This window comes from Ovis aries, chromosome 10 (genome assembly GCF_016772045.2).
Source record: "Ovis aries strain OAR_USU_Benz2616 breed Rambouillet chromosome 10, ARS-UI_Ramb_v3.0, whole genome shotgun sequence".
NCBI lineage: Eukaryota > Metazoa > Chordata > Mammalia > Artiodactyla > Bovidae > Ovis > Ovis aries.
The window spans coordinates 31,162,051-31,221,492 of NC_056063.1; the positions used below are offsets into that span (position 1 = coordinate 31,162,051).

At 46.2% G+C, this 59,442-nt stretch overlaps 1 long non-coding RNA gene across 1 annotated transcript; it reads left to right on the plus strand.

Moving 5' to 3' along the window:
- Positions 1-14,872: 14,872 nt before the first annotated feature.
- Positions 14,873-27,895, plus strand: LOC121820441 (uncharacterized). Its single transcript, XR_006060973.2, has 3 exons — positions 14,873-15,008; positions 15,903-16,273; positions 17,100-27,895. It is a non-coding gene; the product is annotated as an uncharacterized LOC121820441 (long non-coding RNA).
- Positions 27,896-59,442: the final 31,547 nt, after the last annotated feature.

The window sequence follows — 59,442 nt, forward strand, 5'->3', positions numbered from 1 at the left end:
CTTTCGGGCTCTCCCTCACCCATCCCCACTCGGCTTCTCATTATTTTCTCATGAAAGAGCTAATAACCTCACTTTTTTGCTCAAAATTCTTCCCAGGAATCCCCGTTGACTGTGTTTTAAAGTTCAGTTTCTTTAATCAGGCACGCGAATCTTCTGGGGTCACACCGTGACCTTTTTCTCTGGTCTCATACACCCCAGGAACATCTGCCGGCCGTCACATAAAAGACCCAGTGAGTGCCACTCACCCTCGACCAGTCCACCCAGGGAACAACGAGAGATAACAAAACATGGCTGTTTTAAGACACCACGTTTTCAGATGGTGAGGCTCACAGCAATAGATAACCAAAATGGAAACGTAACCAGCAATGGGGTGTTGACATTTAAAAACGTTCATCGTAAGGCCTTGGCTTTAAGTCTATGCCACGGCTTAAAGGATTTCAGGAAGATTGTTATTAGCCCTGGAAGAGCTGTGAGGAAATTGCTATTGGAATCTGGAGGGTGAAAAACTATGTGTGATGTAGCAGCGGAAAGTTTAGCAAAGCTGTCACCTGCTAAACTGTGACAGACGTGGAAATGAAAGGGGGGAAAGAAAGCTATCCATGACCAACAGACAGTGGGTTTGGCTAAGGAAGTGTCAGGCAGAATGCGGAAAGTGCAAACTGCTGTCTTTCAGCAGGTAAGGGACAGACAGGAAGAAACTAAAAGAAGACATTTTCAGTTTTCAAATATAACTCACAGAATATAATTTTCAAAAGCCAGAATTTTCTGGGTTCAGAATTAAATTACTTCACACTCCCAGTCTCTCCAGAAAGGCAAATTATTCTCAAAGTAAGATAGCCGTGAGGGAAAAGGTCCCCTCTTTCATGACCCCAGGAATATTTAGAGCACAGCTCCGAGACCTCTCAGCTGGTCAGAAGGCTTCTAACACTCTCACGGGTGGGGTGCCCACAGCGTGCTCCATTGAATCCCAAGCCAGATGGGGCCCCGTCTCAAACTATCTGTGACTGTGACTTTTATAAATTCCTGCTGAATCTGGGGAAACCCACACCATGTTTATAAAGCTTGGGTTGATGGGTACATCACCAGTGTGAACTTCAAGGGGCAGAGATGGTTCAAAAATGAAAAGAAGCTTCTGGACATCCAGGCTGATGTGGGCAGGAAATGGACTGCGGAAGCCGCTCAGCAGCAAACCAGGAAGGACCCTTTGCTGCGGAGAAGGAAAGACGCAGAGACCCGTCGAGAATAAGCCTCAGGGCAGGGCTGTGACCTACAATAGAACGCGATTCTGCCCCATGAGAAAACGATGCTTGCGTTCTCTTTAGCGTTGGCTGGATAGGAGCAGGGTTCAGAGCCCTGAGCAACAAACTTGGTAAGGGTGCCATAACCTTGACTTTGTTTAGTCTCTCAGTCATGTCCGACTCTTTGCAGCCCCATGGACCGTAGCCCGCCAGGCTCCTCTGTCCATGGGATTCTCCAGGCAAGAATACTGGAGTGGGCTGCCGTGCCTTCCTCCAGGGGACCTTCCCTACCCGGGGACTGAACCCGTGTCTCTGGTATTGGCAGGTGGCCTTTTCACCACTGAGCCACCCGGGGAAGCCCAGCCTCTTATCATGGGTCCCCGGAGCCCAGGCACTCTGGAAATGTTTGTTGAATGAATGAGTTTAAAAAGGAGGCAGAATGGTATGATGGGGGGAAAGAAAGCACAGGGTATATTTATCTAGGTGATCTGAGGGCCAGCTCTGTCATGCACACCCTATGGGACGCTGGCCAAGTCCATTTTCTCACTCTAAAGTGAGGCTACCAGTCCGTGTATCTCCCAGAGCAACTGGACTGAACACTGTAAAATGCAGCTATCCCACCTATTCTGACTTAACATGATTGAAATGACAAAGCAGAAAGCAGATCAGGGATTTCCCAGGAGAGGTTGAAGAGTGGGTAGGGGCTGTCACAGGGCAACACGAGGGGTCCTTCTGGTGGCAGAAACATTCGGTATCTTGTCTGCATCCGGGTCGATTTTCTGGCTGTTATTTGGACTGTGGTTTTTCAGGATGAGCTCACTGGAGAAAGCTGAGGAATCTCTCTATATGATTTCTTGCAACATCAGCGAATCTGCTGTCATCTCAAGATTAAGATTCTAAGATGCATTAAGGCAATACAGTTGGATCACAAATCTATAGCATAACAACTTGTGTTTATGGATTGCTCCCATTGTGCCAGCTTATCCGATTTATCCTCGTATTATAGCATTGTTATAAAGGAAAAGAAGGGGGCAACAGGATGAGATGGCTGGATGGCATCACTGACTCAACGGACATGAGTCTAAGCAAACTCCAGGAAATAGTGAAGGACAGGAAAGCCTGGAGTGGTGCTGTCCATGGGGTTGCAAAGAGTCGGACACGACTGAGCAACTGAACAACAACAAATACCGTCGTCGTCCTACTTTATGGACGATAAAACTGAGCACAGGAAATAGTAAGGCCATCAAAGTGGTGAATGTCGTATTTCTGAGTTTGGAGTCCAGGACACTGCACCACAGTCACCTCAGGCAAGGACAACACGACACTCTCAGCATTTGAAGTGGACACAGCTTAACCTGAAATACACCTTCAGGTGTATTTAGTTAAGTGCAAAGATCCCCAGCTATAAGGCTCATTAAGAAGTCATTTTCAGGACTTCTTTGGGGGTTGATGAAAATGTTCTGGGATTAGATGGTGGTTACAGTTGTACCTAACAGAAGCAGAGGATATTAAGAAGAGGTGGCAAGAATACACAGAAGAACTGTACAAAAAATATCTTCACGACCTAGATAATCATGATGATGTGATCACTCATCTAGAGCCAGACATCCTGGAATGTGAAGTCAAGTGGGCCTTAGAAAGCATCACTATGAACAAAGTTAGTGGAGGTGATGGAATTCCAGTTGAGCTATTTCAAATCCTGAAAGATGATGCTGTGAAAGTGCTGCACTCAATATGCCAACAAATTTGGAAAATTCAGCAGTGGCCACAGGACTGGAAAAGGTCCGTTTTCATTCCAATCCCAAAGAAAGGCAATGCCAAAGAATGCTCAAACTACCGCACAATTGCACTCATCTCACATGCTAGTAAAGTAATCCTCAAAAATCTCCAAGCCAGGCTTCAGCAATACATGAACCGTGAACTTCCTGATGTTCAAGCTGGTTTCAGAAAAGATAAAGGAACCAGAGATCAAATTGCCAACATCCGCTGGATCATGGAAAAAGCAAGAGAGTTCCAGAAAAATATCTATTTCTGCTTTATTGACTATGCCAAAGCCTTTGACTGTGTGGATCACAATAAACTGTGGAAAATTCTGAAAGAGATGGGAATACCAGACCACCTAACCTGCCTCTTAAGAAATCTGTATGCAGGTCAGGAAGCAACAGTTAGAACTGGACATGGAACAACAGATTGGTTCCAAACAGGAAAAGGAGTACGTCAAGGCTGTATATTGTCACTCTGCTTATTTAACTTATATGCAGAGTACATCATGAGAAACGCTGGACTGGAAGAAACACAAGCTGGAATCAAGATTGCCGGGAGAAAGATCAATAACCTCAGATATGCAGATGACACCACCCTTATGGCAGAAAGTGAAGAGGAGCTAAAAAGCCTGTTGATGAAAGTGAAAGAGGAGAGTGAAAAAGTTGGCTTAAAGCTCAACATTCAGAAAACGAAGATCATGGCATTCGGTCCCATCACTTCATGGGAAATAGACGGGAAACAGTGGAAACAGTGTCAGACTTTATTTTGGGGGGCTCCAAAATCACTGCAGATGGTGACTGCAGCCATGAAATTAAAAGATGCTTACTCCTTGGAAGAAAAGTTATGACCAACCTAGATAGCATATTCAAAAGCAGAGACATTACTTTGCCGACTAAGGTCCGTCTAGTCAAGGCTATGGTTTTCCTGTGGTCATGTATGGATGTGAGAGTTGGCCTGTGAAGAAGGCTGAGTGCCGAAGAATTGATGCTTTTGAACTGTGGTGTTGGAGAAGACTCTTGAAAGTCCCTTGGACTGCAAGGAGATCCAACCAGTCCATTCTGAAGGAGATCAACCCTGGGATTTCTTTGGAGGGAATGATGCTGAAGCTGAAACTCCAGTACTTTGGCTACCTCATGGGAAGAGTTGACTCATTGGAAAAGACTCTGATGCTGGGAGGGATTGGGAGCAGTAGGAGAAGGGGACGACCAAGGATGAGATGGCTGGATGGCATCATGGACTCGATGGACATGAGTCTGAGTGAACTCCGGGAGATGGTGATGGACAGGGAGGCCTGGCATGCTGCGAGGCCTGACATGGGGTCGCAAAGAGTCGGACACGAGTGAGCGACTGAACTGAACTGACAGTTGTACCTATCTGAGGATACAGTAGAAACCACACACTGAATCGGGGACTTTGAGTGAATGTCATGGTGTGTGAATTATATACCAAAAAAAAAAAGAAAGAAAGAAAAAAAGCCCTCCCTCCAGAAAAATCTCTTGTGGTTTGGAAATAAGGAACCGGCCTCTGATGGTGGCAATGGAGGCAGAGTTCCCCAGTGGCTCAGCCGTAAAGGATTTGCCTGCAGTGCGGGAGCCGCAGATGCAGTTCAATCCCTGGGTCGGGAAGATCCCCTGAAGGAGGGCTTGGCAACCCACTCCAGTGTTCTTGCCTGGAGAATCCCCATGGACAGAGGAGTCCGGCGAGCCCCAGTCCAGGGGGTCACAAAGAGCTGGATATGACTTAAGCGACTTAGCATGCAGGCATGGTAGCGGAAGGGCTACGGAAATTTCTAAGAAAGAATGAACTTATTAAGGAGAGAAGGGACCGTGGCAGAGGCGGTAAGATGCCTGACGTTCTGAGCCTGCGAACGAGGAAAAGGGGAGGGAGGCCCAGGAGGCGGTACAGAGGTACTGAATTCGAGATGACAGCAGCCTGTCCTGGGGACCACTGGTGGATACATCGGCGTCTGGTGTTTGGAAGAGAAGTCACAGAAGTATGGGATCAGAAGGAGATGAGATATCTCAGGGAGATGGAATCAAGATGGAAGATCAATTATTAGGAGGAGATGGGGCGGAAGGAACTGCTCTCCAGCAGAAAAATAGAGCTCAACGTGTGAAATCATCCATCTCTGGCACCACAGAAAACTCACATTTTTCTTCTCTCCCTCAAAGGGCAAAACCAGATGCAGTGAGAAAAGAATGAGGCTCAGAAGGGCAGGTAAGAAAAAGCATGTTTCCCCAGGGAAGCGTGCCACCTGGTTTCTCCTCTGCACCTTTGCTGCTGCACACTTTTTGTTGTCCTGAAAGGAGAATTTGAGTCCCCAGAAAGGCGACTTTGGTGTCTAAAAAATTAATGCAGTGTTCAATTAATACAGCGTTCAAAAAAGTAACGCATTGTAAAACCCAGCTTTTCTCAAGCTTATGAGTCGAACTTAACAAAGCTTATTCTTTTACTTAAAAATTTATTTAAATTCAAGTAATTTTTTACAAAAGGACTTTAGAACTTTTCCAGTTTCCCAACTGGCTCAGTGGTGAGGGTCCACCTACCAATGCAGGAGACGCAGGAGCCGAAGGTTCAATCCCTGGGTTGGGAAGATCCCCTGGAGAAGGAAATGGCAACTCACTTGTCTGGAGAATCCCTTGGACAGAGGAGCCTCGAGGGTTACAGTCCATGGGGTTGCAAAGAGTCAGACGTGACTGAGCACACAGGCAGGTTAGAACTTCTGGCTAATTAAACTCTCTTGAATATTTCATAGTGCATTTATAAGGAAAATATGTTTACTTTTCTTTTTTAAGCACTTTGCTTGTCCAATGAACAAACCTTTCCCCAGTAATTAAATCATGCTTCAAAATTAGTATGTCGGCCCTTATACATATGATGAGAATGAAATTCTCTTGAGCAGGGGTCGCTGGCTGCCTCAGGCCGCCCCACAGAACCGAGTAGCCTGGTAGTGGCCTGTGATGGCACACTTTTAGGAGAAGGTGGGCACAAGAAGGCAACTGTTCGCCTGTAAAAAGCAGGAGAACAAGCCTGGCTGACTGAGGACACTGTGCCAACCTGCTTGTGGGAAAATCCCAAATTGTTCACACAGCAGGACCTGCCGTGTGTGTGTGTATATGTGTGTGTGCGTGTGTGTGTGCGTGTGTGTGTGTGTGTACGTGTTCATCCACTGGGTCCTGTCACCTGGGAAGCCTCAAATCACCTGGGGGTCTGGTTAAAAGGCAGATTCTGACTAGGAGGGCTGGGGCTCCTGGATTCTGCATTTCTAACACATGTCCCCAGGTGATGCTGATGCTGCCAGCCCCGGACCCCACTTTGAGGAGAGAGTGAACGGGGAGCACCATCCTCTTCGGGGTCTCTGCAGGCCGTCCCTCCCATAGGAAGGACCCCTACCTTGTGGCCCAGAGTAAGCATTAATTACATGGCACCAAGCGGGTCATGCAGTTCCCTGGTGGCTCAGCTGGTAAAGAATCCGCCTGCAGTACGGGAGACCTGGGTTCGATCCCTGGGTTGGGAATATCCCCTGGAGAAGGGAAAGGCTACCCTCTCCAGTACTCTGGCCTGGAGAATTTCATGGACTGTATAGACCATGGGGTCTCAAAGAGTCGGACACAACTGAGTGACTTTCCCTTCACTTCAAGTGGGTCATACATACAGCAAAGAACGTAGTCAGGGGCAGCGTCGACTGTTGGGCGATGAGGTCAAGGAGAAGCCTTGACCCTCGGGCTAGTGGCGCAGTGCTGTTGGGACAGTCGAGGGTGGCATTTGACCCCTCCCTTTCTCTCCAACATTTGGACCCATGGCTCCTGGGGTGGGGTAACTTGGGATGGCGTTTCTCCGCCTTTACATTTGACAAGGGGCTCTTGGCGGAGCCTGTGGGTGGCACGCAGGGTGCTCCACCTGGCCCCCAGGTGCGATGCGCCCCCCCTCTGCTCTAGCCCCACGGGCTCTCACTGGACCTTCATTCTGGGTACAGCCTTTGGGCCGTGATGGCACCTGAGTTTGGAGCTCAGCAGCCTGGAGGATTCAGAGAGGCCGTGGCCCAGGGGGGCCAGACTCCACCGCTGGTGAGTCCTGAGCCCAGATCACCTGCAGCTTCCTGGACCTCACCTGCGACCCCTCATCGGGATCCCTGGGAATCGGTGGCAGTCTCTCCCACACTGGATTCTGAGACTGGCTTTTCTCCCCGGGAAGCCAAGGGTGGCCCCTATGTGAGCCTGAGCAGCGGAGAGGTCCCTGCCTGGGGGGCCACTCTCCCGTCAGCGAGGAAGCCCGCAACATCGCATGCTTGTCCCAGTAACTCTCTGCTGAGCTCCAGCCAAGAACCTGGCTTCCTCCCCTGGGAGTGATGACGGGAGCTTGTTCTCCTCCGAACAGCATACCCCTTTCATCAGCAAGCCCTTTCCCGGAGCTTTCCAATGAGGCAAGAAAGGATGGTCCCAGCTGAAACAGTCGACATGCAAGGAGAATATGATGAGTGTGTACGAATCCAAATCAGCAAGAAGGTGGAGAAGGTGGTGCTAACCATAAAGCCCCAGCGTCCCAGGCTGGAAGCGATGGATGAAGAAACGCAGGGGGACAGCTCCGGAGCAGCTCGCCCTGCCGGGGAGAGGTGCACGACCTCGCCAGAGAGGAACAGCACATCAGGAAAGAACTGTACTGTTGAGTCCGGGCCAGGTCTTCTGTCTGCGAGAGACCAACAGCTTCAGATGTTTTCCACGCACATGTGAAATCAGTGCCTTTTTTCCTTCCAGATGAGTGAATCTGGGGGCACCGAGCCAGAATCAGAAAAGTTTCTGCAGATTTCTCCTAGAATTCCAAGGGCCTGTAAATCCTGCTGCTGGCTGGGAGCCTGCTTGAGATTATTTTTAATGCAGGAAACGATGTATTTGAGCATCTGGCCTGGGAAATGGACTAAATCTGTCCCTAGCATAATAGGTTTGGAAAGAGCTGGAAGACAAATTGAGACTGTGGGTGTAAACAGAAGAAAAGGTGGCAGAAGGCGAGCCAGATGGATGCGCTCAAACACAAAACACAGACAAACAAAAGCTGCTCGGGACACCAGAGGCGCACATGTGCCTCGGGGGACCCAGAACAGGACGGGCACCAGGGGGCCTTCTTGGCTTGGAAGCGTCTAGACGAAACGTCTGGCTCCCAGGACGGATCCTGCATCTGAATAAGCAGGAAATCTAAACTGGCTCTCACGCAGGGCGATCCCTGGCCACGCTGTGACAGGTGGCCCCAAACTGGCCTGGGGCATGAATTCAGAACATAGACGCATCACTGGGTTAGGCTCAAGGCTGGGGCAGCAGTGTGATCAGAGGCAGGAATTTGCAGAAGATGACTTCTTGATTACTGTGTGTAATTGTGTGTAGAGGGTCTCACAACAATTATTGTTAGTTAGGGGCACTAACCACGAAGGCAGTGATGCTGGTGTTGGCTGATAAGAGAGCTCCGTATTTGGCTGCCTTACTGTAGGAAGGGCAGGGAGGCACGGGGTGGAGTGGGGAGGGTATCGATGGTTAAAAACATCCACTGCTGAACTGTATCCCGTGCTCATGAGTCAACTGTTTCCGGGAGAAGCTGTTGTCCAAAAGGCATAATTTCATCTCCACCCAGCAGACACTTATGACTGAAAAAAATAGTAAATTTTTCATTTGCTGAGAACATTCCCCAGAGTACCAGAAACAGTCCTGGGAGGGACAGGCAGAGCCAGAGATGCCACTGAGCCAGGTGCCTGTAACAGCCCAACAGTAAGCCATTCTGCTGCCCTTTTCAGAGCTGTAACGCGGGACCCGCCCAGTCAAGCCTCCGAGAAGCTCGTTCCGATTGCCCACAGTTCTCGGGTCCCCTTCACGTTTGTCGTTGCAGCTCTGTTCTCCCTGTCCGTTTCCTTTGCAGTGTGTACCCCATGCAGTCGAATCTCATGCTTCTGAAATGAGAAATACAACTGCTGGTTCTCATCTCTTTGGGGGAAATTAGTCTAATTTCTCTATCAATTGCGAGCATGCTTTGGCTGTTGAACAGAGCTTGAACAACATCGGAAGTAAATTAACTTCAGGTGTAGGTGAGACCCCAGGGGGCTGAGGGTGACCTGGCGCTTTTGGTTTGGGGAAGGGGCTTTGCAGTGGGTGCGCCCTGTGTTCAGATGAAAGCAAGACGCTCACGCCTTTGCCAGGCGGGCCAGAAGGGCCCTGTTCATGCCTGATGTCACCAGGTGATGGTCAAGCACCCCTCTCTCAGCAAGGGTCTCATGTTTCTTGATAAACTATATTACCAGTCTAATTTAAGTGCAAATAAAATAAGGAACAAAAGTTTATTTTGTGATAGAAGCCAGGCAGACACAAAAGGCCACTGTTACTTGATTCCAATATGAATTATCCGGAATAGATACATTCACAGAGATAGAAAGTAGATGAGGACATACTCGGGGGGCGGGGGCGGGGGGGGGAAGTGGGGAGTGACAGCTAGTGGAGGTGGGGGGCTTCTTTTTTGGGGGAAGAAAATGTTCTAAAGTTGATCGCAGTGATAGTTGCAAGAATCTGAATACACTAAAACCCACTGAATTGTCCACTTTAACTGGGTGATTGGTATAATATATGAATTCCATCTCAATAAAGATGCTGTGTTAAAAGCTTAAAAAGAGTTAAACCAAGGAGGGGGCGGGATAAATTGGGAGATTGGGATGAACAAACACAAACTAAAATTATCTAAAATAGATAATTGACAAGGACCTGCTGTAGAGTACAGGGAGCTCCACTCAGTATTCTTTAATAACCTGTATGGGAAAAGAATCTAAGAAAGAGTGGATATGTGGGTATGTATAACTGATTCTCTTTACTGTACACCAGAAATGAACACAATGTCACAAATCAACTATACTCCAATAAAACATTTTTAGAAAGATTTAAACCACAGAAATACCATTAAAAAAGGACAGAAAAAACCTTGTCCTCTGTGTTTCTGCTAGTGAGAAAGGCTGTATTTGAAGGCCTGGTCCCCCTTAGAGGAGAGGCTGGGCCTTCACTTTGAGGGGAAGTGGTAACCCTCGCTGGCCCTGGAGGGGCCCACACCACAGAACCTGCATTTTTCTGAGTGAGAAAGGGGGTGCAAGGTTGCCCACAGTCACTGCTGAGAGTCAAGGTATGCGGGTTGCCCTTCAGAAGATGGAGGGATTGGGGAGCGGGGGCCAGTACCTTGCGTATGAGGGCAGGCAGGTGCAGGCAGAGTCCAGCAGCAGTGATCGACCGGAGGGAAGGCAGGAGATTCGGACTGGGGCTTGCGGGTCCTCACACCCATGGCCCCTGGACTCCTGCTTAGGGAGGGGGAATGAGGAGTCCTGGGGGGCAGGGAGTGGAGGTAGGTTTGGGGGATAGGAGTTCATCTCCCAGGAGAGTTAAGCCCATTATTCCACGTGGAGCACAGAGTCAGAGTGGACACAGATCTGCCCATTTTAGGTCAGAAACTCTAGGACGCAAAGGACAACCACAAAGTATCCACTTAACTGGAGGGTCCCTCAGCTCACATCCTTTGACAAAGGTTGCTGTTGTTGCTGTTTAGTTGCTAAGTTGTGTACGACTCTTTGTGACCCCATGAACAATAGCCCACCAGGCTCCTCTATCCTTGGGATTCTCCAGGCAAGAGTACTGGAGTGGGTGCCGTTTCCTTCTCCAGGGGATCCTTCTGACTCAGGGACTGAACCCATGTCTCTGGCATTGCAGGCAGATTCTTTGTAGCTGAGCCACCGGGGAAGCCCTTGAAAGAAATTCAGCTTAGTCCAGCCGCTCAGTCATGTACGACTCCTTGCGACCCCACGGACGGCAGCACACCAGGCCTCCCTGTCTATCGCCAACTCCCGGAGTTCACCCAAACTCATGTCCATCGAGTCGGTGATGCCATCCAGCCATCTCATCCTCTGTCGTCCCCTTCTCTTCCTGCCCCCAATCCCTCCCAGCCTCAGAGTCTTTTCCAATGAATCAACTTTTCTCATCAGGTGGCCAAAGTATTGGAGTTTCAGCTTTAGTATCAGTCCTTCCAATGAACACCCAGGACCGATCTCCTTTAGGATGGACTGGTTAGATCTCCTTGCAGCCCAAGGGACTCTCAAGAGTCTTCTCCAACACCGCAGTTCAAAAGCATCAATTCTTCAGTGCTCAGCTTTTATGATAGTCCAACTCTCACATCCATACGTGACCACTGGAAAAACCAAAAGAGATTACAGGGCCACAAATGCACCATCCGTCCACCATCGCCAGGATCCTCATTCGTGGGAAGAGAGTTGAACTTGAAACCTGCGAGAAGCCTAAAAGTTCCCCTTTACATTTTCCTATCCTCTGCCCCTCGGACAGGGCCTGGCGCTCAGCAGTGGCTGTTAGGGTGGACGGACTGACGGCTGGATAGGTGAACCGCACACATGGGATTCACAGGAGCAGAGAATGCTACTAGACCCAGCTCAAGGCCAGGGCGCTGCACGTGGGTCACCAACAGAGGGCGCTCTAAGCCTTAAGAGCAAGGCCAGGGGCCCGGACAAGAAAGCCTGTTTGGTGCAGGGGTGATGGAACTCGGGTTCCCTGCAGACCAGAGGCGGAGACGCTGCATTCAAACAGGAGCTGGGAGACAGACACTGAACCCCAGTGTCCATGCGCTGGGGGCAGGGAGGAGACAGAGGCATTCCCTGCCTGGGCACTTTGAAAAGGAAATTAAACCCCTGGGTCCAGGGTGGGGTCCATGACAGGTTTGTTGGGCAGCTCTGCACAAGGCTCAGCATAGGGAAGGCGCACAGTCAGTATGTCCCGAATGGAATGAATGAATGAAGGAGGCCAGGAGGATGAGATCATAACCGGACCATGTGATTCTCAGGCCGTAACCAGATATGTATATTCCTAGGGCGTCACTCTGCCCTCTGCCATCATCTGTCTTGGGAACCAGAGGTTGGACGTCAATCTCTGTATACCACTGGCTGGGGTCTGTGCCTGTGCTGGTCTTTCCGTTGGACGGAGCCGAGGGTGGCCTAGTTGTGGACCTTTTCTGGGAGATCAGTCCCTACTCGCCCACCCTCCACCCCTTCCCAAACCACAAACACGGGGCAGACAGAGCAAAGAGGGAGCAGCACGGAAAAGAGCGCAAAGCTCTCCCATGAGGGCAGGCACGTGAGGCCACCACATCTTCAGGTGAGTGTCCCTCTGACGTCCTGAGGGTCTGGAAGGATGGGGCTCCAAGGGGATCCAGGAGCAGAGACAGAGCCGGACAGCCGTGCCGCGGAGCCCTCATCACATTGCTTCCCGCTTCTGCGTGGGCCTGTCTCTGGGACGATTTGTTTCTTCACTGCAAGTCCTTGGTTTTATTGTCCATCTTGATTGCAGAGGGAGCTTCCCAGGTGGCGACAGCAGTAAAGAATCCATGTGCAGGAGACACATGAGGTTCTGGCACGTGTGTCAGAGGGAGGGAGGAGGAGGCCTGGGCTCTCCTGGCCAAACTTCAGCCTTGAAGACATTCTAGGCCTCCTTCCCTCTCCTATCTCCTTTCCCCACTTTCCTGAGGACATGGTGTTCCCTTACTGCCTGTGGGGACCCCAAAACCCTTCTCTGTGTCCAGGCTTCACCCAGAATTCCTTCTCCTCCTCCCTTCCCTCCAACCTGCCCTCTGCTTTCTTGCCCCTGCCGTCTTCCTGATGCACTCAGCAGCAGACTTCCCATCCCAGCTCATTTGTGAGCATGCACATGGTCCAGGGCTCAGCAGCAAAGAACCCGCCTGCCAGTGCAGGAGACACAGGAGACTCGGGTTCGATCCCTGGGTTGGGAAGATCCCCTGGAGGATGGCATGGCAACCCACTTCAGTATTCTTGCCTGGAGAATCCTATGGTCAGAGGAGCCTGGGGGGCTACTGTCCATGGGGTTGCAAAGAGTCAGACACACACACATTGCAGTCAAGGAAATCTGCCCAGAAATGGGCTCAGGAGTGGATGAGAGGGCCCGCAGGATGGGTGCTCTGAGCTGCAAGGGGGGCTGCCTGACAATTCGCCTCCTGGGCAGGCGGTGAAGCTCACACTGGCCTTGGGGCCCCGCTGCAGGTGGCCAGGCAGCAGCCTCGCCCCTCAGAAGGTGGCTCAAGGACAGATGCTGTTAAAAACAAACCACAGGAGCGAGTCCCTCACAGCAAGCAGTGCGTTCTGCCAAAGGCGGTCGCTGCAGACTCCGGGTTGATTGGGGAGGGTTCTTTCTTCTTTCTTGTGGGTTTGGAGTTCTCTGTAAGAGCGAGCTGTTGAAAGCACCCGTGAACTCGTTATTTCTGGTCTTAAATTCTTCTGGGACAAGCTCCACAGACTCTCAGGGTTTTCGTGCTGACGGGAAAAAGAGTAAGAACTTCAGTCTCCCTTTATTCACTGTGAGAACGTCAGAATCTTAGGTGGCTGGCGACTGCCTCCTACCTCCACACACACAGTCACTCACACACACACAACGCTCACATACTCAGTCTCACAGTATACTCTCACAGACACACACACTCACAGACACTAACACACACACTGTGACACTTTCACAACACTCATACTCAGTCTTACACACACACAGTCACACACACACACAACACTCACATACTCAGTCTCACAGCATACTCTCTCAGACACACACACTCACAGACACTAACACACACACTCTCACACTTTCACAACACTCATATACTCAGTCTCATACACACACACACAAATCGTGGTCAGGATGAACTTGCCCGTGTCAAATGCCAGCTGATGGACATCACTTTGGCGTGTTGCCGTGGCACCAGCTCACGTAGCACCAGCTCACGTAGCACCAGCTGGGGATGTCCCCATGGAGCCCCAACCGTGAGGTCCCCCCAGCTCCTCGAGGGCTTGGAAACCGTACTTTGAGTGAAACTAGAAAAATCCGAAAGGAAAGGATAGGATTAGCTGTCTGTGGGAGTTGTTGGTAAACATGGGGCCAGAGAAGTTGGAGTCACTCAGCACTCAGGAGACTCAAGGGGAAAAGTGGCCTGGAGGGAGATGCGCTGGGCGGCCCCACCAGGCCCTGTCCAGAGAGGGGCAGGGAGCACTTGCCCCTGGAGGCTAAATCGGGGAGAAGAGATGCAATCATCAAAGACAGACTGACCTGCGCCCCCCAGCAGGGAGGGAGGGTCTGGCTGGACCCCTGGGAGCTGCCCAGAGTCCGTCTGGGAGAAGGGGCCCCCAGTGCTGGAAGAGGGCCCTTTCTGAAGCTGGACCATGGCCGGCATCCATGTCCTGCCCTGGGGCTCTGCCTGCGAAGACCAGTGCACTGGGCAGAGATGGCCTGCCCTTACCCATTCCTTCTTTCCCTGGAATCTAGGAACCCTTGGCTTGGGGTATGGGGCTTCCCAAGTGGTGCTAGTGGTAAAGAACCTGCCTGCTAGTGCAGGGGACTTAAGAGATGTGGGTTTGATACCTGGGCCAGAAAGATTTCCTGGTGGATGGCATGGCAATCCACTCCAGTATTCTTGCCTGGAGAATCCCTTGGGCAGAGGAGCCTGGTGGGCTACAGTCCATGGGGTTGCAGAGTCAGACACGACTGAGTGACTCAGCGCTGCATGCCATTGCCTGGGGCGGGGGGCGAAGGGGGTGCAGTGTAACTAGTTTATTAGGCCTAAGGACGAGAGTGGCAGAACCCTGTTAGCTTTCAGGGACACCTTAACTAATCACCACGAACTGGCAGCTTAAAGCATCAGAGAATCACCCTCCATGGTTCCCGGGGCCAAAAGTCCAAACTCCTGGTGCTAGCCTGGCCACAGGCCCCCTGGAGGCCCCAGAGGAAGAGGACCCTTGTTCCCTCTGCCAGCTTCCTCATCACCCGTCCTCATCACTCCAGCCTCAGCTTCGTCTCGTGGCTTCTCTTCTATGTGTCTGTGTCCCAGACCTCCCTCTGCTCCTGTAAGGACATTTGTCTTAGGACTTAGGACCCAACCGAAACCTAGAGCGATTTCACCTCTTAAATACATCTGCAGAGACACTTTTTCCAGGTGAGTCTGCGTGGAGTGAGTGGTGGGTGAGTGGGGTGGGTGTGGAGTGAGTGGTGGGTGAGGGGGGTGATTGAGGTGAGTGGAGGGTGAGGGGGTGGGTGTGGAGTGAGTGGAGGGTGAGGGGGTGGGTGTGGAGTGAGTGGTGGGTGAGAGGGGTGGTTGAGGTGAGTGGAGAGTGAGGGGGGTACAGATTCAATGTTGTAACAAATTAAATAAAGACTTACATCTCAACTATCACCTAGGAAGAAGCTTCTAGATGAGGTAGGGTGTGGAATCAACCAGAGGCCAGGGTAAACGCATTCATCAAAACTATAGTTTCTTCCCCTTTACCCCTCAGGGGAGTATAAGCAGCGATCATCCTGACTCTGCCAGTCCTTGGACTCTGGCCTTCAGCCCTGGCAGTGGTAGCCAGCTCCCCAAGGGGTGGTGGCTCCTGCTTGAACAGGCCCAGCCTCAGGGCACCTGCCAGGGCCAGGGAGCAGCTCTACCAGTGCCCAGCAGGCCTGGAGCACACACTGGAGGTGCCCGGCCACCCAGGGTTAGGGGTTAAGACCCTAGGGTCCCTAATCAGTGTTTGAATCTTACATCTTCTGGTGACATGATCGTGGGCAGATTCTTCAACTTCCCAACCTTCATCTGAAAAATGGGTGGGTATGAAGATTGTAAATTTCCAGGTAAACAGCCTGATAACATACTGTGTGCCTGGCTTGCACGGTGTGTTCAAAACATGCTTGTTGTTACGGTTACCATCACAAAGAGGAAGGAAATTCACTGATCACACCCCTTCATCTGACCTCTCAAACCTCAGGGCTAATGGGCTGGAAACAGAATTGTAAACCCGCCCTTTCCCCCATGAATTCTTCCACTTTCTAACCTATTTGTCATTTGTTACAGACATTTGTTTTTTCAGTCACTCTGAGACACTGAGACTTTCTCCGGATGGTCTGATTGATGTAAAATGTCAGGCCGGTTTCCTAGCTCTAAGGAGCCATGAGGAAGGAAGCTATTTCAGAGGCCTCTGCCTTGTCTCCTAAGTGTGGTCCTGCCTGTCAGGGCAGCTCTGTGCGCTGCCGCTGCAACCCCTCCCCGCGTCCTGGAGCAGGAGCTGCTGTCTTCCCAACAGGGCAACGTGTGGGGCATGTGACGGAGGCCTGGCCCATAGAGCTCCACTCCTGAGGCTGGGGGGAAAAACCAAATGCCCCTCACCAGGCAGGGCCCGGCACTCACGGCCTTTGTGCTGTCCCGGCTCCACACACAAGAAGCAGGTAGGATGAAACCTGCGTCTCCTCACCTCCCCCCATCCTGCATGAGTGGACCTGGCCCACCCGCCCCCCTCACCCTCCACTCACTCCACACCCGCCCCCCTCACCCTCCATTCACCTCAACCATCGCCCTCACCCACCACTCACCTCAACCACCCCCCTCACCCTCCACTCACCTCAACCACCCCCCTCACCCTCCACTCACCTCAACCACCCCCCTCACCCTCCACTCACCTCAACCACCCCCCTCACCCTCCACTCACCTCAACCACCCCCCTCACCCTCCACTCACTCCACACCCACCCTCTCACCCTCCACTCACTCCACACCCACCCCCTCACCCCCCACTCACCTCAGCCATCCCCCCTCACTCACTCCTCATCACTCCACTCACCCTTCACTCACCCTCAATCACCCCACTCATTCCCCCACCCCCCCGCTCTCCACCCACCCATCCCCACTCACCCACTCACCCCTCCTCACCCTCACTCACCACTGCTCACCCCCTTTCATTCCCTACCCCTTTCTTCACCCCCCACATCCCTCAGTCACCCTCCTCACCCACCCCAGTCGCTCCGCTTTTCTTTCTCTCCCTCGAATGCTCCAGGAATTCCCAGCCCAAGGCCTTTGAATTTGCTATGCCAGTTGCACTCTCCAGGGACCTTCACGAGGCCTGCTCCCTTTCACGCCTCAGGTGAGGCCACCACATAAATGCCCCGACACTTTATCTGCAAGTCAAGCCGGCTGGTTTATTTCCTTCACAATGCCAGTCTGTATTTTGAGTTGTCTTACTTGTGTGTTTACCAGTTTCTTGTCTGTCTTCTCCGAGGTGGCCACAGCTGTTGGGTGTACACACTGTGAAGTTCCCTGAGTACAGAGGATGAGGTGTCAGGAGGAGAGAGGATGGGAGAGGACCTCGGGGCACAGCGGTTACCAATGGCGGCTGCTGTCTAGGGAGCTGAAGGATGGAAATGGCATCGAGCGTCAGGACGGAGGTGAAGGTTTGGAAGCACAGGGAGCTCACACCTGGTTTTAGCAAAGACTACTACTGTTACCCTAGCAATCTTCAGGGATGGGCAAGATGGAGGATTGACCTTGAGATGTCCAAGAGCAGGAGACCAGGCATGGAGACTCTGGGGTCCCAGGAAATGAGTCACCGAAGGCTTCTCAGAAGAAGAGCCCACAGTCCAGCGACAAGCCTTGACTTCCAGGGGAGGGAGGCGTGATTACTGTCTGCTGACGGGGTGGGCGAAGTCAATCAGGGGCGAGAAAGGCGAGCTATGGCAGAGCTCTGGTCCTGCCTCTGCGACAGGGAGCGTCCGTCTGTCTGTCTGCCAGGAGTCCCGGTCACTGCCCTGGAGCAGACCTGTGGCTTCCTCTCTTTATGGGATCAAGCAGAACTGTTCACTCCCTCACCTGTTTTTTAAGCTGACTGTGAAGATTATCTGGTTAACCTTCCTAAAGGTCTTTCTAAAAGAAATCCAGTCAGTCAAATATTTACCTTTATTTTCAAAACACATTTCCCTTTTAAACGAGCTTTTATTTTGGAATAATTCTAGGTTTAGGGAGAAGTTGCAAAACTTTTATAGAATTATAAAATACAGAAATCCTGTATTTCCTCCATGTTGTTTCCACTAATATCAGCAGCTTTCATTATCGTAGTATGTTAGTCAAAACTTGGGCGTTAACTGCAGATGGTGACTGCAGCCATGAAATTACAAGATGTTTGCTCCTTGGGAGAAAAGCTAACTTAGCATATTAAAAAGCAGAGACATTGCTTTGCTGACAAATGTCCATATAGTCAAAGCTATGATTTTTCCAGTAATTGTAAATGGATGTGAGAGTTGGATCGTAAAGAAGGCTGAGCATTGAAGAATTGATGCTTTTAAACAGTGGTGTTGGAGAAGACACTTGAGAGTCCCTTGGATGGCAAGGAGATCAAACCAGTCAGTCCTAAAGTAAACAGTCCTGAATATTCATTGGAAGGACTGATGCTGAAGCTGAAGCTTTGAATACTTTGGCCACCTGATGCAAAGAACTGACTTGTTGGAAAAGACTCTGCTGGGAAAGATTGAAGGCAGGAGGTGAAGGGGACAGCAGAGGATGAAATGGTTGGATGGCGTCACTGACTCAATGGACATGAGTTTGAGCAAGCTTCAGGAGTTGGTGATGGACAAGGAAGCCTGGCTTGCTGCAGTCCATGGGGTCTCAGTCAGACATGACTGAGTTACTGAACTGAACTGAGGGCGTTAACATTGGTGCAGTACTGCCAACGAAGCTCCAGTCATATTTGAATTTCATCAGCTTTTCCACTAATGTCCTCCTTCTGTTCCAAGAGCACATCCAGGATCCCACATGGCACTTAGTCATCATGTCCCCATAGTCTCGTCAGTCTTTGACAGTTTTTCAGGCTTTCCTTGTTTATCATGACCTTGAAAGTTCTGAAGAGTGCTGTCCACGTGTGTTGTAGGACGTGCCTTAATTTGGATTTGTCTGATATTTCTCATGTTTAGACTAAGGTTATGGGTCTTGAGGAAAAATACCAACAGGCAAAGTGCGTGAGAGGCATTTTTTTTTTTTTAAGATTCTTAAAAAAGATTCTTCAATGCCTTTACTGCTAACGGGATGGTATGAATTTTCAAGAGGGAAAGCTGTTTCTTACAAAAACAATTTCAGGAAAAAGATATCCTAAGGTAACTTGCTGTGTAGTCTTTCTTTTCCTACATGTTTTCACTGTTGATGTGGTTTAGTCCCTCAGTCTTTCCTGACTCTTTTTCGACCCCATGGACTGTAGCCCGCCAGGCTCCTCTGCGGAGTGGGTTGCCATTTCCTTCTCCAGGGGGATCTTCCAGACCCAGGGATTGAACCCAGGTCTCCTGCATTGGCATGTATGTGCTTTACTGCTGAGCCACCAGGGAAGCCCCATGTATTTTCATCCTGACCCTATTTGCTAACCAGATGTCTGGGTCTGTCCTCAATGCTTTAAAGCTGGCTCAGCAATAAAGGGTCTTGGCTTTTTCCTGCTCCTTCAGTATAAACACCCACAGTGGTACTAGCTGCAGGGGGAGGGGCCAGAGTCAAAAAGGTGTTGAATATCAGTCTCTGAAGGTGATGCAAACTGAAGCAATTTGGTGTAGCTCGTGTCTGGTCCTTTTTGCTGGATGACGGTGGCCTCAATGATTTGGGACACATGGAAGGGTACAGGTGCATCCTGCCTCCCCCCAGCCCCGCTGGCCACCCCCGTCCCTACCAGGTGTGTGTAGCAAAGAGAGCAAGTCTTAGGACACATTCTCAAACATGAACCAACTTCTGTTAGCAAGCAGGTAGAACACCAATCAGTCTATCCAGCTGTCCCAAAATTTTGGGTAAGTCCTTGCTCTCTGTTCTTTCAGGCTCTCCAATAAACACTTTGCATGAAAGTTTCACTGGTGGCAAATGAAACTGTATGCCAACAACAGATCAGCTTAAGCAAATCAGATGGCAGAAACCTGCAGGAAGTGGAAGGACCAAGTGAAGTGGGACTGAGACCTTGGGTTTCCCCTTCTTCTACTCTTGACAGGACAGTGGTTCCCATACAAGTCCACCATATTCCCTCAACACCGCCCACTCCAGAAATGAAAAGCTGTTTCCACATCCCTTAGCCAGAGAGCACAGCCTCTGGTGAAGATGGTGGGAAAGGTGTTTGAAGTTGCTGCAGTCTCCTCTGGGCTGGAAATTCCTGCCAGTGTTATGTTTGTTTATTTATTTTTTAATATTTGATAACCAGCCTTGATGTGAGTTCCTGATTAAGGTACTTCAAATACTAACTAAAAGCTTTAGGCTGTGGATTAAGATTAATGTACACACAGATGTTATCCTGTTAGAGAAAATTTAATGTAAGAATGGAAATCATTATAATATAGTATGACAGGAGCAGATAAAGGTATGAGAACCCAAATGTGGAGGTGGATGAGGTCTCACAGTGGGGGCTTAGAGAAATTGCCAGAGAAGGCGCTCTAACACAGAGCTCCAGAGGATGCGAGGCTGTACCTCAGGGGCCACAGGGAGTCGGGGATTGCAGATAGATGGGGTAGCCCAGGAAGGGTACAGAGGGAGGAAAGAAGAGCTGGGCATGGGGCCCAGAGGGCAGGGATGGTGGCAACAGAGGCTGAGAAGGTGAGGGGGTGCAAGTCTTGTAGGCGCTGGACATGAAGCTATCTTGAGTCTTTGTAGAACAAAGAGCTTTATCAGAGGGGTTTTAAGAACTGCAATTCGGGAGACACAGATTGGGGATAAAACTGAAAGAGAGGGGCAAAAGCCATGAGGCTGCTCTTTGGCACAGGAAATGAGTACTTGTTCATAAGGGACAAGCTGCTGCGGGTTGCTTTAGGGTAGAGGTCCTGCCAGTGGATAGGCTGTCGTGAGTGGGGCAAGGGTCTGACAAGAATCTTGAGTTTCTGGTGGATGTTCTGGCTATCGTCCTTAGGAGAAGTGGTCAAAAGTTCAGATTCCATCCAGGCTGAGACGTGCAGACGCCACACCTCCTCAGCGCCCTCACTGTGGAGCAAAGCAGCTCCATTCTGATTTTCCTCCACTAAGGTCACCCAGTCAGAGGAAGGTGGATTGGGGAGCTACGAGAAGACATGTAGCAGAACTGAAAACACATGCTCAGGGGGCTTCCCTGACTGCCTGGTGGTTAAGAGTCTGCCCTTTATTGCAGGGGGCCCAGGGTTCAATCCCTGGTGGGGGAACTAAGATCCTGCATGTTGTATGGCCAGGAAAAAAAAAAAAGAAAGAAAAAAACAGCATGTTCAGAGTTCTGTTTGCAAGCAATCTCCTTGGCTGTCACACGGAAGGAAGGAGGGAAAAGGAACTAGAGTCAGGGTGACCAGATAGAACTTGTGTGTCTATGGTTCAGACAAACGATCTTGAAGGTAGTGACATGAAGGTGGAATAATAAAGTCACCTTGGTGAGTGTGTGCTCTGGAGCCAGGTTCTGTTCTAAGCACGTTCCCTGTATTAAGTCATTTCTTCCCACAACCTTTATTATGTTTATCAGCTTATCACCACCATTTTAGAAATGAAGAAAGAGAGGCCCAGAGACAGTGACCCGATGAAATACGGTTGCCCCACGATATGTGAATCTCAGATAAATAAGGAATACTTTTTAAGTCTACACATACCCCATGAAATATTTGTATTTGTTGAATCTGGCACCCATGGACCCTGAAAGATGAAGAAAATTGCTCAAGGGGGGTCTTAGCTGCCGAGACCCAGACCCAGCACTGGACTCGGGCAGGCAAGTGCCAACTGGTGCCAGGCTCCACCACCCTCCACTCAGCTGCCTGCTCCTGCCGCGAGCACAGCCAGGCAGGCTCCCTGCCCACGGACAGGACTGGCAGCGTGGCGGGCAAGGCGTGGGCAGGCCATTAAGAGTTACTCATCAGGCAGCCCTTCATTTGCCCTTCTGCTCTTCCTACTCTCAGAAGGCCTATTTTCTTCGAACAGATTCTGCAAAGCTCCCATAAGCCACTTTAACGCCTAGAGCAAGATCCATGCCCTGTGACTAAGTAAGTAATTCCCCCCATCTCCATGGCTTTCTCTGCCCTTAGGGATTGGAACATCTTCCAGGGTTTCCAGCTCCCCTTTTGCACTGAGCACGGTAATTAGGAACTTATTCAGACCTGATCTGCATACAATATTGCATTTACTGTCCTACCTACCTGTTGCTACTGGCCTGAGATATGAAACATAATTTAAACATATATGTTTGAACATATTTAACAAGGTTTTACCTGAGGTGCAAAAGGCAATTATGCTTTCAATTCTGGAATGTTTCAGGTTGTCAGAGAATGAAGGCTGGGTGCTGACAGTTCAGTGAAATCCAGGGCAGGAAAACTACCCTAGGAGATAACTAGCCTTAGGAGTTTCATGGAAAAGATGGATATATATATATATATTTTTTTTTTAAAAAGAAAGCAGACCCAGAACAATGCAATGAATACTGTAAGGGAATGTAGGGGAGGCCATAGGAATCCTGATTTTGGAGGAAAAGTGTGGAGTTCTCCATGTGATCCTCATGGAGGCCCCACCCAGACCTGCAGAATCAGAACCTGAGTTCTAAGAAGAACTAAGGATGACTCCTGGGCATGTGAGTTTGAGAAGCATCCCTTGGAGATCACAGAGATGATACACAAAATGAAAGTGGAAGGATGACTGGCTTCCCAGGTGGGGTCCACATGGAGGTAACGGTAAAGTCATGGCACTGTGAAAAGAAATATATTCAGGAAATGACACAATGGTGTCATTGTGTATATGGTATATCAAGAGCCCAGTGGTACGTGGGAGTGATGGATGGAGAGATTGAAAAGGTTGGCAGAGACAGGCTTGGGGATGGGGGACAAGACTGTGGGGCTTTATTGTCAGGGTGAAAGGTTTGATTTTTTTTCTCAATATATATATTTTATTGAAGTATAGCAAGGTGATTCAGTTATACACATACACATAACACATATATTATTTTTCAGATTATTTCCACTATAGGTTATTACAAGATACTGACTATAGGTCCCTGTGCTATACAGTAAACCTGGGTTGCTTTTTGGATATCTATTTTGTTTTAAAAAATTAGAAATCTAGCATTCTATCCATACTAAGTCAAACAAGGGGACTCAAAATGTCATAACATTTTTAGTTAGGCATAGGCATAAGTTTTCTAAGATATATATATATTATGCATACTATTTATATATATGCATATAAAAGCTTTTCTACCACACTTGATAAAAGCTTGAGAAAGAACATCAAAAAAAAAAAAAAAGAGAGAGATGGAGAAATTGGAAAATATAAACTGAATGAAATGGGAGCACTGATTATGGAATTGAAAAAGTGAGACAAACTAGACAAAAGTAGATCATATAAAAAGGTCCAACATATAAAATAAAATAATGAGCGTAGAGTATGAATCAAACATCACAGCTACAGCCTGCTGTGTCTTCCCTCCTCTCCCCAACTGCATTCCCCTTCCTCTTGCCCAGACCTTCTCTTCTGAGTTTGGTGTTTAATAGTCTAGTGTCATAAAAGCTTTTGTGACTTTTGTACAGATGTTTATATGGATTTTGTGTGCATAAACATTGTTTTGCATACCGTGTTACTATACGCATTTTGCTACAACTTGATTTTCTGGATCAGTGCTATTGTTCTGAGATTTATCTATGGTAATACACAAGGCTCTAGTGAACTCATTTTCAGCTATGACATAGTACTTTTAAAGATCATTTTTAAGATTTATTTTATGTGGACCATCTTTAAAGTCCCCATTGAACTTGCTCCAACATTGCCTTCATTTTTTTTTTTTTTATATATATACCTTTGTTTCTTGGCCATGAGACTTGTGGTATCCTAGCTCCTAGACTAGAGATTGAACTCTCACCCATTGCATTGGAAGGCAAAATGCCAACCACTGGACCACCAGGTAAGTCCCTGATATAGCTCTTCTTTGGGGGGGAATATACCAGTATTTTTGTGTCTAGTCTCGCAATGATGGGTATTTTGTTGCCAGGTTAAACAATGCCTAAATGAGAGGGTACTGTGGGTCTTCTTGTGCACATGTTTGGGTTTCTCTAGGGAGCATCGCTAGGAATCTTCCTTTTCATTAGACAGCATCAGATTGTTCTCAAAAATGTTTAGACCTGTTTACACTCCTACATGGAAAGTATGACAGTTTCTGCTTCTCCACAACCTCTCCAACACTTGACATTGTCACATAGAAAAGGTTTTGCTGTTTTATGCGAGTGAGGAGGTATCTCATTTTTGTTTTTATTTCTTCAATGACTAGTGAAGTAGGACATATCATTGTATATTTATTGGCTGTTCAGATTTCCTCTTTTGTGAATTGCCATTGCCTGCTTACTTAGTGGGTGGGTTGATTCATATTGATATGTAATTATTAAAATATTCTGGGCACTGATGCTTTAAATGCTCCCCAGTATGGGAGTCCACATACTCCCCAATATGCTACTGGAGATCAGTGGAGAAATAACTCCAAAAGAATGAAGAGACAGAGACAAAGCAAAAACAACACCCAGTTGTGGATGTGACGTGATGGAAGTAAAATCTGATGCTGTAAAGAGCAATATTGCATAGGAACCTGGAATGTTAGGTCCATGAATCAAGGCAAATTGGAAGTGGTCAAACAGGAGATGGCAAGAGTGAACATCGGCATTCTAGGAATCAGCGAACTAAAATGGACTGGAATGGGTGACTTTAACTCAGATGACCATTATACCTACTATTGTGGGCAAGAATCCCTTAAAAGAAATGGAGTAGCCATCATAGTCAACAAAAAAGTCCAAAATGCAGTACTTGGATGCAACCTCAAAAGCAACAGATTGATTTCTCTTTGTTTCCATTCAATATCACAATAATCCAAGTCTATGCCCTGACCAGTATTGCTGAAGAAGCTGAAGTTGAATGGTTCTATGAAGACCTACAGGACCTTCTAGAACTAACATCCAAAAAAGATGTCCTTTTCATTATGGGGAATAGGAAGGCAAAAGTAGGAAGTCAAGAAACACCTGGGGTAACAGGCAAATTTGGCCTTGGAGTACAGAATGAAGCAGGGCAAAGGCTAACAGAGTTTTGCCAAGAGAACGCACTGGTCATAATGCACCCTCTTCCAACAACACAAGAGAAGACTCTACACATGGACATCACCAGATGGCCAACACCAAAATCAGATTGATTATATTCTTTGCAGCGAAAGGTGGAGAAGCTCTATAGTCAGCTAAAACAAGACTGGGAGCTGACTGTGGCTCAGACCATGAATTCCTTATTGCAAAATGCAGACTTAAATTGAAGAAAGTATAGAAAACCACTAGACCATTCAGGTATGACCTAAATCAAATCCCTTATGCTTATACAGTAGAAGTGACAAATAGATTCAAGGGATTAGATCTGATAAAGTGCCTGAAGAACTATGGACGGAGGTTTGTGACATTGTATGGGAGGCAGGGATCAAGACCATCCCAAAGAAAAAGAAATTTAAAAAGGCAAAATGGTTGTCTGAGGAGGCCTTACAAATAGCTGTGAAAAGAAGAGACGTGAAAGGCAAAGGAGAAAAGGAAAGATATACCCATTTGAATGCAGAGTTCCAAAGAATAGCAAGGAGAGATTTAAAAAGCCTTCCTCAGTGATCAATGCAAAGAAATAGAGGTAAACAATAGAATGGGAAAGACTAGAGATCTCTTCAAGAAAATTAGAGAAACCAAGGGAACATTTCATGCAAAGATGGGGTTCAGAAATGGTATGGACCTAACAGAAGCAAAAGATATTAGGAAGAGGTGGCAAGAATACACAGAAGAACTGTACAAGAGAGATCTTCATGACTCAGAAAACCACGAGGTGTGATCACTCATCTAGAGCCAGACAGCCTGGAATGAGAAGTCAAGTGGGCTTTAGGAAACATCACTATGAACAAAGCTAGTGGAGGTGATGGAATTCCAGTGGAGCTATTTCAAATCCTGAAAGATGATGCTGTGAAAGTGCTGCATTCAATATGCCAGCAAATTTGGAAAACTCAGCAGTAGCTACAGGACTGAAATGGTCAGTTTTCATTCGAATCCCAAAGAAAGGCAATGCCAAAGAATGCTCAAACCCACACAATTGCATTCATCTCACATGCTAGTAAAGTAATGCTCAAAATTCTCCAAGCCAGGCTGCAACAGTACATGAACTGTGAACTTCCAGATATTCAAGCTGGATTTAGAAAAGGCAGAGGAACCAAGGATCAAATCGCCAACATCTGTTGGATTGTAGAAAAAGCAACAGAGTTCCAGAAAAACATCTACATCTATTTTATTGACTATGCCAAAGCCTTTGACTATATGGATCACAACCAACTGTGGAAAATTCTTCAAGACATGGGAATACCAGACCACCTGACCTGCCTCTTGAGAAATCTGTATGCAGGTCAGGAAGCAACAGTTAGAACTGGACATGGAATAACAGACTGGTTCCAAGTCAGGAAAGGAGTATGTCAAGGCTGTATGTCACCCTGCTTATTTAATTTATATGCAGAGTACAACATGAAAAATGCTGGGCTGGATGAAGCACAAGTTGGAATCAAGGTTGCCAGGAGAAATATCAATAACCTCAGATGCGCAGATTACACCATCCTTATGGCAGAAAGCAAAGAGGAACTAAAGAGCCTCTTGATGAATGTGAAAGAGGAGAGTGAAAAAGTTGACTTCAAACTCAACATTCAGAAAACTAAGATCATGGCATCCAGCCCCATCACTTCATGGCAAATAGACGGGGAAACAATGGAAACAGTGACAGACTTTATTTTGGGGGGGCTCCAAAATCACTGCAGATGGTGACTGAGATCATGAAATTAAAAGACACTTGATCCTTGGAAGAAAAGTTATGAGCAGCCTAGATAGCATATTCAAAAGCAGAGACATTACTTTGCCAACAAAGGTCTGTCTAGTCAAAGCTATGGTTTTTCCAGTAGTCATGTATGGATGTGAGAGTTGGACTATAAAGAAAGTTAAGCGCCGAAGAATTGATGCTTTCAAACCATAGTGTTGGAAGACTCTTGAAAGTCCCTTGGACTGCAAGGAGATCCAACCAGTCGATCCTAAAGGAAATCAGTCCTGAATATTCATTGGAAGGACTGATGCTGAAGCTGAAACTCCAATCATTTGGCCACCTGATGGGAAGAACTGACTCATTTGAAAAGACCTTTATGCTGGGAATGATTGAAGGCCGGAGAAGGGGACAACAGAGGATGAGATGGTTGGATGGCATCACCGACTTGACAGACATGATTTTGAGCAAGCTCTAGGAGTTGGTGATGGACAAGGGAGCCTGGCTTGCTGCAGTCCGTTGGGTCTTAGTCAGACACGACTGAGGGACTGAACTGACTGACTGACTGATGCTTTATTGTTGTTGTTCAGTGGCTAAGCTGTGTCCGACTCCTTGCGACCCCGTGGACTATAGCATGCCAGGCTCCTCTGTTCTTTACTATCTCTTGGAGTTTGCTCAGATTCCTGTCCATTGAGTCACTGATGCTATCCAACCAACTCATCTTCTGCCGCCCCCTTCTCCTTTCGCTGTCAATCTTCATGAGTTACCTGTATTTACAAATTCCTTCCTCAAGCTCTGTTTGACTTTATCATATGATTTATGGCAACTTCTCCTGCATTTGAGTTTTTAAATATTTAGTTTAATTAAATGAATCTGTTTCGTTTTCTAGTCCTGGTGCTTCCTGGCCATCTGCCCTTGCACACACACTTTACAGGTATCTTTCTAAGTTACACACAGGCACGCGCATGCACACACTCAGGAGGTAATGCTCCTTATTGCATCGAACTTGCAGAGAACTTTGGGAGAAAACCAGCATCTTTAAGATAATCACCCCGGCCAGACATGGAACAGATTTCACTTATTAGATCTTGTGATGTGTCTCTATGGAGAAGAAAATGGAAACCCAGTTCAATATTCTTGCCTGGGAAATCCCATGGACAGAGGAGCCTGGTGGGCTACAGTCCATGGGGCATCAAAGAGTTGGACATGACTGAGTGCTCACACACATGTATCTCTACAGTTTTATAATTTTCTATATAAAGATCTTGTGCTTCCTTAGATTTTTTTCTCAGACAATTTGCCTTACATTTTCTCTTGCTGTTGTAAATGACTTATTTTAAATTACGCGCCCTAGTTATTGTGAGATTTGATCTTCCAATGATTTGTGTTTTCAGAACAAGTAACTTATGAGTGGAGATTGATCGTTATACTTAAAAGTATGAGCTGATTGACCGTTACCAGGTCCTGTGGCTGGTTTGCCCCATCAAGTGTTCCATGACTGATACAACCAATCCTGGACTAACTCATGTGCTTGTCTGTCCATCTTACAAACTGCTCATCTCCTAGCTTCACAGTGTGACTTCTTCTGTTCTAGAACAGTTTCTTCTTTCATTTCTAGAGAAATCAATAGTTTGCTTCACCTAGCAAGTTCTAGATACACTCCAGACTCATCCGTGAGAGCTACGCTCAGCAGGTTAATTTCCTCGGGCTGCTGGGACTACAGGAAGAAACCGTCTGGGTGGCCTCGTCTGTCTTCTTCAAGGTCCACTCACAGGTTTACAGCACATTCTGTTTATCCACCCTGAATTCACAGTCACGTCTCACTAAAACAAGAGTTTTTCAACAGGCTTTCATCCCCCTGTAAGTCTCGATATTCATTTTAACTTTCCCAGGATTACAACACGTGGGACGAAGGAAAGTTGTGACTTTTCTCGGGGCTGTGGTCCTCGGCCCTGAGAGAGAAGCTGACCCCACGTCTCTCCTCCCTCCCCACACCGACTGCCTTCACTCTGACCCTCTTCACCTCCCTCCTCACGTTAGGGTCTTGCTGTTGCTGAAATGAATCACCACAAACCTCAACAGCTTAAAGCAACACGCATTCATCACCGCACAGTTCGGGAGGTCAAAGTCCTGTGAGTCTCACTGGCAAAGATCAAGGTGTTAACAGGACTGCATTCCTTATGAAGCCTTCAGGGAGAGTGCGTCTCCTCAACCTTATTTACCTCCTGGAGGTACGTGTTCTTTGGCTCACGGCCCCCTTCTTCCCTCCTCCAAGCCAGTGATGGCCAGCTGCCCCACTCAGACTTTGTCTCTTTCATCACATCTTTTCCTCCTCCCTTTTCCCCTTTTAAAGACCCTGAGCTTCCCACATGGCTCAGTGGTAAAGATTGGCTGCCAATGCAGGTGATGCGGGTTCGATCCCTGGGTTGGGAAGATCCCTTGGAGGAGGAAACAGCAACCCACTCCAGTATTCTTGTCCAGAGAACCCCATGGACAGAGGAGCCTGGCGGGCTGCAGCCCATAGGGATGCAAAGAGTCAGACACCACTTAGCGACGGAGCACCCATGCGCTGATACCTTGGGGGCCCCGGGCAAGGCAAGGTAACCTCTCATCTCAGGGTCCTCAATCAAACTCAAAGGACATGGGCATCTTTGTGGGGCACTGTTCTGTCTACCACATTCTTAGACTAATGTTGTGATTCATCAGTGACTCATCGAATCACCTAAATGGTTTGGAACCAGCATTCCCACTCCCCCACCCACCAGTTTTATTGAAAAAGAGTTGACACACATCACTATGTAAGTTTAAGGTGTACTGCACGATGGTTTGATTTACACGTATGGTCAAAATGATTACCATAATATGGAACCAATATTTCTAAATGAAATCAGAATACTTTGCTTGTAATAAGGTTAAGTATTGTTGCATGAACATCAAATTTTATATGTGTGTGTGTTACTTGGTTAGCAATCTAAATAAGAAATATATTTCTACAGTGGATTTTTATTTTTTTTTAAAAAGGAGCGTGACTACGAAGCCAGCATGGTAGCCTCCTAATTGGTCTTTCTGCCTTCGGGCTCTCTAATCCATTCTCCACATGGCTGTCAAAAAGTTCTTCCTAAAAATAAACTGGACACGTCACCCTGCTTTAAAATCTCTAATGGCTCTGCGTGGGGGAGCTGGTATTCTGTACCTGGTCCTGCAGTCCCACTGTTCACTCTCCTACCTGGCTGGGCCTCACCTTCGTGGGCAGCCTCACCTTCATGGATGGCCTCAACCAGGCCCCTTGGCTTTGACTTCTCCTTGGGTGTGGGCAATGGGAGACAAGGGAAAAAGAAAGAGGGCTGGAGTAGAGAGAAGTTTAGGGTGCTTTTCCACCAGCTTCTTCTCTGCCAGGCAAGGCCAGCTTCATGGGTGTATAACCTGGACAAAAGGTACAGGCCCCCAGTGCTCAAGGAAGGCAGTACCTTCGGTTTAACGCTCTGCCGTTGCCATCTTCAGAGTTTTTGAACAAGGTGCCTTCATGCTCGTTTTGCACTGCAGATGCGTCAGCAGTTCTGCGTCCGGGCCACACGCCGCAGAGCCGGTGCTCCTCTGCAAAGGCACAGCTCTTACCTGACGCCCACCTCCTACAACAGGAGTTGTGAGGTTGTTGGGTTCCAGCAACGTTACCCACCTGTCTCTGCAGTCCTGGTGGGGATGTGGCCCCTGCTGCTTCTGACCCTGCATCATCCACCTTTAAATAGTCCCTCCACCGAACTCAGCTTCCCTGGTGGCTCAGAAGGTAAAGAATCTGCCTGCAATGCAGGAGACCCAGCTTTGATCCCTGAGTTGGGAAGATCCCCAGGAGGAGGGCATGGCAACCCACTTCAATATTCTTATCTGGAGAATCCCACGGACAGAGGACAGTGCATGGGGTTGCAAAGAAACAGACAGGACTGAGTGAATTTCATTCACTCACTTTTCACTCTCACTGAACTCACTTCACCCCTTTCAAGTTGTCTGCTTCCTTTCGGAACCCTCCCTGAAAAACAGTCTTCAGGATAAATATCTGAAGTCTTGGCACTACAGTCTAGGACCCTGGTCAGGCTAGCCCCTCCTGGGCTTTGTAGCTGACCCACCACACTACTTTGTTCCTACTACCCTATGCTCCATCAGTCCTCTTGTTTCCACAAACACTATGTCTTTTCAGATCGTTGCTGCTGCTGCTAAATCACTTCGGTCGTGTCCGACTCTGTGCGACCCCACAGATGGTAGCCCACCAGGCTCCCCTGCCCCTGGGATTCTCCAGGCAAGAACACTGGAGTGGGGTGCCATTTCCTTCTCCAGTGCATGATTACTGTTCTGCAATTGCTAAAGATGCCCCAGTTCATGGCTCCCTCTTCTTCCACAGTGATGGCATTTTTAGCTGGGCACCAAGTTATCCAGATTATGACAGCACATCCCAGCTTCCCTTGTAGGCAGCATGGCCCTGAGATGAAATTCTGGCTAAGACCACACAAGGAGAAGCGCTTGCATCTTTGGCAGGCCCCAGGAACCTTCTCTAAGAGATTCTGCGGACTCTTCTTTGACCCTTCCCCCGTCCTGTGGCCTGAGATGTGGGCCATCTTAGACCTGCCGATGGAAAACATGCCCTGGGGATGCAACATGATGATCTGGAAGGAATCTGTGTCCCTGAACATTTCTTAGAACAAAAGTCTTACCAGGTGCTCTGGGTTACATGCCTAAAGGCCTAGGGAATTTAAATAAGAGAGGGAGAAAAACTCTTTAAGCCACTGATATTTGAGTTTTCTATTTCTTCCCAATGAACCTAACTAATTGTACACCTATCATTATTAACTCAAGAAATACTTATTGAGAACTCCTATGCACCTGGCGCTGTTATAGGCTCCAGGGATGAAGCTGGAATAAGCAGGGAGCAATGGTGCCGCGTGCAGGTGGAGGTGTGGCAACTTGAAGCGGTCATGGCTGGAGAGGGTGCACCTGGAGGAACAGGTGAGAAAGCCTTCAAGACAGAACGTGCCGATGACATGAGAGCCAAAGTTCCAGGAACACAAGAAGTTATAACTTGCAAATAATAAAATTCAGCCCCCCAAATGTCAATCATCACACTAAGTGACCAGAAAAGGTGAAAAAAAAATGAACAAAATCTGTTTTGCAAATATAAGCACAAACAGAGCAGCTATTGGTTATTACTGACACTTGGTTATTAATACCAAATACCTAGTTATTTAATACCAAATGAAGACTTCCAAGAGGAATTCTTAACAGGACAAAGTGAGTGACTTTTTCTCAATGAAGGAGAAGACAAAAGACAAAGAAAATTGCCATCATGAACAATTATGCCAGATGAATAACACCAAAATACAGAAACTCCAAACTGTTAGAGTTATGTCTAAAATTTTAGAAAAATAATAATATCGAGAAAATTTTAATATACCCCTATATAAGGATTCAGTTCAGTTCAGTTGCTCAGTTGTGTCCGACTCTTTGAGACCCCATGAATCGCAGCACGCCAGGCCTCCCTGTCTATCACCAACTCACGGAGTTCACCCAAACTCATGTCCATCGAGTCCGTGATGCCATCCAACCATCTCATCCTCTGTCGTCCCCTTCTCCTCCTGCCCCCAATCCCTCCCAGCATCAGAGTCTTTTCCAATGAGTCAACTCTTTGCATGAGGTGGCCAAAGTACTGGAGTTTCAGCTTTAGCATCATTCCTTCCAAAGAACACCCAGGACTGATCTCCTTTAGAATGGACTGGTTGGATCTCCTTGCAGTCCAAGGGACTCTCAAGAGTCTTCTCCAACACCACAGTTCAAAAGCATCAATTCTTTGGCACTCAGCTTTCTTCACAGTCCAACTCTCACATCCATACATGACCACAGGAAAAACCATAGCCTTGACTAGATGGAGCTTTGTTGACAAAGTAATGTCTCTGCTTTTGAATATGCTATCTAGGTTGGTCATAACTTTCCTTCCAAGGAGTAAGCGTCTTTTAATTTAACTTAAGGATTAGGCAGATACAAAACAATTTTGGATAGAGAAGACCTGAACAATTTATTCTTAAAATGATTTGATGCAAGCTCTATAACATGAAACAGATTCTAAACTTTTTTTTTTAAGTACCTGTATGCTCTGGCTGTGTGAGGGCAGTGGGTAGATGGGAAATCTCTGCACCTCCCCATCAATTTTGTTCTGAACCTAAAACTGTTCTAAAAAAAATTAAGTCTTCATATTTTACAAGGTACTTAAATGGAACATTTTCAAAATTCAACCACAAACAGCGTTAATTAATATATAAAGGACATGTACAGGTACACTATCTAATCACTATGCTATCAAATTTGAAATACTGCAAAAAGCACAAAACTACCTAGTTTTCTTAAATGAAACACATACACACACAGGCATCCACATACACACATTAAATATTTTAAATATTTCTGGGGGTGAAAGAAGAAACTGAAATGACATCAAGATAATGTTAAGAAAATAATGGTGGTGGTGGTTTAATTGCTCAGTCGTGTCTGACTCTTTTCGACTCCAGGGACTGTAGCTCACCAGGTTTCTCCGCCCATGAGATTCTCCAGGCAAGAATACTAGAGTGAGTTGCCATTTCCATTTCCAGGGGATCTTCCCGACCCAAGTCTCCTGCATTGGCAGGTAGATTCTTTACTGACCGAGCCACCAGGGAAGCCCAAGGAAATAACCATAAAGAGAAGTTTTCAGACCAGTAGCTAAGGCATGAGGACTCTAACTGGGCTTGGGATGTGGAGAGCCGCAAAGAACCTTGCTTCCACCCTAACGATGACAATCTTGGTAATCAGTAAAATCATAATGCTGTTTCAGCCCATCTCAGAGTTAAGGTTGCAGGCAATGAAGTGAACCAAATTCGATGGTGACAAGCCCTCCAAGGAAAATGGAATGTGAGGACTGTTTCACCCATGTGGGAGCTCAGAAAGAAGAGGTGGCCGTCATTAACGCCAGGGAGAAGGAAACAACTCAAACATCATGGATTTTTTTAAGGGCCAAGTGTAGACCTCCATGAGGGCTGTGAATCCCTGGGAGCCTAAACACGGGGTATTCAAACCCACTCTGAAATTCTTTTCTCCAGGCTCCGTCAGAGATTCGTAGACAGGGTGGAGCAGGGCAGGGACCCGGGGGCGCTCCCTTCCATGACACACGGGCACAGGATCCAGCTCTCATGCCCCAGGGACCCAGGCGAAGATCCTGGGCTGCTGGGGGAGGCATCATGGCCAGAGCTGGGCGATGCCAGGGGTGGGGTGGAAAACACTCAGTCCCAGAGGAAAAGTAACTGATCCTGGAGAGAGGGACAGAGGTGAAAACTGACTGCCACTGGAGGAGGGCAGGGAGTTCTCTCCTACCAGGGCCACCTTCACACTCACTGCAGAGCTGTGTGTCCTTGGGGGAAGGCATAGGACCAACTGAGCAAGCCCTCCTCTAAGTTCAGACGCTCAGGGTCTGCCTAAGACTGAAGTCAAGACCTCAGGTGACCCAAGAATGCTCCCCTTCGCTCACCATCATCTCACTGAGTATACAGGCAGCAGCCACATACCATGGAGAGAGGGCAAGGGTGATGGGAGCAAGGGGTCCGTGGACCACATGTGCAGAATATATACCCACAGCAGCCCAGTCCCAGTGAGTGCAGGTGACTTCACTGAGTGCTCTGAAGGTGTGAAGCACAGCAGGTAACTGCAGGAACAGTAAAATAACATGTTTAAAAAACTGATTCCTTCCCAGGAGCAGTTGGGGAGCGCTGCTCTAGGCTTGGCAGAGGACGCCTAGCTAAGATGAAGTGTGTCTTTTCCTCGTCCTGGTTCCCACTGCTGGCCAGACACATCTTCTCCCAGCAATGGTTGAAGTGCAAGAGAACTGGCCGCACGGCACTAGCACTTTTTAAGGTTTCTCCTTGTATTGCCTCTGTCAACATACAATTGGCCAAGGCAAGTCATGTGGCTGAGCCCAGGCCCAGGAAAACTCACTTTGCCCGGACAACTATGAGGCTTAACTTTGGTTAATTAGAATGAGGAAGAGAGAGAGGCTAAGATCTCTCTGGGCTTTTGACATTTTAGAACTGAACCATAGGGCACCTTTCCCAAGTGCAGGGCAAACAAGAAGTAAGAAGGGTAAAGAGTGAGAGTTTTGGGGCTGCCTCGGCCCACTGGGGTGGTCAGGATGGTCCTGACAATAACGCACAATAACGCACAAGAGGGGCTTCCCAGGCAGGAGACTTAGATTCCATCCCTCGTCTGGGAAGATTCCACATGTCTCAGAGCAACTGAGCCCACGTGCTACAACTACTGAGCCTGAACTCTAGAGCCTGGGAACTGCAGCTGCTGCAGCCCGTGCACCTGAGAGCCTGTTCTCCGCAAAGAGAAGCTGACAAAGAGGAACCCGTGCACCGCAACTAGAAAGTAGTCCCTGCTTGCTGCAAATAGAGGAAAACCTGTGAGCAATGAAGACCTAGCACAGCCAATAAATAAATTATATATATATTAAAAACTAATACACCAGAAGTGCCCCCAAATGGAGCCTTCCTCTCTGCCCAAGTTACCAAGAAAAATATTCAGGACTTTCTTATAAATACATACCTACTTCCAGGCTCCTCCATTCAATTTGTCATTCACAATTCAGTGGACTCAGTGGCACACATTGAATCGGGTAGAGGAAGATATACAATAAATGCATATACTTTTAGAAGGCTGCTTCAGTTTCATGGAAATAAAGAAAAAAAAACCAATGGAGAGCCAAGGAACGTAATTGGGAAAGAGGTAAAATTCATAGTCTAGGTCAGAAATTTTAATTCTAATATGAATAAGGGAACAGTGCAGGGCCTGCAGGTTTCGAGCGTGGGTTTGAGTGATTCACAGGTTGACTCACCTCAGTGCGTTGCCAGTTACATTGGAGATGGATCGGAGGTGGCCAGGTGCTCCTGTATAACATCAGAATGAATCAAGTTCACACCACAGGTTCTGTCACAACGCGGCTGGCCTCTGCAGAGCTCTGCGTGCAGCCACGAAGGAGACGTGTGAGCAGCAGCGAAGGGTGAGGCAGCGTAGAACGAAGCCTTACACGTCTGAAACTGAGTATTACGGACTCTAAATATAGGTGCAAATCACCGCTCTGAAGGGAAATAATACATCACTGAGTTAAACTTTCTATGTTTGCAATCTGAAGAGACTTTTCTTTTTCTCTGCTGTGATCTATCTTTAGAAGAAAAAGAAAGCCCTTCACAGTTTGGAAATGCGAGGACTCAGAATTTAGACACAAGGGATTCCGTGCCTTCTCAACCTAGGTCATTAAAAAGAAAAAAAAAAAAAAAGAAACTGAGCTAGTGAGAGTCATTGGGTCCTTTAGCTAAGAATAGTAATGAGTCTCTGCTATCGTCTTGGACCAGGGTTCTGGGGACAGGGTTCCCAAGAAGACGGTATCTCCAGCAAAATACCTGCACCCTATCCTCACCTCACCTTCAACCAGTGCTTTCATCAAATGAGTACATTAAGTCCCATACGTGTGAACAAGCTCCCTTTCTGAAAGTGTGTTCGGAAGTCCAGTTTGTAAGTCCAACAAATGAGCCAAAGTACTCAACTAACACTATCAGCTGTATAAGTACTGTTCTATAATAGGTTTATGATACTTTTCACACAAATAATGGGTACATAAAAAAACCAAACACCAAAATAAAGAAAACATTTTTAATCTTACAGTACCTTGGAGTACAGTAGTACAGTAGCTGGCGTACAGGGGCTGGCAGGCACATTTGCATCTTTGCAAGTTCAAACATTGAAGATTTGTATGCGGGTGACTTACTGGTATTGTAAATCAGTCCTTTTGAGTCACAGATGATTCAGATGTGAACTACTGCTGCTGGGGATGGGAAAGGGAATGGCAGGAGCACAGGGAAACGATGAAGGGAAGGGGAGTGCTGCGACTGAGTCGTGTCTCCACCAAAACTCACGTATTGAAGCTCTAACCCCTAGTGTGGCTGTGTTCAGAGGGAAGGGCTATTAAGGAGAGAATTAAGGTTAAGTGAAGTCATCATCAATTCAGTTCAGTCGCTCTGTCGTGTCCGACTCTTTGCGACCCCATGAACTGCAGCACGCCAGGCCTCCCTGTCCATCACCAACTCCCGGAGTTCACTCAAACTCATGTCCATCGAGTCGGTGATGCCATCCAGCCATCTCATCCTCTGTCGTCCCCTTCTCCTCCTGCCCCCAATCCCTCCCAGCATCAGAGTCTTTTCCAATGAGTCAACTCTTTGCATGAGGTGGCCAAAGTCTTGGAGTTTCAGCTTTAGCATCAGTCCTTCCAAAGAACACCCAGGACTGATTTCCTTTAGGATGGACTGGTGGGATATCCTTGCAGTCCAAGGGACTCTCAAGAGTCTTCTCCAGCACCACAGTTCAAAAGCATCAGTTCTTCAGCAAGTCATCATGGTGGGGCCCTAATTCAAAAAGACCAATGACCTGATCAGAAGAGAAAGAAATATGGGGCCACTCATGCAGAGAAGTGGCCATGTGAGGACCCGGCAAGAAGACAGCCAGCTGCAAGCCAAGGGGAGAGGCCTCAGGAGAACCAGCCCTGCTGACACCTTGACCTTGGACTTAAAGGCTGCAGAATTGTAGGAAAATAAATGTCTGATATTTAGGCCGCCCTGTCCATAGTGTTTCGCTATGGCAGTCCCAGCAACCTCATAAGGGAAGTAACATTAATTAATCATCCACTAAGGCTTCCCAAGTGACACTAGTGGTAAAGAACCCACCTGCCAATGAAGGAGACTAAGAGATGTGGATTCCATCCCTGGGTTGGGAAGATCCCTGGAGGAAGGCATGGCAACCCACTCCAGTATTCTTGCCTGGAGAATCTCATGGACAGAGGAGCCTCGCAGGCTACAGTTCATGGGGTTGCAGAGAGTTGGACACAACTGAAGTGTCTTAGCACTCACCCGAATGGCCAGTACTGAGACAAACAGCCCATTAACTTAGTCCTCTCAACAGCCCAGGGAGTAAGTGAAATTGGAGAGAACTAAGTTTCAGAGACAGAAGCTTGCTCAAGGTCACAGGATGATGGCCTCTGAATCTCAATTGTCTACTTGATTTCAAAATTCAAAAGGTTTCCATTATATTGTTTCTCAAATATTAGTGTGCTTCAGAATGTTCAAGAGAGTTTGTTTAGATTTTAGATCCCATGAAGATAAGATGTGGGTTCAATCCCTGGGTCAGGAAGATCCCCCGTAGGAGGAAATGGCACCTCACTCCAGTATCCTTGCCTGCAGAATCCCATGGACAGAGGAGCCTGGTGGGCTACAGTCCATAGGGTTGCAAAGAGTCAGACATGACTGAGCACACACACACTCACTCACACACACACACACAGATCTGCTGATTAAGCTTAATGCCTGGGACCTGAGCCTCTGTATTCCTGTTGTTGCCATTGCTGATGTTTGGGCCTCTGTATTTTTAACAAGCTCCCAGGGGATGTGGATTCACACTATTGCCTTGGTTCATGAGGCTGGTCATGTTATTTCACCTTTCCAGAGTAGATAAGCAGCTAAGGCTAGTAAGGCTAATTCAGCATCTTTCTTAAGCTCTCAGCTTTATTAGAACTCTACCAGCTATCACTTTCATTACCTTTTATGGGGGAAATTTCCAATAACATCAATTTTTTAAAATTATTTATTTATTTGGTCTTAGTTGCAGAATGCAGGATCTTTAGTTGTGGGATGTGAACTTTTAGTTGCGATATGTGAGATCTAGTTCCCTGACCAGGGATTGAGCCTGGGCCCCCTGCATTGGGAGCTCAGAGTCTCAGCCACTGGACCACCAGGGAAGGCACCCAACAACATCAGTTTAAGAAACATTTTGGCACATGTCCTTGGGCAATCACATGACCCTGAAAGTCTTCAGTTTCTGAAGGTATGTCTTCCTCTACATTTTGAGGCATTCACATATAAATCTAAGAATTTTTAGCATGGAAGTGTCTACAGTCTCTGACCTGTTTATTGTCAGTCTCATCCTATAAAACAAAGTATCACCAGGATAAAAATGCTGAGCGGTTTTGGAATGCTAATAACTATGCTTTACTTCATGATGTTTTGTAAATTTGGAGTTCAGTTTATTGCATTCTCAGAAAATACGTGCACCCACAGTCACCTCGGGCCGTTGGGTTATCATTTTGTGCAGAGAACTAAATACCAGATATTCCTTCCTCAACCAGGTTTCCAGAGCTTTCTAATTGGTCTCAAGGAGAAACACACGTGTGCAGGCCAGCCTATTTTCCTACTGTCAAGTAATATGCTTCTTAAGGAACGTCAGATCCCGCAGGCATGGACTGCCGGCCGCTTCACCATCAAACAGGAATGTAATTTGCTTCTACGGGATCCTTTTGAGGCCCAGCTCTTGATTTTTTTTCCACTGTTTTAGGAATGCAGTAAAATCAGAAACTTTATTTGGCTGCAAGGATTGTTAGCTATTTCCTAACTGTTCCTCCAGGGGAAAGGGGACAGTCAGAGGAAATGAGAAGATGGCAAAAATCGATAGAGTCTGCCTAAGTGACTGCTCTCTCTGCCCTGACATCCGAGCCCACGCTCACAGCAAAAGGGAAGCCGGTGGACCTGTAAGGCCCTGGTCAAGGCAGGTCCATGGCAGGAGGAGGCAGGCACAGGGGGAGGCAGACCTTCTTTCCTCTAGTTCATCCCTGCTAGAGGGCAAGGGGCACTCACAGGAAGAAGCTGCTCCCCAAAACAGCTTCTGCAGAGCCTAGCTGGAGGCACCCAGAGGAGGCACTGGAGGAGGCAGTCTGCCTGAGGCCACCAGATTGTACACTTGAAAAGGGCACATTTTATGGCATGTAGATTATTACACCCAGTTTAAAAAGGCTATATGAGGGACTTCTCTGCTGGTCCAGTGGTATAAGAGTTCACCTTTCAATCTAGGGGGTGAGGGTTTGATCCCTGCTTAGGTAGCTAAGATCCCACATGCCTCCTGGCCAAAAAAACAGAACATAAAACAGCAGAAGCAATATTGCAACAAATTCAATAAAGACTTAAAAAAAAAGGTTATATGAGAAAAAAAAAAATCTCCACCAAGGGCTTCCGGTTTAGATACGTTAAGAAGTGAGAGAAAGTCAACAGGCTTGCAAAGATGACCCTGGAAGCACCCATAAACAGGAGGTGGTCACCATCTGGGGAGCAGAGGTCCCTGTTGGCAAGCTGGGCGGGTTGACAGGCCGGCTGTCACGGCTTCCTGGTCTTGCTTCGAGAGTCCCATTCCTGAGGAGTCCGAGGAGGAGGTGTTTTGTCCCCAGAGCAGATAGAGTGGCAGGCTCCCTGAAATCTGACACACCTCCCACTGCTGCCCATGGGGTGAAGGCGGCCCTGTCTTTAGGGTGGGCTGTAAGCCCACGGCTTCATCCCTCCTGTGTCATCCACACTGACCCTCATTAGTGAGTCACCCAAGCCAAGGCCCCTGCAGAAACCGCCTCATCTCAGGCATGAGCTGTCTGCACACGCAGCCTCTTGAGAGCTTCGCTCCTAAAACCAGCGTCTTTGCTCGGCTTTGTCCTCTTTGTGCCTAGGTCATTCAGACTCCACTGTTAAGCTGCCCGCCCTTAAGCCAAGGGACATGATGGCGCTCCGGGCATCATGGGCCATAAAAGGGCCCCAGGCCCCCTGCTGGGGACCACTGCCCCTTGGTTCCCTCACTCTGACTATTCTGGGCAAGTCTGTGCACACAGCCTAGGGCAGGATTGCCAGGCCATGGTTCCCTTCTCTGAGATCACAGCCGTCCTCTCTTGATTCAATTCTTCCTCTCCAGCATTCCTATCTCTTCTGACCTGGGACATCAGTTCTTTCTTCTTGTTGACCTTAAGTGATCAAAGCCCAGGAAGGATGCTTAGGTCAAAGCTGACACTACATTTGGAAGCGCAGCACGTGAATACACGTATGTGTGGATATAGAGAGCGTCTGGAAGGGCATGCTGAAACAGACAGAGTGCTCATCTTTGGGAGGGGAGTGCAATTAGTAGAGGAGGCCAGAAGACTAGTGCGTTGTCTTGGCTGTTTGCTTTATGTATATCCTTATGATTTTAATGTTTGATGAGTGGAGAAAATTTTAATTGTATGAAATGATTCTTGCCAGAGCCAGAAAGAGTACACAGACCTAAACAGCTTAAGATGACTGAATCACTTTGCAAAGCCTGCTGAGTCAGGTCTGTTTTCCTTAAAAATAATATACTATCTCAATGTTTAAGATATGCTAAGAATAAGAATAAAGAGTAATAAGAGGCCCATGCCCTCATCAGGGCTTCAGTGGTGAAGAATTCACCTGCCAGTCAGGAGACCTGGGTTCCATCCCTAGGTCGGGAAGATCCTCTGGAGAAGGGAATGGCAATCCACTCCAGTATTCTTGCCTGGAGAATCCCTTGGACAGAGAAGCCTGGAGGCGTACAGTTCATGGAGTTGCACAGAGTCAGGCATGACTGAGCGACTAACACACACACACACACACACACACACACACACATGTCCTCATCACCTGGCTTAAGACATCAAACACTGTCCACAAAGCCAAAGCGGGACCCACGACCCTCCCTGTTCGCCTCTACTCTAACTGCACCGGGAGGTGGTCCTGCGACTCTGCAGCTGGGCGACATTGCTGCTTTCTGGAAGCTAGAAATCAAAGGGAAGAGAGGTGGCTGGTGAATGAGGTCTTCTGTGTTCTCTCTTATGAGCACTTGCAACTGGGCTTCCTCTAATAGGTTATGTTCTACAGACTCAAATGTGATCCATATGTCTTGGAAATTAATGATGTAATTAAATGATCTACCTCTCCAGAGTGCTTGCTGGTGGTTCCAGGAATACTTCATCTTCTTTCTTTTCCAGCAGAATTGATGAAGCCCAAGTTGATTTCATGTAGATAAACTATAAAGAATGCTCACAAAGACTGCCTATAAATAAGAATCACAGATTTAATCTTTTCCCAATGGTGCAGATTCTGTTTCCGATTGTTCCAAAATCTTTTTTTCTTTTTGATCGATGATTGTTTTATGTTTTTGTTGTTGCTGATTGTTTTCCTGAAAGAAATGTAATTTAAGTAGTGCTCAGCGTGTCCATTTGTTAATACCCGTATGTGAGTGTTTGGTGATAGGCCTGCAGTTCCCCTCAGTTTAAAAACTGTACTGAGACTAAGACACGTGCATTATCTGAGAAAGAACCCAGTGTTCTGCCAATTGGCAGCAACAGCTCCACTTGTCAACATGAAAAAGTTTAAGTGTGAAGGGCTGGTGTACCTAGACTGGAACGGTCCTTCTTACGTCTGTGTAATTAAAGAGAGGTGCTCCCTGGTCTGCCTCGTCCATCCATCTCTGGGAAGGATAAGGACTAGAAATGGCTCACTGCTCAAAATATCAAAATTAGACCCATCTGGCTCACCTCCCTCTCTTTAACGTCATTCAGGGTGTTTGTCTGACTTGGACAATTAAAAAGACCCCCCCAAAAATCCCTTAAGGACTAAAATGTGTTAGCTATCTTACCCATCCAAAATCATAGTACACAATATATACCCATATAGATCATAATATGTTGTGAAATTTACTGAGTTAAATTTAACCAAATATACTATGGATTTCAAGCAACAGCTATGATTTCAAAATAACGCTCTCCCTGATTCCCCCCACACGCCGTGCCACCCTCAGCCTGGGTGGGAGTTAGTTATCTGTCCTGGTTCCAGCCTCTGCTTTCACCATCTCGATCAAGAGTGTCTGATCCGTTTCTCAATCCCAGCTTCATCCAGATTTCATGCCGATGTGGTCATGAAATTTGTCCTAACAAATCAGATAATACAGATGAGCCGTAATTATTTTAGAGACAGAAAAAAATGAGGGCAGAGAAGCTAGGACTTGCCCAAGATCCTGAGTCAGAGATGAAGTCAGACCTAGAATTCCACATTCCTGGTCCCTGATGTGCCACGCTTTACTCAGAGTACTTTGTGTCTCATAAAAAAGATTGAAAGATGCTAATTAAGAAAACGCTAATTAACCAGTGCAGTGGGTGGGTGGGGCTCTCAACAGGACATGCAGCAAAGTCCAGAGAAAATGTCTGCTTCATAGACCTCATCTTGACATCCTGTATCTTTTCCTGTATCTTCTTCAGAGTGAAACCATCTTCTAAGGACATTTTTACTGAGAATTGAGGACTGATACTTACTTGAGACAACTGTTTCAGAGAATCCCAGAGACCCCATAGTCCTGCAGATCTGGGCTGTGTTTGGATTTGCCGTGAATTTCTCAGCTATTGCGTTAGCATTTCAAGCCAGCTGGAGATAAGCCAGGAATGCGAAAACGAGCTAGAAGAATCCAATGCCCTTGGTTTAATAGCGGCTTTAAACTCATAATGGAGTTAACATCAGACTGATTTTTGGCCAGTGATTAATTCTTGTAATGACTTGGTTTTCGTTTGCCATGGCTTGTCTAAAATACTTTCCTTGCATAATCTTCTGTCATAAACTTTTCTGGTTTAAAGTTAAAAGATGAAGACAACTAACAAATAGGAAGGGGCATTTTTAGCCATTTCCGTGGAGTGAGGTTAAACCCAGAGTCAGTTTCACCTTGACCTTGAACTGGACGAGTGTTGAGGAGGCTCAGTTCTGCAAGCAAAGCACAAATGTGTTATTCTATCAGTCTGAAGCTGCCTGTCCTTTCTGGCTGAGAGAGGGCACTCCAGAAGCCGCTGCCACGCAATGTGCCACGTTTGCCATTGCTCCAAAGGGAAAGGGTCGATTGACCCCTGAACCTGTAGCTCACAGCCCATGCTTTGGTAAATTCTCCCAGGGTTGTCCTCTGGAAGGTAATTCAGGAGTGGGAGGTATTACTCCTTTGTTTAACATGATAGGGCTCTTGATGAGGGAAAGTGGATGTACCCTCTTTATTCCTACTGCATCTTTCCTGTTGTGTAGTTGCTAAATTGTGTCCAACTCTTTGCGACCCCATGGACTGTAGCCCACCAGGCTCCCCTGTCCATGGGGCTTCCCAGGTGAGAATACTGGAGTGGGTTGCCATTTCCTCCTCTAGGGGATCTTCCCGGACCAGGGATCGAACCCAAGTCTCCTGTGTTGGCAGGTGGATTCTTTAAGTGGTCCAGATCGTTTCTAGACTCCAAGAGTGATACCTTCTGACCTCTGCAAGCTTACAGGGCTCTGGATGGTTTCGTGGCCCCTGGCCTGAAATATGTTGCCATATGATCCAGCAAGCCCACTCCTGGGCTTGAGCGAAGACACTAATTCAAAAAGATACATGCACTCCTGTGTTCACAGCAGCACTATTTAAAATAGCCAAGACCTAGGAGCAACTAATGTCCACTGACAGATAAATAAAGATGTGAGATATATACGTATACACACTATATACACTATACATACACAGTAATGTTACTCAGCCACAAAAAATGAAATGATGCCATTTTCAGCAACATGGATGGACCTGGAGATGATCATATTGAGTGAAGTGAGAGAACGACAAAAACCATATGATGTTGCTTCCATGCTAAATCTAAACTGTGGCACAGATGAGCTTATCTGTGAAACAGAGACAGACTCACAGACACAGAGAACAGACTCGGGTTTGTCAAAGGGTGGCGACGGAGGAGAGATGGATAGGAAGTTTGGGTTTAGCAGATGCAAACTATCATACGCAGGATGGATGAACAACGTGGTCCTACTGTACAGCACAGGGACATTCAATATCCTGAAATACACCATAACGGAAAAGAACATTATATATATATACCCACACACACACATATAGGCTTCCCAGGAGGCACAGTGGTCAAGAATCCGCCTGCAATGCAGGAGACCTATGTTTGATCCCTGGGTGGAGAAGATCCCCTGGAGGAGGACATGGCAACCCACTCCAGTATTCTTTCCTGGGAAATCCCATGGACAGAGGAGCCTGGGGGGCTTTGGGTCCATGGGGTTGCAAAACATGACTAAGCAACTAAACAAGAAAACAACATATGAGATGGTGGTTGCTCTGTCATTTGAGTCACTATGATGAGAAGACGAAGCCTTTCCATTTGCAATAGACTTTTAAAATGAGTAAGAAATAAACCTTTTGGGATTTAGTAAAAACTAAATAAATAATTTAAAAGTGACAGAAAAGGTTACATTAGCTGCCGGGGATTTCAGGTGGGGACAAGAAAGAAACAGTAAAAGAGATCTGGAAGGCCACGAAGGGGAGAGAAAACTGCTTTCTGCCTGCCCTCTTTGGAGCCCTGGAGGGATAGATGAGTTATTCAACTTATTGCCAGACTGCTTGCCTGCTTGCCAAAACAAGCCATAGCAATTCACACACCTACCTGCCACACAGGAAGATGCTTCTTTATCTGAACCTTTGCCAGGACTGCTTGCCTTAACTATTGCCACTCTGCTGAATAAAATTCTATAGTATCAATTTGCAGCCCTCGGTTCACAAACAAGATCAAGTCCATCATGGAAGTTCAGCATTTGGAAGCCAGACTGGATGTTAGGAATTCCTGCAGCCTTGGGAAGTAGAGTATGGGTCAAAGTCTCAGAGTGAACTGTGATGACCCTTTGGTAGGACAGTTCTCAGATCCAGGCTACCCATTAGATGCAAAATTCTTCCCAAAAATTCACCTTTAAAAGGAAAGATGGACTTCCCTGGTGGTTCTGTTGCTAAGACCCCAATGCAGGTCAGGGAACTAGATCCCACATGCCACACTAAGAGTTCCCATACTGCAACTAAAGATTCCACGTGCCACAATTGAGACCCAGCACAGCCAAATAAACAAGTAAATAAAAGGAAAGATGACCTGCTATGACCCTAAAATTTCTGGCAGTACGATCTCATCTTGATCAAGACCATTGATTACATGCAGTGGCTACAGGGCTGCGTCTCAAATATTTGGTGTTTGCTGGGCACTAATGTCCAGGTCTATTTAATGGCATTTTGCAGGCTTCTCGTTGCAGTTTTATTTTTTAATTTTCCATATTTGAAGACCTCAGGTAAACCACTTTTTTCTGAGAATCTGGTTAGGCCTGTTTCCAGTTGGACAGACGACAAGTGTTGAGTACACAATGACCCCCACCCCTGAGGTAAATGGCTTTGGGAAAAGTCCAGCGACCAGAACTCACCTACTTTCCAAAAGCGGTATGTAGGTTAGTTGCCTTGCGTTGCAACATTTCCAAAGCCCTTCACCTGTGAGGTGGGAGGGGGAGGCGTGGCCCCAGGGTCATCTTGTTTCAGAATATGCTGGCCAATTACACCAGAAAAACAACCATCGGAGAAGATTTCTCCACATATCCTGAAGTTTTATTTAACTCATTAATGAAAAAACCACCAGGATGACAGAGTGGGCTCAAGAGGGACTATGCAGGCTTCCCTGGTGGCTCAATGCTAGTCCGCCTGCCAATGCAGGAGACACTGGTTAGATACCTGATACAGGAAGATCCTGGAGCAACTTGGAGCAACTGCTGAGCCTGTGCTCTGGAGCCCGGGAACCACAATTACTGAGTCTGCGTGCCCACAGCTACTGAAGCCCATGCATTGCGGAGCCTCTGCTCTGCAACAAGGGGAGGCATTGCAACTCGAGAGTAGTCCCTGCTCGCCACAACTACAGAAAAGGCCATGCAGCAACGAAGACCCCGCAGAGCCAGTAAATAGATAAATAATTTTAAAATACATTAAAAAAGGGGAATATGCAAGTTGAAAATCATAAAGTCAATGGATAAAAAGAAATTCTGAAATAGCATTGCCAACTTTGATAGAAAACTGGCTAATGTCCTACAGGGTGAAAATAATAACGTTGAAGGGTCTCTTCTATTAAATAGAAAAATAAATCATCCCCCATTATCCATTTTAGAGAGTTGTGAAATTTCTGGGCTTTAATCAACTGCAAAGTTCTGTTTCCCAGAGAGGCAGAGTTTTTGCTAATACGAACAATGTTATAATAGCCATCTTTGTACACATGTGTGAGTCTGTCTAAAGGATACAGTCCTAGAAGTGAAACTTCTGAGTATCTTCATTTTTAATTTCCTGAGTATATTAATGCTTTATTCTGAGGAATCTTGAAGAGCAAAAATATGATAATTTTATTCTCACTCAAAGGGAATAAGAAGCAAAAACCACAAGAGCCACCATCTGTGTCTCCTTCAGAAAGAGCTTAGCTGTTCATAAGTCTCTCGTATATTATGTTTCTCTCAGAAAACACAAAATCACCCCAGTTCAGCTGGTTTAACTTTGGCCTGCTTTTTAAAGATTTCTTTATGCATAGTATCCGCAAAGATGAGATTGTGCATGGGTTTTTAAGGCTATCTTACACAAATAGCATGCTTCCTGTGCATTTTCTCAGGTTAGCCTTCCTTAAAATCGTATTATTATCCCACTTGAATTCATCATATAAACTTTTTTCTCTTCCCTAATACAATTCCCTCTCTCCTATGGCAAAGTTAATTACCAAGTCCTGCTATAGAGATACAGTGTAATAGAAAGCCAACTATTTTGAAGAGGCATTCACTATGCATTATCTAGGCAGAGGCACAGATGGCCTACGGCCATAGTTTAAAGAACATGTTTCTAATCAAGAAAATTACTCTGGTTTTCACAGAAATACAGTCGCTGATAAAGCTGAGGAGCGCACATCTAAAAATGAGAACATGGCCATTCCCTCCGGTGTTTATTTGGTGCTTGCTTTATTTCATGCCCTTCTGGCTGGACTCCTGCTCCTCTCTCCCTCTGCACATTCAGCCAAAGTCAATATCTCTATTTCTCCCCACTCCCTGGCCCCTGAGTCTCTCCTTCACCTCGGGGAGGTGTACACCATCACGTGGGTGCATCCCCCTCTGCCTCTCCCAGACATCACAGCATCACTGATCCACGTACTCCCCCTTTCCTGAGTCAGTCCTGTCTCCTTGCTCTTCCCCAGTCTTGGAACGACCTCCTTTCTTCCTTCTAAGCTGGAAAGCAATGGCTTTCTTTCCCCTTCCCTTTACTGGCATATGTTTTAATATTGATGCATTTTTTTTTTTTTTTAGATTTCAAAAGCAGAATACAAACCTGTAAAAACATCAAACAGAACGGAAGCAAACAAAACGTAAAAAGTGCCTCATCTACTCTCCCACTGCCTCCCCATCACTCACTCTTAACAGCTGAGTGTGTATTTTTATCAGGCGTTTATAACACATAAACAAACATATATTAATAGCTGTTTCTGTAGAGTTCTGCAACTATAATGGGAAAATAGCAAACAGTTCTATATCTTGCTATATTATTGTTATTTAAAAAGTTGCTTGAAAAATGTAAACAATGCAGAAGCTTTGAAGGCATGAGTAGCACACACACAGAGTCAAAGGATGGAAATACATAGGTTCAAGGCACATTAGCTTTAAGGCCTCCCAAGTAGCTCAGTGGTAAAGAAGCCACCTGCCAAGGCAGGGGACACAAGAGGCTAGGGTTTGATCCCTGGGTTGGGAAGATCCCTTGGAGGAGAAAATAGCAACCCACTCTGGCTTTCCTGCCTGGAAAATCCCATGGACAGAGGAGCCCGGCTACAGTCCATGGGGTTGCAGAGTCAGACATGACTGACCACACATACATATTAGCCTTAAAGGCATAAAGCATAACATGGCTTTACCAGAAACCCAATCCAATGACTTTCACTTAAATCTCAATGATCTAAACTAGATTCTAAGGCCACATAACCGTAAAGTCACTGGAGAGAGTCAGGGTCTTAGCTGGACACATTCATACTCCACAGGAAACCAGTGTTTTGTATACAAGAAAGGCAAATGGAACACTGGGAAGGCAACTAACTGTATCTGCCACACCCGCTTGGTTTTTACTTCTCGGAATTATTGTGCAGATTAAGAAGTAGATTTTTGAAAAGTCTATGTCGTTTAAATTAGTGGGGTACAAGTTTTACGAGTCAATCAAAACAAGCTTGCTAATAGTACTTTTATTTTCTTAATCACTGCTGTCGAAAGAAGTTTGATAAAATCTCTCACCATGATTCTGTATTTTATCTGGCAACACAAGGGCTTGAGAATGCTTTATTGAAAATCATAGCTCGCACTTACAAAATACTTGCTACGTATCAAGCGTGGTTCTAAGCGGTTCCCCATATGTTAACTAATTTAAGCATCATCAATAACCCCAGGAGAAAACACTATTACTATCCTCATATTAAAAGAAGTAGATAGACATACAGAGATATTAATGAACTCGCCTAATTAGGCTTCCCAGGTGGCGCCATGGTAAAGAATCTGCCTGCCAATTCAGCAGACTGCAGGAAACTCAGGTTTGATCCCTGGGTTGGGAAGATCCTCTGGAGGAGGAAATGGCAACCCATTCCAGTGTTCTTGCCTGGAGAGGAGCCTGGTGGGCTACAGTCCATGGGGTCGCAGAGACTTGGATACGACTGAGCGACAGCACACACAAAACAGGGTAAGACACACCAGATAATTAGCACCACGGTTGGGATTTGAACCGAAGAAATCTGCACTTAGTATCTGTTCTCTTAACTGCGAAGCACCACGCATCCAGTTGCTCAGTATTTTGCTGCTGCTGCTAAGTCGCGTCAGTTGTGTCCGACTCTGTGAGACCCCATAGACGGCAGCCCACCAGGCCCCCCTGTCCCTGGGATTCTCCAGGCAAGAACACTGGAGTGGGTTGCCATTTCCTTCTCCAATGCATGAAAGTGAAAAGTGAAAGTGAAGTCGCTCAATTTAGTTGTACTCTATTACCCACACTCCTAAATTAGACACTACTTTATTTTATACCATCTGTATTTATGTTTGCTGAATCCTTTACTCGCAATTTCTTCTTGTCCCTCGGACATTCCACCAGAGGTTTTTCTCCGTATATTTGTAATATGTCCTTTTAATGAGTATCTCTTAGAGAAAAACACTCCTAGTTTTTAAGTCAGAAAATGTGTTTATTTAACCTTTGCTTTTAAAGACAGTATAGACAACTGTGGGTAACTCTTCAGTATCTCTGAGCACAGTGAAGTCACTGATTCTAATACCACGGACACTGAAAAATAAGATTTTACTCTCACTGCCATTTCTTTGTAAGTAATCTAGCTTTTTTTTTCTTGGATGCCTTTAAGATCTTTTGTCTTTCTTAATGAATGAATTAATTTTGGGCTGTGCTGGGTCTTCATTGCTGCAAGCAGGCTACTCTCTAGTCATAGGGAGCAGGGTTTTCAAAACGGTGGTTTCCCTGGTTGCAGAGTACAGGCTCTAGGCGAGTGAGCTCAGTCGCTATGGTGCACAGGCTGAGCTGCTCCTTGGCATGTGGAATCTTCTTGGACCAAAGATTGAACCAGTGTCCCTTGCATTGGCTACAGTCCTATTCACTGTACCACCAGGGACGTTCAAGACCTTTCATTTTTCATGTCCTATAGCTTCTCTGTGTTGTTTCCAGTCGTAGACTTTCCCCTTAATTGAAGTCCACTTGGATGCTGATATTTTAGCATTTAAATCTTAGCTGTATTTCCTGAAACAGTCTTAGTCTTATGTCCTTACATATTGTCTCTTTATATATGCTAGAACTTATTACACTTACTTCATCATTTGATACAGTTCTTTATTTTGCATCTCTGCCCTTTTAGATGGTGTTCCAAATAATTCCTTCTGTTCACGATGTCTCTTTTAATTCAGTGGTGTCTAACCTGCTCTTCAATCTTACAAAGTGAAAAAAGAATTACAATTCCCATCTTCCACTCTCTGGCTTCCATTTTCCTTTTCTTAGTAGTGTCTTTGATAGATACTACTAAGAACTCCTAATTTTAGTCTAGGAATATTCACCAATCAAGAGATACTGCCAAGCTCTGCAGAGTAGATGTTCTCCCTTCAGTCACCTTGAAAAAACAAACAGAACAGGTTGGAGAACTGGCAGCCTAGCAGCCACTAGAGGGGGCAGAATGAGTACGCAACTCTCAACAGGGCCATCCCCCAAGAACTGTCACTATTTGACCTGTCAGACAGCCTGCTGAAAAGTTCCATTTACAGGGCTTCTTTTTGTTTGATGTGACTTAGGGCTCCCTCTATAAGAGCAGCCCTAACGACAGGGTATTTGTGAAAACAGTCAGCAATAATTGTTTAACATTGCAGTTGCTTAAGGACGCATTGGGCTGCCCTGGTAGCGCTAGCAGTAAAGAACCCACTTGCCAATGCAGAAGACTTAAGAGACGTGGGTTCGATCCCTGGGTCAGGAAGGTCCCCTGGAGGAGGGCATGGCAACCCACTTCAGTATTCTTGCCTGGAGAATCCCATGGACAGAGGAGCCTGGAGGGCTACAGTCCATAGGGTTGCAAAGAGTCAGACACAACTGAAGCAACTTAACACTCACACAAGGAAGCATTACAAGTTGAGGCTAACAAAAGGCTATGGAAAAAAAAAAAAAAACTTAAAAGGGAAAATTGGATACAAGACAGCCATTCAGTTGCTCAGTTGTGTCTGACTCTTTGCGACCCCATGAATCGCAGCACACCAGGCCTCCCTGTCTATTATCAACTCCCAGAGTTTACCCAAACTCATGTCCATTGAGTCGGTGATGCCATCCAGCCATCTTATCCTCTGTTGTCCCCTTCTCTTCCTGCCCCCAATCCCTCCCAGCATCAGAGTCTTTTCCAATGAGTCAACTCTTTGCATGAGGTGGCCAAAGTATTGGAGTTTCAGCTTTAGCATCAGTCCTTCCAAAGAACACCCAGGACCCATCTGCTTTAGGATGGACTGGTGGGATCTCCTTGCAGTCCAAGGGACTCTCAAGAGTCTTCTCCAACACCAAAGTTCAAAAGCATCAATTCTTCAGCACTCAGCTTTCTTCACAGTCCAACTCTCACATCCATACATGAACACTGGAAAAACCATAGCCTTGACTAGACGGACCTTTGTTGGCAAAGTAATGTCAGCCATAGGGTGCTCTCAAAAGTTTCTATATGTTCCTGGAACTCTAGATGACCACAAACATGCACAGGGCTGTGTGTGTGCCTAGAGCTGTGTCTGTGCCTAGGAAACAACTGAGAAGGCCCTAACCTCTCAATTCTGGCTGACCTTGAGTGTCTGGACAAGCAGGAAGTGTATGTTAGAACATTTGCTGCTGGCTGCTGCTAAGTCACTTCAGTCATGTCCAACTCTGTGTGACCCCACAGACAGAAGCCCACCAGGCTCCCCCATCCCTGGGATTCTCCAGGCAAGAACACTGGAGTGGGTTGCCATTTCCTTCTCCAATGCATGAAAGTGAAAAGTCAAAACAAGCAAACAACCCACGTGCCCTTCAACTTAGGAAACCAAAAAGAAAAGCGACTATATCCATTCAATAGATTATTACACAGCAATAAAAATGCATGAAGTACTGGTATGTGCTACAGCATAAATGACCCTTGGGAACATAACACTTTCAGTGAAAAATCCAGACACAAAAGACCACATATTGTATGACTATTTATATGAAATGTGCAGAGCAGGCAAATCCATAGGGACAGAAAGTAGTTTGGTCATTGCCAGGGGCAGCTGGGAGGGGAGAAAGGAGTGATTGAAAATAGGTATGGATTTCTTTGGGGGGTGATGAAAATGCAGAATCAGGCAGTAGTGATGACTACACAGCCCTGGGAATATGCTAAAAATCACTGATTGGTGCCCTTCAAAATGATGACTTTCATGGCACGTGTTACATCTCAACGAAGTTGTTATTGAAAATTGATCAGTCATCAGTCATTTATTTCGTGGTGAGATCTTTTACATCCCGGTTAAGAAGTTTTTAATCTATGTGAGGTCATAAACATATTAGCCTACATTATCGTCATTATTTTTCCTTTCATAGTTAGCTCCACTCTCTGCCTGGGACTGATGTTTTCAGAAGGTACGGTTCCCCCCATATTGTTGTCATGTGGATGCTCTATTATCACAGCACCGACTGTGAAAGAGACCAAACTCTGCTGCTCCACCGCAACATCCTTGTCAGTGTCCACATATACCGAGGACCGTGGCTGGACATCCTGTTCTTTTCCATTGTTTTGTTTTGTCTATGCTTGTGCCAATATCACAGTGTCTTGGTTATGATATTTTTAAACTAGTCTTGATATCTGGTAGATCATGTACTTTTGCATTTTTCTCCTTAGAGAATGTCTTGGCTGTTCTTGACTTTCGACATTTCCATATTTATTGCAGAAATCAGCTTGTCAAATTACACAGAGTCCTGTTGCTATTTTGGATTGGAACTGCAAAACTCTACAGGTTACTTTGGGAAAGAACTGAAGACTTGATGATGTCAAGAACGACAACGAAAGGTCAGAAATTTTTATCTTGCTTGAACACTAACACGTTAGCCTGGAGAAGTTGGCAGAAAACGCACCCCTGGATCAGAGACGAAGGACTTTACTACTCACAGGACAGCATAATCGTGTGGGCCTAAGTGTATCTGCCTCCAGTCTTGAGTCCCAATACTCACGGAGTGATGCAAATAACTCCAAGTGACACTTAAAATGCCTGGTGGGTCGTGTTATAGAAGAGGAACTCTGGAAACCCAAATCTCCTGTAACAAGAAGCAAACCTGTCAAATATCTTGAGAAATGCTACTGCCAGCGCCTTTCCTGTGGCATGTGGGCTCCAGAACACACCGACTCTTCAGACAAGGCATGTGGGATCTTAGTTCACTGACCAGGGATCAAACCCATGTCCCCTGCATTGGAAGGCAGATTCTTAACCACTGAACCACCAGGGACGTCCCTATATTATTCTTGATTGCCTGAATATAGCAAACCTGGTTTACCTTACCTCCCTGGGCTTCCCTTTTCCCCCTAAATCATGACCTAGTGACTTTGCGTCTCCTGCTTGAATTCAAACAGGTACTTTTTTCTTTTGTTTTCCTTATTGTCAGAAGACTGTCAGATCCAAATAACTCAGTCCATCGTTAGCAGATGCTTCACTTAAGATTTTAAAGAATTAACTATTTACGTTAAAATTGTGAGAGTTAACTCATTGGAAAAGACTCTGATGCTGGGAGGGATTGGGGGCAGGAGGAGAAGGGGACGACAGAGGATGAGATGGCTGGATGGCTTTACTGACTCGATGGATGTGAGTCTGAGTGAACTCTGGGAGTTGGTGATGGACAGGGAGGCCTGGCGTGCTGTGATTCATGGGGTCGCAAAGAGTCGGACACGACTGGGCGACTAAACTGAACTGAACTGAATTTTACTTTTTAGAAAAATTATTGTTCTGGCAGGCTACAGTCCATGGGGTCGCAAAGAGTAGGACATGACTAAGCAGCTGAGCCCACATGTTTTCTATAGCAGCTGTACAATTCCACATTCCTATCAACAGGATACAAAAATTCCAGTTTCTCCATAGTCTCACCAACATTTGTTATTTACTAATCGTTTTCAACAACAGTCATCCTAATGGGTGCCACCAGCTGAGTTTTAGTTTCAGTGATTATATTTTTCATTTTCAGAGTTCCATTCCATTTTTTTTCAAACTTCTTTTTATTTCATAATGCTGCTGCTGCTGCTGCTGCTGCTAAGTCGCTTCAGTCGTGTCCAACTCTGTGTGACCCCATAGACGGCAGCCCACTAGGCTCCTCTGTCCTTGGGATTCTCCAGGCAAGAATACTGGAGTGGGTTGCCATGTCCTTCTCCAATACATGAGAGCGAAAAGTGAAAGTGAAGTCGCTCAGTTGTGTCCGACTCCTAGCGACCCCATGGACTGCAGCCTACCAGGCTCCTCCATCCATGGGATTTTCCAGGCAAGAGTACTGGAGTGGGGTGCCATTGCCTTCATAATGCTAAGTATGGTTATTTGTTATCCTGGCTGTGGTATTTTTCTATCTGAAGTTTTGCAACATTTGCTTCAATTGTTTCTTTAACCATTTATTTCACTTATGGTGACTTTATCTGGTGTTTGATTATTCTATTTATTATTATGAGTTGTTTATTTCTCTTAGAACTTCCCTAGTGGCTCAGATGGTAAAGCGTCTGCCTACAATGCGGGAGACCTGGGTTCAATTCCTGGGTCAGGAAGATCTCCTGGAGAAGGAAATGGCAACCCACTCCAGTATTCTTGCCTGGAAAATCCCATGGACAGAGGAACCAGGTAGGCTACAGCCCATGGGGTCGCAAAGAGTTGGACACGACTGAGTGACTGTTTCTTTTACTATTTATTTCACTAATGGTGACTTTTTCTGGTGTTTGATTATTCTATTTGTTATTATGAGTTGTTTATTTCTCTTAGACACTTGCCTGTGAGAATTATTTGAGGTTTTAGTTAATTTGTGCTTGCTTTTGCCAACACCTGGAGGGTACTGCTAATCTGGAATTAATTTAATTCTGACTTGAGGTTGTTCAGTCTCACAAGTAGTGTGTACCTCTAACAAAATTTCTGCAGGAACCAAATTGAGATTATGAACTTTCTAGTGGGGCTTTTTCTCTCTCTCATAAACTGCAAGTTCAAGCCAGGTAGCTTTCCCCATGTTTCCTTCTGGCTGTTAGTTTTTATTTCTTTTGGATCTCAGGTGAATACAGGAGAGGGTGTCTCCTACTAAGTTTAGTAATTTTAGAAGGCTCTCAGCTTTATTTCCTTGCCTGAACCTTAAGGTGAGAGATATTTTACATTCCTGTTTGTAAAATGGACCACAGCAAAGGTGCACGTTATTCTTAAATTAGCTTGTCATTTAAAAGAAATTCCACTCAACATTCCAGGGTTATGTGTGTGACAGGAAGAATACTGGAGTGGGGAGCCATACCCTTCTCCAGGGGATCCTCCTGACCGAGGGATCAAACTTGAGTCTCCCACATTGCAGGCAGATTGCTTACTATCTGAGCCACCAGGGAAGCCTGATTCTAAGAACAAATGACTATGAAGAGTAAGAATTTGAAAAGGAGAAATGGGAAGAGGGAAGCATGTAACTGCTTTGCACTGAACTACGTCATAAAACTGTCCAAAGGAAAACAGGGTAATACATAATTAATAATAAATCCACAGGAGAGCGTGAATAGCTTAGAAGTAGAACCTAAAAACATAAGCTTAATATATAACAAATGACTTATAAATCAATGGCAAGAAAGTGTTAGTCGCTCAGTTGTGTCTGACTCTTTGCTACCCCCATGGACTGTAGCCTGCCAGGCTCCTCTGTCCATGGAAGAAGAGGAAAGAATACTGGAGTGGGTAACCAGTAAAGTCAACGGCAAAGGAGTGGATTATTCAACAAATGGTGTTGGGGGGTGACCTGACCTGTATTTTTACTTCAGAGCATTAGAAGAAATTTGGGATAAAGTAAACAACTGAATAAAAAAGAAACAGTAAGATCACACATTATCTGAGTGACTCACTAATCTCTGGTCAGAAAAAGCTGTCTAAGGACAAGAGCAATTAAAGGAACAACAGAAGGAAAGATAACTAGGTAAAAATGCAAAGTTTGTACAACAAAAATCATAAAATTAAAAAAATGAACAATCACCCAGGGAAAAATCCTAGGCAGTATAAAAATGAGAAAACAATTCCTTATGACATACATTTCTTCCTTGCTTTAAAATATTTTAGTTTTCACTATTTTCCCCAAACTATCTCATTTACCACTCAAATGACTGCCTCCAAAGGTCAGAAACAGGTAACCTGGAGCAGGTTCTCAGACCTGGCATTTCCCTTTACTTCCTGCAGATCCAGGGCTCAGTGCATTACAATGTCCTTTAGCCTGAAAGCATATTTAGCATTAAGAAATGCGACCGAAAGTCTGCTGGCCTCAAGTTCTCACAGTTCTTTAGCGGAAAATGTCTTTATTTCACACTTCGCATTATTTTTGCTGCATACAGAATTCTGCATTCACATTTTAGTTTTTGGTTTTTGTTTGTTTTTATAAATATCAGCCACTGTTTTAGCCTCCTTTGTTTCTGCTGAGAATCCATGTTTTCTGTGACGTGTCATTTCCCCCCCCCTCCCCGACTCTGGTTGCTTGAAAGAATTTCCCTTTGGATTTCTGCAGTTTGACTATGGTTGTTTTTCTTTGTATTTGTCCTGCTTCTGGTTTGCTGGGCTTCTTGGATTTACAAGTTGGTCTTTTTTCATCAATTTAGGAAAATCTCTGCCATTATTTCTTCAGACAGCTTTTCCAGCTAAGTGTATAATTTAGGGCAGAACTGAGTATATCTTTTGGCCCTACAGTGTGGTGAAAGGACCTGGGTTTAGACTGAAGTCCTTTGGGAAAGTCATTTAACATTCTGAAGGTCCAGTTTCCTCTTCTTCGGGAAAGGAAATTAAAATCCTCACCTTGTGGGATTTCTTTGAGAGTTAAGCAAAATGGTGCTTTTAAAGGATATACAAGGTGTGCAAGTATTAATAAAAGGTGGGCCTGATGGGGTTTAAACTATTTCTTCAGAGAGCCCAAGTTCGAAAAGCACATATGCTCAATTATCCTCTATTAACATCCTAATAGACTCTTTTGTTGAATTACCTGGCAGAGAACAGGGAATTTGTGTATATTATATACATGTATATTTCGGCTTCCCTGATTGCTCAGTTGGTAAAGAATCCGGCTGCAATGCAGGAGACCCTGGTTTGATTCCTGGGTTGGAAAGATCCACTGCCAAAGGGATAGGCTACCCACTCCAGCATTCTGGGGCTTCCTTTGTGGTTCAGCTGGTAAGGAATGCAGGAGATGTGGGTTCAATCCCTGGGTTAGGAAGATCCCCTGGAGAAGGGAACGACTTCCCACTCCAGTATTCTGGCCTGGAGAATTCCATGGACTCTGTAAGTCCATGGGGTCGCAAAGAGTCGGATATGACTGAGCGACTTTCACTTTCACATAAATATATTCTTCTGTTGTCTTTGGAGCGGAAAGCACAGGGAAAGTTCCCAGCGTGGGTGCTGAAGGCCCAGCAATGCTGGCAGAGGTGAGTGGACACACAGATTCCAGTCATGAGTCATCAGGAGCCTGCCTTTTCCCAGACACTGACCTGTGGGCAGGAGAGCCGGTTTGTTTATCCGTATTACCAGACACCTGCGGCACAGGAGAGAATGCAAAATGAATGATCTCCATATCGTTACAGACTGTGCGACAGCAAAACAAAATGGTCGAACCATAGTACAGTTAGAATGCACATCTTCTGGTATGCTCAGTCGCTGTCGATTTCATCTGAGAGGTATTTGCTTTAGACCTGGGTGCTCTTTGCGTAATTTCGGGCACCAGAAAAACAACCGAGTCATAACTGGTACACAAGGTCTCCCATGGCCTGCTTCCTTCCTTCATGTGGGTGGAACACTAATGCCAGGCTGGAAAGGTCGGCTCACTGTGAGGAGAGGTACCCATCTTGGAGAGGAAGGCTCCTGAGGAATCACCTGTGATGGGTAGGTGGCAGTCAATGCTGGGAATGAGTGGGGCTGGACGAGGAAAGATGTGCAGATGAGGGGCTCAGTGATGACATGAGTCAGAGGCAGAATAAGAGGACGCTTGCCAGGTGAGAGGATGGGAACCTGGCTGCTGCAGGCATTTGTGTGCTCTTTGGTTCTTTAGGGGTGAATGAGCATAAGAATGAGTGGAGGTGCTGGTCGGGTATCTGCCAACATCTATTTGCATCTAATTGTTCCTTTTGAATGGCAGTACATCCCATGAATGGGGAGATGGAAGGTCAGGCACCACTGTAAACATACTTAAGTTGTCATAGTGTCAATCAAGGTATTTTTTCTTCACTTTTAAAAATTCTACCCATAGTTAATTAGGAAGTCAACAGTTAAATTGACTGCTATGTCAACATTTTGCATATAGGACTTTAAAAATAATTTTTATTTAGTTTTAATTGAAGGATAATTGCTTTATACTATTGTGTTGGTTTCTGCCATACATCAACATGACTCAGCCACAGGTATACACATGTTCCCTCCCTCTTGAACTTTCCTCCCACCCCATCCCACCCCTCTAGGTTGTCATAGAGCGTGGCTTTGAGCTCCCTCGGTCATACAGCAAATTCCCACTGGCTATTTATTTTACATATGAAAATGTATATATTTCCATGCTACTCTCTCCACCTTCTCCTCACACAGTACTTAAAAACTTGATAATAGATGGAGAAATATACCGTGTTCAAGGATTGGAAGAATCAATATAGTGAAAATGAGCATACTACCCAAAGCAATCTATAGATTCAATGCAATCCTTATCAAGCTACCAACGGTATTTTTCACAGAGCTAGAACAAATAATTTCACAATTTGTATGGAAATACAAAAAATCTCAAATAGCAAAAGCAATCTTGAGAAAGAAGAATGGAACTAGAGGAATCAACCTGCCTGACTTCAGGCTCTACTACAAAGCCACAGTCATCAAGACAGTATGGTACTGGCACAAAGACAGAAATATAGATCAATGGAACAAAATAGAAAGCCCAGAGATAAATCCACACACATATGGACACCTTATCTTTGACAAAGGAGGCAAGAATATACGATGGAGAAAAGACAATCTCTTTAACAAGTGGTGCTGGGAAAACTGATCAACAACTTGTAAAAGAATGAAACTAGAACACTTTCTAACACTATACACAAAAATAAACTCAAAATGGATTAAAGATCTAAACATAAGACCAGAAACTATAAAACTCCTAGAGGAGAACATAGGCAAAACACTCTCTGACATAAATCACAGCAGGATCCTCTATGACCCACCTCCCAGAATATTGGAAATAAAAGCAAAAATAAACAATTGGGACCTAATTAAAATTAAAAGCTTCTGCACAACAAAGGAAACTATAAGCAAGGTGAAAAGACAGCCTTCAGAAAGGGAGAAAATAATAGCAAAGGAAGCAACTGA